Here is a 72,089-nt window from a genome sequence, read left to right as displayed (position 1 = left end):
AACTATAAAAAATGGAGTTTAGGTTGCCTCATTTGCTTCGTCTTTATAATGTCTTTCATGAAAATGATGGTTCGGAAAATTGTGCTTAATTGTTAGAGGAAGAATTTATAAAAATGCTTAATGTGAATGATGAGCATGATAGAAATATTGTTAGTATGAATTCTCTGAATATCCACGATTCTAATGATATGTAAAGCCACAAGCTTGGGGATGCTATGTTTGATGAAGATGCTATTTTTAGTCCCCCAAGTTTTGATGAGCAAATTTGTTATGACGAAATCATGCCTCTTATCTATGATGATTATTGTGATGAAATTTATGCTATAAAGAATAACGATAACCATGAAATTTGTTATCATGATTTCAATTTTCACATGGATTATATCGATCAAGTATCTCATGATAGTTATTTTGTTGAGTTTGCTCCCACTACTATGAATGATTAGAATTTTGCTTTTGTGGGTAGTAATAAATATCTATGCTTGTGCATCATGAAAAGAATTCTTTATGTGATAGTTATATTGTTTAATTCCTTTATGATGCTACTGAAAATTGTTTTGCGGGAGGAACATATGCTTGTAGGAATTGCAACAATATCAAGTTTCGTCCCTATGTGTTCAAAGTTTTGAAGTCATGCTTGCTTTGCCTTCCTATGCAAGTTGATTATTGCTACAATAAATGATTTGCTTGCAAAATACCTATGAATAGGACATGGGTTAGACTTAAATGTTCTTATCATGTGATTCACGATGCTCTCTTGCATGCCTCAATTACTAAGTTTTATACGAGCATCATTGAAATCATCATCCCTAGCTAAAAGGCATTAAATAAAAGAGCTTGTTGGGAGACAACCAAACACTTTTACTTTATTTTTTTGTATATTCACTTGATTAGCTACTGTGATAATCGTGTTTTATAACTTTTGTTTCAATAAAGTGCCACATAAGGCCTTTGGGATAGTGTGGATACTTATTTGTGTGATTCTGTGCAAAAACAGAAATTTTACGTGCATTGCAGTATTTCTCTGATTTTATTGGGGTGTAAAAAAATTCTGAAATTTTTTAACAAAATTTACATGCAAATTATCTGCATTTTCCTAATTTTCATAATTTATAGAGTCACGGAAGTATGGTGTTCATTCAAATCTACACATATTGTTCTGTTTTTGGCAGATTATGTTTTACATGCATAGTTTCCTTATTTTAATATTTCCATTGCTTATATTTGGTGACATAAATTAAGGGAATGATATAATACAATAGGTATTATGTGATTAAAATTATGAATCTTGTCTTGACACTACCTAAGTGTATGATCTATCTTTATTACACTAACCCCTCTCACGAAGTTCCGCTAAGTTTTATGTGATGGAAGTTTTCAAATTTTGGGTGAGATACCGATACGAGGATAATAAGGAGCAGCATGAACCTAAGATTGGGGACTACCAAGGAACCCCCAAGGAAATATCCTAGGAAGAATCAAACATCTAAGTTTGGGTATGCCTCGGAAGGCATCCCTTCTTTCGTCTCCAACATTATCGTTATATCTTATTTGGAGCTATATTTTTATTCGTCACATGATATGTGTTTTGCTTGGAGCGTCATTTTATTTTGTTGTTCTCTGTTATATGTTATTTATAGTCTTGTTTTTAAATAAAAAGTTCCAAGAATTTCCTTTAGAATGCTTGAATTGCATGTGTGATGTATGTTGTACAAAAACAGAAACCTTCGTTGTAGTATTTGAATTATCAGATTTTACTGGAACATGGAAAGTTTTTGAATTTTTTAAACAATAGTGTAATACAAATTACTTATCATTTGCTAAATTTTCTGAATTGTTTGAGTTACATAGGTACACTTTTCGAATTAATTGCTACAGAATGTCATGTTTAGACATAATGATGTCATAGTTTTGTTATCTACTTATCCTATAGTTTCCATATCCTATATTGGTTGATATAAATTGTGGAAAGATAGTAAACAGTAGATAATGTTTGAAAATTATCACGAAACTTGTATTGGAAGTACATAAAGTGCTGATTTATCCTTATATGTAGTAACCTATCTCACGAGTTCTTTTCAAGTTTTGTGTGGATGAAGTTTTTGAGACTTAGGTGAAACCGGGATATGAGAGGATATAACGAGATACAAAAGATCAAGCTTGGGGATGCCCAAGGCACCCCAAGTAAAATTTTCAAGAAGTCTCAAGCATCTAAGCTTGGGGATGCTACGCATCTCACTTATCTTCGTCAACAAATATCTGTTAGCCTATGTTGAGCCTAAATTTTTATTTATCCTTGTGATATGTGCTATTCTTGGAGTGTCTTTTGTTTTCTTTGATGTTTGAATAAAATGATCAGATCTGAAAACCTTTAATCAGAGAGAGTCCTCACATAACTACATAATTGTTTCACTACTCATTGATCTTCACTTATATCTTTTGAGAGTAGTTTGATTGTTTGCTTTTGTGCTTCACTTATATCCTAAGAGTAAATTGTGAATGTATGAAATATAATAAATATGAAATTATCAATGTGCTTTATGCTTAGTAGTAGCTCCACATTTGGTTTATAAAGTAAAATCTATTGAAGCTTGACAATCATCAAATTGGTCATACAATCAATTCATGAATGATTAGTATAAGAAAGAGAACTTTCACATACAAATATATTATTTTGGACATCTTTTATGATTGTGAATACCCGTAAATTATTTTCAACCCTGATCAAATTGCTGAAGTTGGACAAGGAAGACAACGTAATGGTTATGTTTGGGTATATTTACATAGAAGTTATATTATTAGGAATCCTCCAACATGTGGTGCTTGTTTAGAACCTTTTTTTCTAGCCAAAACTTCGTACTATGTAGAAATACTACTTGTGCATCCAAATCCTTGAACCGAGTTTCTTCCATGAGAGTCCACCATACCTACCTATATATATGGTATTTCACTACCATTCCAAGTAAATTTGCATGTGCCACCTCCAAACATTCAAATAAACATTCGTTTTGTGTGCACGTACCGCTCATGGAGCGATGGGGCAATCATTATCTTCCATGCTAAGCGAGTTATTCTCAAGATGAGTGTTTATTCACTTGTCATTGCACAAGAGAGTTTGGTAAAAAGGATGCCCGGTCATGCATAATAATAATAATAAATAACTCCACCTAGAAAGTTTATTGTTTGGAGGGCACCCGTGGATACGTCTAGCCATGAAATGTGTTTGAATGGTTGAGGGGGGTAAAATTTCAATTTTGTTTGGGAATAGCCAAAAATGTGATTAGCATGGACGATATTGAAAACTCTGTTGTGACATTGACATGAAAGGCACACCACCCAAAATTACATATTCATCTCTATTTTAAAACAATGAGCTCTCGCACCTCTACAAATCCCTGTTTTCCTTTGTGAAGGGACAATCTATTTACTTTCATGTTACTTACTTTCTATGTCGAGTAAACTTCTAATTCCAACCTCAATATCTTAGTTGGAAAGCACCATGTGGTGGGGAAAGATCCAAACATATATATACAGACAAATATATTTGATCATGGTTCATTACTGTTGACAATTATCTTTAGGATAAGTACGTTGGGAGGCAAAACATTAAGCCCCTATCTTTCTGTGTGTTCAATGGATGTTGTTTGTTCTAAAAATATGCTTTAAGTACCAGCAATTATAGAAGGCTATATGATAATTGAGTATGTGGAACTCTTACTTAGACTTGATGGTGCATTAAAGTTGTTTAATGAATAAGAACATATGTTGTTAAGTTTCAAAAAAATGCATTGTTTGAACCATGACATGTGAATTGATTGCTAATCTATCATAATGAGTTTCATGAGAAAAAGTTGCTGGTTATGATGCTATAAAAACTAATTGGAATTATCATTGATCAAACTTATATACTCTGCTAGCATTCACACTTCATAAATTATTTCTTTTATCATTTACCTACTCGAGGACGAGTAGGAATTAAGCTTGGGGATGCTGATATGTCTCCAATGTATCGATAATTTAAAGTATTCATGTCATGTTTTCATATGTTTACAATAAATTATATGGTTTTTATGCACTTTATATGATTTATTTAGAACTAACCCAGACAGGTGCAGTTTCAGCAGAATTACGACGGTGTTGTTTTTGTGTAGAAAAAAAGTTATTGGAATCGCCTGAAACTTTTTATAATTTTTTTGGGAGTAAATAAGCAATATTGGAGCAAAGAACCGTCACAGGAGAGTGCTTAGTCTCTCTGATGCGTTGGTTTCCCTCCAAGCTTAAAGGGTGATGTAGCACAACGACAAGTATTTCCCCCAGTTAAGAAACCAAGGTATCAATCCAGTAGGAAGATCCACAAGACTATGTAAGCAGCACCTGCACACAAATAGCAAATCCTTGCAACCCAACGCGTGAAGGGGTTGTCAATCCCTCGTGCGTAAGGTAAGGATAGATTGATAGATGCAAATAAGACTGATAGCAAATAGAATGCAACAAGGTCTTTTTGGTTTTTTCATAATATAGATCTAAAAAAAGATCAAAGAAAGTAGAAATGCAAATAGCAAAGTAGAGATTGCAAATAGATTATGTGAAATATACCCGGGGGACGTAGGTTTCACTAGTGGCTTCTCTCGTGAAAATAGAAAACGGTGGGTACACAAATTAGTGTTGACAAATTGATAGAAGAGCAAATAATTATGACGATATTCAAGACAATGATCATGTCTATAGGCATCATGTCCAAGATAAGTAGACCGACTTCTACCTGCATCTATTTCTATTACTCCACACATCGACCGCTATCCCGCATGCTTCTAGTGTATTGAGTTCATGAAGAAACGGAGTAATGCCTTAAAACCGATGACATGATGTAGACAAGATCTATTCATGTACGAATAGACCTCATCATTTTATCCTTGATAGCAACGATACATGCGTGGCATGTCTCTTTGTGTCACTGAGATTGAGCACCGCAAGATCGAACCCATCACAAAGCACCTCTTCCCATTGCAAGATAAAAGATCAAGTTGGCCAGATAAAAACCAAATATCAGAGAAGAAATACGATGCTATAATAATCAAGCATGAATATGTTTTCATATATCTGATTATAAACTCACATCGGATCCCAATAAACACACCGCAAAAGAAGAGTTACATCATATGGATCTCCAAGAGACCATTGTATTGAGAAACTAAACGAGAGAGAAAGGCATCTAGCTACTGCCTATGGACCCATAGATTTGATATGAACTACTCACGCATCATCGAAGGAGCACCAATGAGGATGGTGAACCCCTCGATGATCGTGTTTCTCTCCGGAATGGGCTCTAGATTGGATTTCGTGGCTCGGGAACTTGCGGCAGCTGAAATGAATTTTCGTCGACTCCTCTAGGGTTATCTAAATATTGAGGTATTTATAGAGGTCAGAGGCAGTGGAGGAGGTACCCGAGGGCCCTACTAGACAGCAGGTTGCACCAGGGGCCTCTAGCGCCCTGATGTCTAGTGACCCCTCGGGCCTCGTTTGGAGCTCATTCTTGGCTCCCAAGTTTTATTCTGGTCCAAAAATTCTTCGCAAAGTTTCGTGGCAATTGCACCGCATATGATATGGATTTTCTTTGAAGGAAAAAATCGCAAAAAAATAGCAAATGGCACTAGGCACTATGCCAATAGGTTAGTCCCAAAAATGATATAAAGTTGCTATAAAATGATCATAAAACATCCAAGAATGATAATGTAACAACATGGAACAATCAAAAATTATAGATACTTTGGAGACGTATCACCATCCCCAAGCTTAATTCCCGCTCGTCCTCGAGTAGGTAAATGATAAAAACAGGTTTTTTGATGTGGAATGCTGCCTCACATGTTCATCATATTCTTTTTCTTTCAGCATGGACATATACTTGTAGATGATGCAAATAGATAGTCTATAATTTGACATGAAAATTTCAACACACTCAAATATTAACTAAAGAACATTATCAACAAGAAACTAAGTCTTTCAAAATATCAACACTAAAGAACATTATCCCTAGCCCATCATGCTCTATCATTGATCCATTCATGCAACACACTCAAATGTTAACTACATTCAATGCACAAGTATGATACTGGTGTTCTTTAGTTGGTGCTTTATAATATAAGATGGAGACTCAAATTCAAAAATAAAAATTGCATAAAGTAAATAGATAGGCCCTTCACAGAGGGAAGCAGGGATTTGTATAGGTGCGAGAGCTCAAAGAGAAAAACTTAGAGATAATTTTTTAAGTGGTATGATTTTCCTCTCAATGAGAACGACTAAGAGTTTCCAGTATCCTCCATGCTAAACAAATTACACGTGGTTCCAAAACGGAAAATAAACTTTATTCCCTTTTTCACCATTCTTTCACATTCCACGGCTAGCCATATCCACGGGTATCGTCCATACTAACACTTCCCAAGGAATTTATTATTTGACAACATGATAAAAAAATTGCATTTCGGGACTAGGCATTCCTATTACCTCCATACTCTCATGCAATGGTAAGTGAATAAACACTCATCTTGAGAATAACCTATTTAACATGGAAGGTACTGATACGTCCCAAACGTATCTATAATTTCTGCTTGTTCCATGATCTTTTGGGTGACATTGTTATATGTTTTGCTACACTTTTATATATTTTTACACATATTTGGACTAACCTACTAACTCAGTGCACCTAGTGCCAGTTTCTGTTTGCTGAAGTCTTTTTTGCAGGGGATTTTACCCAATTTTCCGGAGCCCCAAAAATCCTGAGAAAAATATATAAAAGTCAGCGCACCAGAAGCTTCACGAAGCACGAAAGGGGGCCAGGGGCCGCCCAGGCAACCTGTGGGCGCAGCCCACCCCCAGGCTGCGCAGGGAGGCCGCCTGGATGGGTCCCATGCCCTCTAGTGACCTCCTTTCGCCTATATTTACCCCTCGATGAGGAAAACCCTATATCAGATCCAGAATCACGAATTTCTCCATCGTTCCACCGCCGCAACGCTTCCGAGATCGGGAGAATTAGGATACCTCTTCCCGGCACCCTGTTGGTGGGAGGATTGACCTCCGGGAGCTTCTCCACCGCCATGGGCACTTCCCGGACGTGCCGTGAGTAGTCCTTCTTGGACCATGAGTCCATGACGAGTAGCTATGTGATGTCTTCTCTCCAATCTTGTGCTTCCATGATTAGCCCTTGTGAGGTGCCCTACATGATCAAGGCACCTATGTAATTTTCCTACTATTGCTATGCTCGGTTTGTTGGAATCCGATGGATTATCAGATTATGTTCAGTTTGTTATGAGTTATATATTTGATTATCCTTTTATATTATGTTCTTTAGTGATTCATGCATGTTCTCCGTTGCTTTGTATTGCTTTGGCCGAGTAGTAGATTGTAACTCCAAGAGGGAGTGTTATGCATGATTGTGGGTTCATGCCCCATGATGTCTAGCTTGAGTGAGAGAAACATGAGACTAGGGGATGTGTTGTTGTCACGAGGGAGAAAACAATGGTGCTTGTGACCACGGTTTCAAGGATTGTTTACCTTACGCGTAGTTCGTTAATGCAATTGTCCGTTGCTTTGAGTTTACACTTTGGGTGGGGCTCGCAACTTAATACGAGCGAGATTTTCTGGATAGGTATCTCAAGGTGGATGATTAGTAAGTATATGTTGATGAATAAACAGTATACTTGTCTTCGCGTACTTCCCATTACTATTGAGCCTCTAACTTTCAAGTAGCATAATTAGCATTATGGTGCATTTATAATTCTGTCAATTGCCCAGCTGTAATTTGTTCACCCAAATATAGTTGTTTATCGTCTTTTGGGAGAGAGAAATCACTAGTGAACATCATGTGACTCCGTTCCATATCACCACCATTGCTTACACCTCCATCATTTACTGCTTTCATTTACTTTTCCGTTGCAATCACTATCACTATTCCCGCTTGTGTTTTGATCCTTTGCAAACTACAAGGCCGGAGAGATTGACAACCTCTTTGTACTCGTTGGGAGAAAAGTTATTTGTGTGTGTGCAGGTCCACGTCTTCTGCTAGCGCTAGGGTAGGGGACACCTACTTGTTGATCCTCGGAGTCCTCCTGGTTCGATAAATCTTACAGTCTCCATGTAAAGGAAAACCTGCTGCTGACTACATCACAACCTTCCACTTGCGGTAACTGATACGTCTCCAACGTATCTATAATTTTTGATGGTTTCATGCTATTATCTTGTCAAACTTTGGATGTTTTGTATGCCTTTTATATCTTTTTGGGACTAACTTATTAACTCAGTGTCAAGTGCCAGTTCCTGTTTATTCCGTGTTTTGACTCTTTTCAGAGGAGGATTTTAAACAGAGTCCAAACGGAATAAAACTTCCGAAAAGATTTTTTCCGGAACAGAAGATACGCAGAAAGCTTTGGAACCAAGGCAGGGAGTCCCGGGGGAGGCCACAAGCCCCCATGGCGCGGCCAGGGGGCCCGCGCCTCCCAGGCTTGTGGGCTCCCTGGGCCTCCCCTGCCCTAGCTCCTTCGCCTATAAATTCCCTAAAATCCCTAAAAAAACCAAAGGAACCACGAAAATATTTTCCGCCGCGGCAAGCTTCTATCTCCGCAAGATCCCATCTGGGGCACGTTCTGGTGCCCTGCCGGAGGGGAGATTCGGATATGGAGGGCTTCTTCACAAACACCATGACCTCTCCGATGATGCGTGAGTAGTTCACCATAGACCTACGGGTCCATATCTAGTAGCTAGATGGCTTCTTCTCTCTCTTGGATCTTCAATACAAAGTTCTCCATGATCTTCATGGAGATCTATCCGATGTAATCTTCTTTTGCGGTGTGTTTGTCGAGATCCGATGAATTGTGGATTTATGATCAGATTATCTATGAATTTTATTTGAGTTTCTTCTGATCTCCTATATGCATGATTTCATATCCTTGTAATTCTCTTCGAGTTGTGGATTTTATTTGGCCAACTTGATCTATGATTCTTGCAATGGGAGAAGTGCTTGGTTTTGGGTTCATACCGAGCGGTGACCTCACCGAGTGACAGAAGGGGTAGCGAGGCACGCATCATGTTGTTGCCATCAAGGGTAAAAAAAATGGGGTTTTCATCATTGGTTTGAGTTTATCCCTCTACATCATGTTGATACGTCTCCAACGTATCTATAATTTTTGATGGTTCCATGCTATTATCTTGTCAAACTTTGGATGTTTTGCATGCCTCTTATTTATTTATTGGGACTAACTTATTAACTCAGTGCCAAGTGCCAGTTCCTGTTTTTCCATGTTTTTGACCCCTTTCACAGGAGATTATGAAGCAGAGTCCAAAAGGAAGAAAATCCTCGAAAAGATTTTTTCTGGAACGGAAGAAGATCGGAGATCTTGGGAGCCAAGGCAGGGGAGCCCAGGGGCCCCACAAGCCCCCACCCCGCGGCCAGGGGGGAGGCCGCGCCATCCAGGCTTGTGCCGCCCTGAGCGTCCCCTAACCGAGGGGTTGCGCCTATATATTCCCTAAAAATCCCAAAAAAATCACGAGATCATCGAAAGTACTTTCCGCCGCCTCAAGCTTCTGTCTCCGCAAGATCCCATCTGGGGCACGTTCTGGTGCCCTGCCGGAGGGGGGATTCGAACACGGAGGGCTTCTCCATCAACACCATGAAATCTCTGATGATGCGTGAGTAGTTCACCATAGACCTACGGGTCCATAGCTAGCAACTAGATGGCTTCTTCTCTCTCTTGGATCTTCAATACAAAGTTCTCCATGATCTTCATGAAGATCTATCCGATGTAATCTCCTTTTGCGGTGTGTTTGTCGAGATCCGATGAATTGTGGATTTATGATCAGATTATCTATGAATCTTATTTGAGTTTCTTCTGATCTCTCTTATTCATGATTTCATATCCTTGTAATTCTCTTCGAGTTGTGGGTTTTGTCTGGCCAACTAGATCTATGATTCTTGCAATGGGAGAAGTGCTTGGTTTTGGGTTCATACCGTGCGGTGACCTCACCCAGTGACATAAGGGGTAGCGAGGCACTCATCGTGTTGTTGCCATCAAGGGTAAAAAGATGGGATTTTCATCATTGGTTTGAGATTATCCCTCTACATCAAGTCATCTTGCTTAAAGCGTTACTCTGTTCGTCAGGAACTTAATACACTAGATGCATGCTGGATAGCGGTCGATGTGTGGAGTAATAGTAGTAGATGCAGAAAGTATCGGTCTACTTGTCTCGGACGTGATGCCTATATGTATGATCATTGCCTTAGATATCGTCATGACTTTGCGCGGTTCTATCAATTGCTCGACAGTAATTTGTTCACCCACCATAATACTTGCTATTTTGAGAGAAGCCTCTAGTGAACACTATGCCCCCCAGGGTCTACTCCACACCATATTTTCAGCCTTACACTTTTTACTTCGTTGCTCTTTCCGCCTTCAGATCTCACTTTGCAAACAATCTTGAAGGGATTGACAACCCCTTTGAAGCGTTGGGTGCAAGCTTGTTTGTGTTTGCGCATGTACTTTGGACTTGACGAGGCCCTCCTTCTGGATCGATACCTTGGTTCTAAAATTGTGGGAAATACTTATTGCTCCTGTGCTGCATCACCCTTTCCTCTTCAAGGGAAAACCAACGCAAACCAGAGAAGTAACAAGAAGAATTCCTAAGCGCCAGGGAAGGACTTTTGTTGCCGCAGCAGAAAATTTCTGGCGCCGTTGCTGGGGAGGAAGATCAAGTCAAGAAATTATCCAAGTAGGTGTCACAAACTCATCTCTTTCATTTACTTTGTTTGCTAGTTGCCTCTCGTTTTCCTGTCCCCCACTTCACCAATTTGCCTTTTTCGTTCGCCTTTTCGTTCGCCCCTTTTTCTCGCCTGCTCTTTGTTTGCTTGTGTGCTTGCTTGCTTGCCGAAGTCACCATGAATGAAAACACCAAACTTTGTGACTTCTCGAATACTAATAATAATGATTTTATTAGTACTCTGATTGCTCCCACCACTAGTGCGGGGTCATATGAAATCAATGCCGCTTTGCTGAATCTTGTTATGGAAGAGCAATTCTCTGGCCTTCCTAGTGAAGATGTCGCATCCCATATCAATACCTTCATTGAGCTTTGCGATATGCAAAATAAAAATGATGTGGATAATGACATGATTAAATTGAAGCTTTTTTCCTTTCTCGTTGCGAGATCGCGCAAAAACTTGGTTTCCTTCTTTGCCCAAAAATAGTATTGATTCTTGGGATAAGTGCAAATATGCTTATATATCCAAGTATTTTCCGCCGGCTAAGATCATATCTCTCCGTAATGATATCATGAATTTCAAGCAACTTGATCATGAACATGTTGCACAAGCTTGGGAGAGAATGAAGTTAATGATTAGAAATTGTCCCGCTCATGGCTTGAGCCTTTGGATGATTATTCAAATCTTTTACGATGACTTGAATTTCGCTTCTAGAAATATCTTGGACTCCGCCTCAGGTGGAAGTTCATGGAAATCACGTTAGGGGAAGCCACAAAGCTCTTAGACAACATCATGACAAACTACTCTCAATGGCACACTGAAAGGTCACTTACTGGTAAGAAAGTACACGCTATAGAAGAAATTAACTCGTTGAGTGCTAAGATGGATGAGTTAATGAATTTGGTTGCTAGTAGAAGTGCTCCTTTGGATACTAATGATATGCCTTTGTCTTCTTTGATTGAGAGTAGCAACGCTAGCTTGGACGTTAATTTTGTTGGTAGGAATAACTTTGGCAACAACAATGCTTTTAGAGGAAACTATGTTCCTAGGCCTTTTCCTAGTAACTCCTCTAGTAACTTTGGCAACTCCTACAACAATACCCATGGAAATTACAATAGATTACCCTCTGATCTAGAGAGTAATATCAAAGAGTTCATCAACTCTCAAAAGATTTTCAATGCGTCCATAGAGGAAAAACTACTCAAAATTGACGATTTGGCTAAGAGCGTGGATATAATTTATTGTGATGTTGATGCTTTGGAAGTTAGATGTGCTCCTCCCAAAATCAACATGGATGAAACTTTGAAAGCTATGCGTGTTTCCATGATTGAGAGCCAAGAAAGAACTGCCCAAATTCGTGCTAGACATGAATGGCTTAAAAAGGCGTGTTCTCGTGATGAGAATCACGAAGATCTTAAAGTGCTTGGTGTGACTCCCATTGAATCTTTGTTTTCTTGTGTCAAACCTAATGATTATGGGCTGGATATGAATCCACTTTGGTTGAAAAGTGCCCCAATGATTCGGAGTCCATCTATCTTGATGCTAAAAGCATTAAAAGTGGAGTAGAATACATTAAAACTTTGAGTAGTAATGAAATTACTACCGTGGATTTCAAGGAATTCAATTATGATAGTTGCTCCTTGATTGAATGCATTTCTTTGATGCAATCCATGTTGAACTCTCCACACGCTTATAGCCAAAACAAGGCCTTTACCGATCATATCGTCGAAACTATGATAAAATCTCTTGAAGAGAAACTTGAATTGGAAGTCTCTATCCCTAGAAAGCTTCATGATGAGTGGGAACCTACCATCAACATCAAAATCAAAAACTATGAGTGCAATGCTTTGTGTGATTTGGGTGCTAGTGTTTCTGCAATTCCAAAGTCTTTATGTGATGTTCTAGGTTTTAATGAGATGGAAGAGTGTTCTCTTAATTTGCATCTTGCTGATTCTACTGTCAAGAAACCCATGGGAAGGATCAATGATGTTATTATTATTGCAAATAGGAACTATGTACCCGTGGATTTCATTGTGCTTGACATTGATTGCAATCCTACATGCCCTATTATTCTTGGAAGACCTTTCCTAAGGACTATTGGTGCTATCATCGATATGAAGGAAGGGAATATTAGATTTCAATTTCATTTAAGGAAGGGCATGGAACACTTTCCTAGAAATAAAATAAGATTGCCTTATGAATCCATGATGAGGGCCACTTATGGTTTGAGCACCAAAGACGACGATACGTGATTCTATCGCTTTTATGCCTAGCTAAGGCCGTTAAACAATAGCGCTTGTTGGGAGGCAACCCAATGAATTTACCTTTTTCTTTCTGTTTTGTTGCGTCCACACTTTCATAATTCTGTTGTTATTGTGTTTTTTGTGTTTCTTTTTTTTGTTTGAGCCAAGCAAAGCCTTTATGATTAGTCTTGGTAATGGTTGTATGATCCTGCTGGAAAAATATAGAAACTTTTCGCTCACGAGATGATTTTTCATTTTTATTCAGAAAGAGCTTTTGAGTTTATTATTTTTGCTGCTGATTGATATACTTTTTTTCCCAGGCCGTCGTAAGTTTTCAGATTTTTTGAGGTACCATAAGTATACGAAGTATACAGATTGCTACAGACTGGTCTGTTTTTGACAAATTCTATTTTTGTTGAGTTGGTTGCTTGTTTTGATGAAACTATGGTTAGTATCGGGGGGTACTAGCCATGGAAAAGTTAGAATACAGTATCCCATCATCAATATAGATGGAATTCAAGTTTGCTACAGTACCAAAAGAAGTGGTAGTTTGTTTTCTTGTACTAATGTTATCACAAGTTTCTGTTTAAGTTTTGTGTTGTGAAGTTTTCAAGTTTTGGGTGATGTTCTCATGGACAAAGAGATAAGGAGTGGAAAGAGCTCAAGCTTGGGGATGCCCAAGGCACCCCAAGCCAAATTCAAGGACACCAAAAAGCCTAAGCTTGGGGATGCCCCGGGAAGGCATCCCCTCTTTTGTCTTCAATCCATCGGTAACATCACTTGGAGCTATATTTTTATTGACCACATGATATGTGTTTTGCTTGGAGCGTCTTGTATCATAGGAGTCTTTTATTTTTGTTGTGTCACAATCATCCTTGCTGCACACCTTTTTGAGAGAGAGAGACATGCACTCATCGTGATCTTGCTAGAATGCTCATAGTGCTTCACTTATATCTTTTGAGCTAGATACTTTTGCTCATAGTGCTTCACTTATATCTTTTGAGCTAGATACTTTTGCTCCTGTGATTCACTTATATCTTTAGAGCACGGCGGTGCGTTATTTGGTAGTTGGATTATGCTATGAAAGTAGTCCCAAATGTGCTAGGTGCCCAAAGAGGATGCAAAAACCTCCATCTTCATGTGCATTGAGTAGAAAGAGAAGTTTCGATTCCTCTCAATTAGTTTTGAGACATGGATTCGGTAATATTAAGACTTATGTTAGTAGGGTTTTGTGAATCTAGAGATACTTGTGTTGGAGTTAGTGATTCCCGTAGCATGCACGTATGGTGAACCGCTATGTTAGGAAGTCGGAGCATAATTGATCTATTGATTGTCATCCTTTGTGTTGAGGTCGGGATCACGCGATGGTTTACACCTACCAACCCTTCCCCTCGGAGTATGCGTTTAGCACTTTGTTTCGATTACTAATAAAAACTTTCGCAACAAGTTTGTGAGTTCTTCATGACTAATGTGAGTCCATGGTACAGATGCACTTTCACCTTCCACCATTGCTAGCCTCTCTAGTGCCGCGCAATTCTCGCCGGTGCACAAACCCACCAAATTCCTTTCTCAAAACAGCCACCATATCTACCTGCTATGGCATTTTCATAGCCATTCCGAGATATATTGCCATGCAACTACCACCGTTCCGTCTCATGACTTGTGCCGTCACTCTCATATTGCCATTGCATGATCGTAAGATAGCTAGCGAGATGTTTCAACGTCATACGCCATGCTAGATCGTTGCACATCCCGGTACATTGTCGGAGGCATTTCCTATAGAGTCGTCACCATTTTGAGCTGTGAGTAAATAAAAGTGTGATGATCATCATTTTTAGAGCATTGTCCCATGTGAGGAAATAAAAAAAGAGGCCAAAGAGCCCAAAAAAAGGGGGAGAAAAGAGAAAAGAAAAAAAAGGCCTAAGAGCCCAAATGAAAAAATAGAGAAAAAGAGAGAAGGGACAATGCTACTATCTTTTTCCACACTTGTGCTTCATGATAGCACCATGTTCCTCTTGATTGAGAGCTTCTTGCTTTGTCACTACCATATGCTAGTGGGAATCTTCACTATATAACTTGGCTTGTATATTCCAATGATGGGCTTCCTCAAAATTGCGCTAGGTCTTCGTGAGCAAGCAAGTTGGATGCACACCCACTAGTTTTCCTTTTGAGCTTTCACATACTTATAGCTCTAGTGCATCTCTTGTATGGAAATCCCTACTCATTCACATTGATATCTATTAATGGGCATCTCCACAGCCTATTGATACGCCGAGTCAGTGTGACCATCTCCTTTTTTGTCTCACAACCACCACCACACTCTATTCCACCTATAGTGCTATATCCATGGCTCGCGCTCATGTATTGCGTGTTAGTTATAAAAAGTTTGAGAAAGTAAGAGTGTGAAAACAATTACTTAGCCAATTCCGGGGTTGTGCATGATTTACATTAGTTGTGTGAGGATGATGGAGCATAGCCAGACTATATGATTTTGTAGGGATAACTTTCTTTGGCCTTGTTATTTTGAAAGTTCATGATTACTTTGCTAGTTTGCTTGAAGTATTACTGTTTTCATGTCAATAGCAAACTATTGCTTTGAATTTTACGGATCTGAACATTCATGTCACGTGAAAGAAGTTGCAAAGGACAACTATGCTAGGTAGAATTCCACATCAAAAATTCATTCTTTATCACTTCCCTACTCGAGGACGACCAGGAGTTAAGCTTGGGGATGCTTGATACGTCTCCAATGTATCTATAGTTCTTGATGGTTTCATGCTATTATCTTGTCAAACTTTGGATGTTTTGCATGCCTTTTATTTATTTTTTGGGACTAACTTATTAACTCAGTGCCAAGTGTCAGTTCCTGTTTTTTCTATGTTTTTGACCCCTTTCAGAGGAGATTTTGAAATAGAGTCCAAACGGAAGAAAATCCCCGAAAAGATTTTTTCTGGAACGGAAGAAGATCGGGGAGCTTGGGAGCCAAGGCAGGGGAGCCCCAGGGGCCCCACAAGCCCCCACCCCGCGGCCAGGGGGGAGGCCGCGCCATCTAGGCTTGTGGGCCCCCTGAGCGTCCCCTGACCTATGGGTTGCGCCTATATATTCCCTAAAAATCCCAAAAAAATCAGGAGATCATCGAAAGTACTCTTCCGCCGCCGCAAGCTTCCATCTCCGCAAGATCCCATCTGGGGCACGTTCTGGTGCCCTGTCGGAGGGGGATTCGGACTCGGAGGGCTTCTCCATCAACACCATGACCTCTCCGATGATCCGTGAGTTGTTCACCATAGACCTACGGGTCCATAGCTAGTAACTAGATGGCTTCTTCTCTCTCTTCGATCTTCAATACAAAGTTCTCCATGATCTTCATGGAGATCTATCTGATGTAATCTTCTTTTGCGGTGTGTTTGTCGAGATCCGATGAATTGTGGATTTATGATCAGATTATCTATGAATCTTATTTGAGTTTCTTCTGATCTCTCTTATGCATGATTTCATATCCTTGTAATTCTCTTCGAGTTGTGGGTTTTGTCTTGCCAACTAGATCTATGATTCTTGCAATGGGAGAAGTGCTTGGTTTTGGGTTCATACCGTGCGGTGACCTCACCCAGTGACGGAAGGGGTAGCGAGGCACACATCGTGTTGTTGCCATCAAGGGTAAAAAGATGGGGGTTTCATCATTGGTTTGAGATTATCCCTCTACATCATGTCATCTTGCTTAAAGCGTTACTCTATTCGTCATGAACTCAATACACTAGATACATGCTGGATAGCGGTCGTTGTGTGGAGTAATAGTAGTAGATGCAGAAAGTATCGGTCTACTTGTCTCGGATGTGATTCCTATATGTACGATCATTGCCTTAGATATCGTCATGACTTTGAGCGGTTCTATCAATTGCTCGACAGTAATTTGTTCACCCACCGTAATACTTGCTATTTTGAGAGAAGCCTCTAGTGAACACTATGGCCCCAGGGTCTACTCCACACCATATGTTCAGCCTTACACTTTTTTACTTCGTTGCTCTTTCCGCCTTTAGATCTCACTTTGCAAACAATCTTGAAGGGATTGACAACCCCTTTGAAGCGTTGGGTGCAAGCTTGTTTGTGTTTGCGCAGGTACTTTGGACTTGACGAGGCCGTCCGTCTCGATCGATACCTTGGTTCTCAAACTGAGGGAAATACTTACTGCTCCTGTGTTGCATCACCCTTTCCTCTTCAAGGAAAAAACCGACGCAAACCAGAGAAGTAACAAGAAGAATTCCTAAGCGCCAGGGAAGGACTTTTGTTGCCGCGGCACATGCCATCTTGCTTAAGGCGTTACTCTGTTCGTCATGAACTCAATACACTAGATGCATGCTGGATAGCGGTCGATATGTGGAGTAATAGTAGTAGATGCAGAAAGTATCGGTCTACTTGTCTCGGACGTGATGCCTATATGTATGTCATTGCCTTAGATATCGTCATGACTTTGTGCGGTTCTATCAATTGCTCGACAGTAATTTGTTCACCCACCGTAATATTTGCTATTTTGAGAGAAGCCTCTAGTGAACATTATGGCCCTGGGTCTACTTCACACCATATTTTCAGCCTTACTCTTTTACTTCTTTGCACTTTCCGCCTTCAGATCTCACTTTGCAATCAATCTTGAAGGGATTGACAACCCCTTTATAGCGTTGGGTGCAAGCTCTTTTGTGTTTGCGCAGGTACTCTGGACTTGACGCAATTCTCCTACTGGATTGATACCTTGGTTCTCAAACTGAGGGAAATGCTTACTGCTCCTGTGCTGCATCACCCTTTCCTCTTCAAGGGAAAAACCAACGCAAGTCAAGTCTTCGTCAACGTGCCAACTTCTGGCGCTGTTGTTTGAGAAGTAGCGGAAGGATTTCTGTTGTTGTAGCAGTAACCAACAAGGAGCGAGAAGTATATACATCATCTCGTCATCAGGTACCGGCCACCCCTTGCTGCTTCATGAGCAGTACGGGCACAGAAAACAGAATTTTTTCGAACATTAGAGTTGACACTTGCAAATTTACTTGGAACGACGTTGAAATACCGCATATAGGTAGGTATGGTGGACTCATTATGCACAACTTTGGATTTAGGATATTCCCGCTTAGTACAAGGGAAGGCTAGAAAATAGATTTAGAAGTGCCCAACCAAGGAACAAAAATCATCATAAGTGAACATTAAACATAACTAACACCAAATAATGCAAAACAAGTAGGATTTCATTTCATAGCATAATTATTGACTTCATGTGCATGCATAGGGAATCACAAACCTTAACACCAATATTCATACTAGAGCGTAATTACTCATCAACATAACTCTCATATCACTATCTTCATATCACAAAACTATTTCAAAGAATCAAGCTACATATCCAATGATCTTCATGAAAGCAAATTATCAATGCCAATAGCAAGTTGTGAAACAAATATAAGTGAAGAACGAGAGCACAAGTTTATTTAAAATTTTAAATTCTCAAAATTATATAAGTAAAGCAAGAGAGGATTTCTTCAAAAATTCAGCAACTCCCAAAATAATCTAAGTGAAGCATGAGAGTAATTTCCTTCAAAATAAGAGCACCACCATGCTCAAAAAGATATAAGTGAAGCACTTGAGCAATTCCATGGCTCAAAAAATTTAAGTGAAGCATAGAGAGCGATTCTAACAAATCATAGCATAATTGGCCTCTCTCAAATGGGTGTGTGCAGCAAGGTTTATTATGACAAACTAACCAGCAAAGAAAGCAAAGACACAAATGATACAAGACGCTCCAAGCAAAACTCATGATATGTGACGAATAAAAATATAGGTCCAAGTAAAATTGCCGATGGTTTTTAGAAGAAAGAGGGGATGCCTTCCGAGGCATCCCCAAGCTTAGCTGCTTGGTGCCCCTTAGATATTGCCTTGGGGTGTCATGGGGCATCCCCAAGCTTAGGCTTCTATCACTCCTTATTCCTTCATCCATCTGATCTCACTCAAAACTTGAAAACTTTAATCACACAAAACTCAACATAATTTCGTGGGATCCGTTAGTATGAGAAAACCAAACTTTACTATAGAAATTGTTGAAGACCTATTCCGATTTTGTTTCTACATTATACCTACTGTATTATAACTTTACCATGGCTTATGCCCTTTGATATAAACCATAGAATCATTCACTACTGGAAAACAATTTTTTGCCATCTGCCTAGTCTTTGACGTCTGCTAGCTGATGGCAAAGAGTGTCTTTGCCGTCAGCTTCAGCAAAACAGACGGCAAAGCACAGGCTGATGGCATAAAGTGTTTTTGCCATCTGTCACATCTTTGCCGTCTGCTAGAGGACGACAAAGAGTCCGGAGGCAGACAGCAAAGATATAGATGGGCCCATCTGACCGCGGGGTGGCTAGGTCAAACTGGAGTCAGACCTTTGCCGTCTGCTAGTGGACGGCAAAGAGTCTAGACTCTTTGCCGTCCGTCGGCAGACGGCAACGCGCTAACTCCGTTAAAGGCTCCTTCCCCCCCCCACCCCGCCCCTCTCTCTCTCTGTAACGGTCACCCCGCACGCCCCTCTCTCTCTCCCCACCCCGCGCGCCCCTCTCTCTGTAACGGCCGCCGCCGCCACCGTCGCGCCGCCACCCCCGTCGTGCCGCCGCCCTTGTCGCCCCCGTCGCCGCCCCTGTCGCCCCCGCCGCCGCCCCTCTCTCTCTCCCCACCTCGCCCCCGTTGCCGCTGCCCCACCACCGTCGCGCCGCCGACCCTGGCGCTGCCCCGCCACCCCCAACACCCCGGCCCCTCCCGGTGAGCCCCCACACCCCACCCCCACCCCCCACCCGCATTATTTTTTAGTAGTTTTATTATTTTTTATTAGTTTTAGTAGTTTTAGTAGTTGTTATTGTTAGTAGTTTTAGTGGTAGATTTAGTTAGGTTAGTTAGTTAGCTTGGTTAGTTAGGTGGAGGAGGAGAAGAGGAGAAGAGGACGAGGACGAGGACGAGAAGAGGAGAAGAAGAAGAGGAGTAGGATGAGGAGGAGGAGGAGAATAAAAAAAATAATAATAATAAGAAGAAGAAGAAGAGGAGAAGAAAAAAATAAGAAGGAGAAGAAGAAGAAGAAGAAGAAGAAGAAGAAGAAGAAGAGAAGAAAAAATAAGAAGGAGAGGAAGTAAAGAAGAAGAGAAGAAGAAGAGAATAAGAAAAAAATAAGAAGGAGAAGAGGAGAAAAAAGAAGAAGAAGTTGATTTTTTATTGTTTGGTATTTAGTGGTAGCTAGATTCTTTTTTAGTTACTTAGTGGTAGATTCTGTTTTTGTTATAGTGGTACATTCTGTTTTTGTTATTTTTTTGCTATTTAGTGCTATCTAGGTTTAGTGATAGGTTTAGTTAGCTTGGTTAGTTAGGTTAGTTAGTTAGTTAGCTTAATAGAAAGAATAGGAAGAAGAAGAAGAGGAGGAGGAGGAGAAGAGGAGAAGAGGAGGAGGAGAAGAAGAAGAAGAAGAAGAGGAGGAGGAGGAGGAGGAGGAGACAAAAATAAGAAGGAGAAGAAGAAAAGAAGAAGAAAAGAAGAGAAGAAGAAGAGAAGAAGAATACCTTCTCCTCCTCCTTCTTCTCCTCCTTCTTCTCCTCCTCCTCCGTCTCCTTCTTCTTGATTTCTTGTTCTTCTTCTTCTCCTCCTCTTTCTTCTCCTCTATCTTATTCTCCTGACCTTATTTTCCCCAACAATGAGATAATTAGCCCATTTAGCTACAAAATGGCATAAAAACCTTGGTTAGCTCATGAATATTATATTCTTAACTTGTTTTCCTCTAAAATGACATAATTAGAATATTTGTGTTGATCGAGTGGATTTACATGTGATAGTTGTCTCGTCGCTGTGAGGTCTGTTGTGCGAAGACCTGCCCGTGCGTTGTACGAGCCCCGCCCCTGCATTCGTGGGTCAGTACAAATTTCATCTCCTCCCCGCCCCTTCATTTACTGTGGCTCGGTTTCCGAATGAAACTTTCTAGATTTAGGTAATTAAATTAATTTATCAGTATGCGTGACCAGTATGCGTCTCCCGTTCGAAAGGGCGAAATCTATAAATATGCATGTCTTTGCATATTTATAACCGCCATCCTTTCGAATTGTCCAACATTATCCATGGACAACCCGAGTATGTGTAGACTGGGTTCGTTTTCCCGTATGCTGTGCTCTGGATCCGATGCGGAATTTCGTCAGTGCCTCCCTGTTGTTCTCCGGATGCACATCCTCTCTTTTATTGCGAAAACGTGTATCAGGAGAACAGCGGGAGGTGCTGCCGAAATTTTGCGTTGGATCCGGAGCAGAGCATTTGAAAACGAACCCAATCTACACATACTCGGGTGGGATTAGGACCTATCTTTACCTATTAGCGTGTAGGTTGCGTGGACGTAATAAAAATGGCGAACCTGATTAACCGATGAATATAAATGCTAAATTATATATAAATATATTTATTCTGTCTTTAGTAGCTACGCAAGATGAGTGATCGTGCGTGGATGTATACCGGTCACCCTAGTCAGAAAGAGATGACGAAAGAATGGTTTGTAAAAACAAAGGAATTTGTGAAAGTCGCATTCACAAATGGCCAGGAAAGAAACTATTGCCCCTGTCCTGGATGCGACAATTATAAAAAGACGACACAGGCTGTAATGATTAAACACCTGCAGAGGAGGGGTTTTAAGCCTAATTATACGGTGTGGAAATTTCATGGTGAGTCTATACAACGCACAAGAGCTGAGGTGGTCCGTCGTTGCACGGACGAGCATGGTACCGGGATCGAAGACATGGTGCAAGACTTTGATGATGCTCGGGATTCGGAAGATGAGATGGAGGAATCTGCAAAGGCCTTTTATGAAATGTTGGAGTCTTCAAAACGTCCTCTCCATGAGCACACTGAGCTCTATAGCTGGATGCAATTGCACAAGTAATGGCTCTGAAGGCTCAGTTCAACTTGGGAAGAGAATGCTATGACGCGATGATGACACTATTTGGACGCTTCCTACCCAAAGGCCATGTCATGCCTGCAAACATGTACCAGTCGGACAAAATACTTCGTGTACTTAAGATGCTCTATGAGAAGATAGATGCATGTGAGAAAGGATGTGTCTTATTTAGGAAGGAGTATGCACACTTGGACTATTGTCCCAATTGCGAGTCTTGCAGGTATCTTGTGGTAGACAACGGTATGGGTGAGAAGAGGCAGACCAAAATCGCAGTTGGTGTTCTTTGGTATATGCCAATCGTACCAAGACTTCAACGTCTTTTCATGGTCAAAGAGACAGCCAGACAGATGACATGGCACAAATTGGGCAAAAGAACCGAACTAGATGCGGATGGGAATAAGATGGTGGTACACACATCCGATGGGGAAGCGTGGAAACATTTCGATGGATTGCATCAGGATAAAGCGGCAGATCCAAGGAATCCTCGAGTCTGCGTCGCCACGGATGGTTTTAATCCCTTCGGCATGACGACAACCCAATACAGTTGTTGGCCTGTATTTGTCATTCCACTCAATCTCCCCACCCCCCCCCCCCCCCCGGGCAGATTATGCAAAGAAAGAACATATTTCTGACGTTGATAATTCCAGGGCCCAATTATCCGGGGAAGAATATGAATGTGTACCTGCAACCGCTTAAGGATGAATTGGAAGAAGCTTGGGATAATGGGGTCAAGACATACGATGCCGCTAGAAAATAAAACTTCAAAATGCATGTGTGGTACATGTACTCTATGCATGACTTGCCAACGTATGCGCTATTCTCTGGATGGTGTGTGCATGGAAGGTTCCCGTGCCCCCAATGCAAGGCAACTCTTCAGTTTCATTGGTTGCAGGCGGGTCAGAAGTATTCTTGCTTTGACTTGCATAGACAGTTCCTGGATCCTGACCATCAGTTCAGAAAAGACAAGAAGAACTTTACCAAAGGTAATGTTGTCAAAAACTTGGCACCACCTGCATTCACACGCCAACAGATCTTGGATCAGTTAAACGCCCTCGAGCCTAATCCAGAGCGTCCAGGGTATTTCGAGGGGTATAATTCAAAACACGCCTGGACTCACAAGCCATGCTTTTGGGATCTGCCTTACTTCAAAGACCTCCTTCTTCCACACAATATCGACATGATGCACACTGAAAAGAATATCGGAGAGGCTAATTTTGGTACATTGTTCGACATAGATGGTAAGACAAAGGATAATACTAAGGCTAGAGTCGATCAATAGACACTATGTCATAGACCGTTACAAAACATGCGAGAAGGCAAAGGAAAGCAGAAGTGGTCGAAGCCAAAGGCCTGGTTCAATCTTGGAAGGCCAGCTACGAGGGAAATTATCTTGTGGGTCAAAATGCACTTGATGTTCACCGATGGGTATGCAGCGTATCTAAAGAGGGGAGCGAGTCTTGAAAATATAAAAATCTTTGGTCTCAACAGTCATGATTGGCACATATGGCTAGAGCGGGTAATGCCGGTGATGTTACGTGGCTTTATTCCTGAGGATGAATGGCTAGTACTGGCGGAGCTGAGCTATTTCTTCCGTGTTCTTTGTGCGAAAGAATTGTCACCTGGCGTGGTAGAAGACATGGAGGAGTTTGCACCGGAGTTGTTGTGCAAGTTAGAGAAGATCTTTCCACCGGGCTTCTTTAATCCAATGCAGCATTTGATTTTACATCTACCGACCGAGGCAAGATTGGGTGGGCCCGTGCAAGATCGTTGGTGCTATGCAACTAAGAGGATGTAGAAGACCCTTCGAGCTAAATGTAAAAATAAGCGTAGAATTGAAGCATCGATGGATGAGGCATTCATTACCGAGGAGGTGGCAAACTTTGTGACAGCACACTACGAAGCCAAAAATCATCATTTGCATAATCCGAAGCCTCGACACAATGATGCAGACCCTAAAAAATGGGGCGTAGGCCTCCCAAAAGGTAACGGAGGCGTGCAAAGGTTTCCTCGGGCCAGACGGACATTGGTCCTCGAGTGCAAAGGCAGAAGGGAGCTTGACTGCAAGACTCACCCGTCGAGCAGAGACGAAAGTCGGCCTTAGTGATCCGACGGTGTGGGTCCAACTTCAGCCTATTCAAAGGGAAGCTCGCACCAGCCGGTGCCTCGAAACCAATAACGTTGGATGTCGCAGAATGGCGGAACATTTCATTGTATATCTTCAACAACCTAACAAAAGTGCGGCCGTACATCGAGTGAGTTCTAGGCACATTTTCCCGTAACTTCTAATTCATTTGAACTGCTCTTATTCCTGGATATTTCAAACAGCCGTTCTGTTGCCAAATTCTTGGATGGAGCGGTGATCGAAAATGATTCCGTCGAAGAGTATGAGCTTCTGTCAAAGACAGGAGGCGGCTATCCCGGTTTCATCTCTTGGTTCAAACAAACGGTAATTATCAATAATGGTCCATTTCATTTCTTGGTCTAACTTGCGGCTAATGCAACAATCGTTTCATATTAAACTTGTAGGCTAGTTCAGAGTCTATGGACGCCGAATTGAGACAAGTGGCTAATGGTTTTGACTATAAGGTCCGTTCATTTGAGTAATACAACATCAACGGGTATCTCTTTCGTACCTTTGGTAAAGAGCTATCTATGCCCGACTGGAAATCTACAAATTGTGGTGTCTCTGCTATCGGCGAAGGTGTTATCGAGTATTATGGAAGAGTTGAAGCAATTTATGAACTTCAATTCTATGGTGAAAACCCACCGAACGTCGTAGTCTTCAAATGTTATTGGTTCCAGCCGAAGAAGACTAGAAGGACTCATGAACATATAGGACTAGTCGAAATCAATCCAAACACCCATTTAGATGTTCCCGATGTCTATATTACGGCTCAACAGGCGACCCAAGTTTTCTATCTACCATGGGCATGCCAAACGGATAAGAATCTGGAAGGTTGGTATGTTGTTTATGAAGTGCCGCCACATGTCAGACCACCTCTCCCAAATGAACAGGATTATGAACCTCACATTAACCCAGACACATATGATGGAGAATTCTTCCAAGAAACACGTCTTTCCAAGAAATGTTTCAAGAACCGCCGTGCTTCACTCAAGAACATGGAAGTAGACAGCGACAATGAATCCGACTCCAGCCCTGAGCCGGAACCAAAAGACCTGGAACTCCTAGAGGTTACTGATGCACATGACCTGTCAATGCTTCAACGATTAAAGGAAGGCCTTTCACAACTTCACGCCGTTGAACCCGACGAGCACGTCATTCATGAAGACATGTGTGATAGTGATGATGATGATGCATTTATTGATGATGATTATTAGTTTGTAAGATTCACAACTTAAATTATATATATATATATATATTAATCTTTATTATTCATGTACATATTATTATTCATGTCAATTATTCAATTCTTTTATGTTGTACTAATTTCTTTTAATCTTTATCATGGCAGGTCACCAGGTGTGGAAAGGTGGTGGGCACTGGTCCATATCGCTCGACGGGTTCTTCCCAGGTGCCCCGCACGAGGGTGGTACTTCCCTTCCATCCCTATCTCTCCGTAGAGCCTTGGCAGACAGTCTGCCGACACCACCCGTGGGTTCTTCTTCGTCGGCGGCATTGCCCACTGGGAGAGGTGCTGGTCGGGTAGGGAAGAAGGGGAAGGGTATAGGGAGAGGTGGTGGCCGCGGAAGATCCAGGAGGACTGTTGAGCCATCCTTACCACCACCACCAGCTCATTCACCCGAGCATAGGACTACTATGGTCGACCCGTTTGCGGAGGAGGCTACGGGGACTCCGTTCTAGGAGCCTGGTGTTGACGGGTATTCGTCCCATGAGACTCCGGTCCAGGAGAAGCCTCGGGTCAAGGTGCATTCGGCCCACGAGACTATGATTCCGGAGGCTTCACCCGACGTGGAGAGGCCCGGATGGGAGACCTGGCCGGATCGGACCGAGTTGCCGCATTGGACCGAGGGTCCGGGTGGCTCAGGGGGCGGGGATGGCGGGGATGAGCTTATGGATAGTGAGGGCGATGTGCAGGTCAACGGGGCCACCGTGTACAAGCGTGGTAGTACACGTCTCCCCGTCGTGCCGGCTACCCGCGAGCAGAGGCCGGTGATTAAACCTGAAGGAGATAGGTAAGTACATTTACTCTTTTTTTAGCTTTTGCCTTCAAGTTTGTTCAAATATCTAATGCGTTGACCTTATCATACTGCAGGGGATGGGTACACCCTCTTGGAGTCCGCAGGCCGAACACCGTCCTTGGTGTGCTTTGCCGGACAAATTTCCTGGGGTTTGTCACGTTGCCTGGTGAGGGTCAGGTTCCTACACTAGGATTTTCCTGGGAGCACTACCAGGTTGCGCATGCCCCGTCGGAGGAGATTATAGATGGTGTCTTGTGCCACACAAGGGCCGAGATGGTGATCAAGAGCTTTTGGGTAGATTATCCTTTTACAGAATCTAAAATTAACAATATAGCTAATTATTGTACTAATTGGTGTTTTCACGTTTGATTGCAGACCTTCTATAGGTGTGAGGATGGATATGAGGAGAAGCCGTCCAGGGTTCTCGAGGCCGAGTGTAGGCGGTTACTACAGAACTTACGCCACGAGGCTCGGCCGCAGGCTATTCGAGATTACTACGCCACGCGTGGTATTAAGAAGCGGAAGAAGGATTGCCGCGGAAAGTTTCTGAAGAAGGAGCAATACATGAAGGTAATTACCTATTTTAAGTCCTTCTACGTAGTTATCTTGATTTCATTCATAGGCGTAGCGCTCAAAATTCTTTCTAATAACTTAGGTGCCCCCGAGATGGTGTGCGGATAAGATGGATTGTTGGGAGGCGTTGGTTGATGAGTGGTGCACAGGCAGCTGGTGAGCCGTCCACGAGAATGCGAAGGATCGGCGTAGCCAAATGGTTGGTGTGCCACACCATCAAGGCAGCGCCAACTTACTTCAGTTCGGAAGAAACTGGGTATGTGATTTGCTTCATGATTCATGCAATTCATTCTTCATGCTAATATTTTATTCCTCTCTTTTAGGCGCATCACAATAAGACGGAGATGCCACACTTGTACGACCTTTATGGCATGGCCCATACTGCCTCGTACAAGAAGGCGAAGGCATTCTATGAGTCTGGCCTGGATGATCCCAATAACTTCACCAACATATCATCCCACCAGAAGCTCGTGGCATACAGGGACGCGGGGAAGGCTACGAAAGGGGATGGCTTTAACCCTAGCCAGGAACCTTTGGATCCAGAGCTAGTAATGATATCTGGTGGCGGGAGGCCCCATGGCTCGATAGCCATTGGAGATGGGATAATACGTTCTCCACTCACTCTCCCGGAGATCAAGGCGCGCCAGTCGAGTAGGTGTCCTGAGATAACGCGTCGTCCATGGCCAGTCGATCTTGCCATCGAGGTTAGTTGTACGGACTAAGAACACTTTCATCCATTTCATTATGTGTGTCACCATAGATCATTATTGTGGTAACAAGGAATGGTGTTTCAGGCTGCTCTTCAGAAAGAGAGATTGGCAAACCAGGCTACTCTTGAGAAAGAGTGATTGGCAAGCCAGGCTGCTCTTGAGAAAGAGAGATTGGCAAGTCAGGCTGCTCTTGATGAGAGGGACCAGACCACGACACGATTGATTGAGGAGGAGAGGTCTCGGAATGAGGCGGGTCAACGGGCCCTGTACGAGCTTTTTGTGGTAAGTTTTTTTCACATTAGCCAAATCATGTGTGTAATGTCTGTTTCATTACTAACTAATACGACCCACTCTTCAGGGTCTGTGCGAGAAGAGCGGTCAAGTCCCTCCGCCGATGCCCGTCTTCTCTTCGATTGGCACGGTGAGTTTCATTATAAACTAGTATTAATAATTGAGTGTCATCATGCTAACTGAGACATTGCAAAATATCTATTCTGCAGAATAACTCCCGAGCGGCATCGCACGACCCTTCTCCAGGTGTTTCTCCTCCTTGATGACCACTACGGTAAGGTTCTCTTCTCCTCTTTCATATTCTCCTTGCCTTAATTTCCCCAACAATGACATAATTAGCCCATTTAGCTCCAAAAAGACATAGTTAGCTAATTTAGCTCCAAGAAGAGGAGAAGAGGAGAAGAAATAGGAAAAATGAAAAGAAAGAAGAAGAAGAAGAAGAAGAGAAGAAGTAGGAGGAGGAGGAGGAGAAGGAGGAGAAGGCCAAGGACCTTCTAGTCCTTCTCCTCCTCCCCCTCCTTCTCCTCCTTCTTTATTTCTTCTTCTTATCCTCCTCCTCCTCTTTCTTCTCCTCTTTCATATTCTCCTTGCCTTAATTTCCCCCAACAATGACATAATTAGCCCATTTAGCTCCAAAATGCCATAATAAGCTCAAAATGGCATAAGAACCTTGGTTAGCTCATTAATATTATATACTTAGCTTGTTTTCCTCTAAAATGAGATAATTAGCCCATTTAGCTCCAAAAAGACATAGTTAGCTAATTTAGCTCCAAGAATAGGAGAAGAGGAGAAGAAATAGGAAAAATGAAAAGAAAGAAGAACAAGAAGAAGAGAGGAAGGAGAAGGAGGAGGAGGAGGAGGAGGAAAAGGAAGAGAAGGCCAAGGACCTTCTAGTCCTTCTCCTCCTCCTTCTCCTCCTTCTTTATTTCTTCTTCTTCTCCTCCTCCTCCTCCTCTTTCTTCTCCTATTTCATATTCTCCTTGCCTTAATTTCCCCAACAATGACATAATTAGCCCATTTGGCGCCAAAATGCCATAATAACCTCAAAATGGCATAAGAACCTTGGTTAGCTCATTAATATTATATAGTTAGCTTGTTTTCCTCTAAAATGGGATAATTAGCCCATTTAGCTCCAAAAAGACATAGTTAGCTAATTTAGTTCCAAGAAGAGGAGAAGAGGAGAAATGAAAAGGAAGAACAAAAAGAAGAAGAGAAAGAGAAGAGAAGGACAGGAGAAGAAGGAGGAGGAGAAGACAGAGAAGGAGGAGGAGGAGAAGGAGGAGAAGGCCAAGGACCTTCTAGTCCTTCTCCTCCTCCTCCTCCTTCTCCTACTTCTTCTTTATTTCTTCTTCTCCTCCTCCTCCTCTTTCTTCTCCTCTTTCATATTCTCCTTGCCTTAATTTCCCCCAACAATGACATAATTAGCCCATTTAGCTCCAAAATGACATAATAAGCTGAAAATGGCATAAGAACCTTGGTTAGCTCATTAATATTATATACTTAGCTTGTTTTCCTCTAAAATGGGATGATTAGCCCATTTAGATCCAAAAAGACATAGTTAGCTAATTTAGCTCCAAGAAGAGGAGAAGAGGAGAAGAAATAGGAAAAATGAAAAGAAAGAAAAAGAAGAAGAAGATAAGAAGGAGGAGGAGAAGGAGGAGAAGGCTAAGGACCTTCTAGTCCTTCTCCTCCTCCTCCTCCTTCTCATCCTTCTTCTTTATTTATTCTTCTTCTCCTCCTCCTCCTCTTTCTTCTCCTCTTTCATATTCTCCTTGCCTTAATTTCCCCAACAATGATATAATTAGCCAATTTAGCTCCTAAAAGACATTATAAGCTCAAAATGGCATAAGAACCTTGGTTAGCTCATTAATATTATATACTTAGCTTGTTTTCCTATATAATGACATAATTAGCCAATTTATCTCCAAAAATACATAGTTAGCTAATTTAGCTCCAAGAAGAGGAGAAGAGGAGAAATGAAAAGAAGGAAGAAGAAGAAGAAGAAGAGAAGAAGAAGAGAAGGAGAAGGAGAAGAAGAAGAAGGAGGAGGAGAAGAATAGAAGAAGAAGGAGAAGGAGGAGAAGAAGGAGAAGGAGCCCTCCTTCTTCTCCTCCTTATTCTCCTTCTCTTCTTTTTTCTTCTTCTCCTCCTCCTTCTCCTTCTCCTTCCCCTTCCCCTCCTCCTCCTCCTCCTCCTCCTCCTCCTTGTTTTTCTTCTCCTTGTTCTATTCTTCCTTCTTCTCTTTCTTCTTCAATTTAGCTTATTTGTCATATATATGTTGTTGTTCTTCTTCTTCTAACTTTCTTATTCCCATTTTGCAGATTGGATGTACTACATGCATGGAAGCTGGCATTGGAGTGCTTTAGTTTCCGTTTTTATTTGAGTTGATGAACAATGTGGAACTATATGTATATGTATATATGGATGAACAATATATGTGCAACTATATGTATGTATATATGGATGAAACTTTGTATGTGTTGGTTCTTTTGATATATGGGATGTACGTTGATGAACAAATGGCATTGATGAGATTTATATGTATATCATATATGTGTTGTGACCTATTTATCATATATGTGCTATGAATTATGTGTATATGTGCTATGAAATAGAAAAAATACACCAAAATGTGACAATATAGGCTCTTTGCCGTCCGCCAGCTGATGGCAAAGGCCTTTGCCGTCAGCTGGCCGACAACAAAGGTGCCACATGGCGCCCAGCTGTGCAACCTGGGTAGTAGCAGCTGGTCATATAGTATATTTGTCATCTGCTTCCAAGGGGCAGACGGCAAAGAAGAGGGCACAGAGGAGGGGTGGGGGAGGTGGAGGCTGAAGGTAAAGAAGAGGAGAGGGGAGGCAGATGGCACAGAAGAGGGGGGAGGCAGACGGCAAAGAAGAGGGGGGAGGCTGACGGCAAAGAAGAGGGGGGAGGCAGACGACAAAGCCTCCGTTAGCCCTTAACGGAGGCAACGCCTGTCGGCTGTCGTCTCGACCACTTTGTCGACTGCTCCTATGAAAAGCTGACGGCAAGCTCTTTGTCGTCCGCTTTGGGGAGACAGGCGACAAAGAAGCTACAATGTCGTCGTAGGCTGACGCAGAAATTTTGCCGACCGTGAGATTCTTTGCCGTCTGTGATATTCTCTTTGTCGTCCGGGATTTACTCTTTGCCGTCTGTGATGGCAGACGGCAAAAAAGCTAATTCATGTAGTTATTAAAATAAGCACATAACACAAAGAAAATAGAATCTGTTAAAAACAGAATAGTTTGTAATGATTAAAATTTACTTATACCTTTGTAACTCCAAAAATTCTGAAAAAATAGGAAAATGTAGGGAATTTGTATATTAATCATGTGTAAAAATGTGAGACACTTTTGATGCTTCTGTGATTTTTTGAATTTTTTCAACTCGTTGCAAAAGTTTCTGTTTTTCAACAGGATTAAGCACCCACATGATCCCAAAGGCTTTACTTGGCACAAACACTAAATAAAACACAATAACACAATTATAACAGTAGCATAATTCTGAAAACACTCAAGAACGTAAATCAAAAGTGAAAAATAAGTTTTGTTCATTGGTTCCCTCCCAACAAGCTCTTTCTTTATAGACATTAAGATAGGCTTGAGATTTTATTGATGCTCACATGAAAGATAGTAGTTGAAACACAAATAGAGCATAATTTAGCATAAGACAAACACATTTAAGTCTAACATACTTCCTATGCATAGGCATATCATAATTTTGTAACATGAATATCTCATAGACAAACAAATTATTAATAACTACATGTAGATAAGAAATATCTAACATATGCATGGAAGAAGAAAGAAACAATAGCAATCTCAACATGAAGAGAGATAATTTCGTAACATGCATATTTATATAACCATATTTACCTCTCTCATAATAATTACATGTAGGATCATATTCAAATTCAACAATATAGCTATCACATAAAATATTCTCTTCATGGTCCACATGCATAAAAGTCTTATAATCATCCAAGGTAGTGGGATTAACATTAACCAAAATCATGACCTCACCAAACCCACTTTTGTCAAAAAATTCATGAGATAGATAATTCTTCAAAATAGTGGGATAAGTATTACCTAAAGTTGACACTCTTCCAATCCCACTTTCAATACTATTGCAAACATTATTGTCAATATCATATTCATCATGGGGATTAAATAAATTTTCAAGATCATAGGAAGCATCACCCCAATCATGGTCATTAGAATGAGTAGTGGACATGACAAAATTGTTGTCCCCAAGCTTGTAGTTTTGCATATTATTTAGCACAATTGACATTAATAGAATATATAATAACCTCATTGCAATCATGCTTTTCATTCAAGGAGATATCATGAATCACTTTATAAATTTCTTCTTTTAACACTTCATCACAATATTAAAATTCACGATTTTCGAGCAAAACTTCACAAAAGCAATCAAGAGCACTTGAGTCACTATAAATTGGTTCAACATAATTAGATCCTTTGAAAAGATTAGCAAGTGGATGAGGATCCATATGCCTTTACTTTTCCTATTTATTTTTCTGTTTTTGAGTGTTGTCATGAAGGCAATAGAAGCAAGCAAGCAAGAAAAAGGCAAACGGAAAGAGGCAAATAAAAAGGATTTTTTTTGTGAATTGGGGAGAGGAAAATGAGAGGCAAATGGCAAATAACATAATTGCAAGGAGATGAGACTTGTGTATAGGAACCTGATAGATCTTGACTTGATCTTCCCCGGCAACGGCGCGAGAAATATTGCTTAGTCTCCCTGGTGTGTTGGTTTCCCTTCAAGCTTAAAGGGTGATGTAGCACATCGACGGAAAGTATTTCACTCAGTTAAGAAACCAAGGTATCAATCCAGTAGGAAGATCCACAAGACTATGTAAGCAACACCTGCACACAAATAGCAAAACCTCGCAACCCAACGCGTGGAGGGGTTTTCAATCCCTCATGGGTAAAGTAAGGATAGATTGATAGATGCAAATAAGAGTGATAGCAAATAGAACGCCGCAAGGTATTTTTGGTTTTCTTGATAATATAGATGTGAAAACAAAAGAGCAAATAAAGTAGAAACGAAAATAGCAAAGTAGAGATTGAGAATAGATGACGTGAAGTAGAACCGGGGGGCGTAGGTTTTACTAGCGGCTTCTCTCGAGAAAATAACAAATAATGGGTAGACAAACTGATGTTGGGAAATTGATAGAAGAGCAAATAATTATGACGATATTCAATAAAATGATCATGTATATAGGCATCACGTCCAAGATAAGTAAACTGACTTCTCCCTACATCTACTTCTATTACTCCACACATCGACCGCTATCCAGCATGCATCTAGTGTATTTTGTTCATGGAGAAACGGAGTAATTCCTTAACAATGATGACATGATGTGGAGAAGATCTACTAATGTACGAATAGACCCCATCGTTTTATCCTTGATAGCAACGATACATGTGTGTCATGTCTCTTTGTGTCAGTGAGATTGAGCACCGCAAGATCAAACCCATCACAAAGCACCTCTTCCTATTGCAAGACAAAAGATCAAGTTGGCGAGACAAAAACCAAATATCGGAGAAGAAATACAAGGCTATAATAATCAAGCATGAATATGTTTTCATAGATCTGATCATAAACTCACAATTCATCAGATCCCAACAAACACACCGCAAAAGAAAGAGTTACATCATATGGATATCCAAGAGATCATTGTATTGAGAATCAAAACAAGAGAGAAATCCATCTAGCTACTGCCTACGGACCCGTAGGTCTGAAATGAACTACTCACGCATCATCGGAGGAGCACCAATGAGGATGGTGAACCCCTCTGTGATTGTGTTCCTCTCCGGAACGGGCTCTAGATTGGTTTTTGTGGCTTTGGAACTTGGGGTGGCTGAAACGATTTTTTTTTGAATATTGGGGTATTTATAGAGCTCACAGGTAGTGGAGGAGGTGCCCGAGGGACCCATTAAACACCAGGCTGCGTCAGGGGCCTCTGGGCATCGTGACATCTAGTCGCCCCCGTGGGCCTTGTCTACTCATTCTTGGCCCGCAAGTTTCCTTCTAATCCAAAAAACATCTTCGTAAAGTTTCGTGGCAATTGGACCTCATCTGATATGGATTTTCTATGAAGGAAAAAAAGCAAAAAACGACAACTCGCACTAGGCATTATGTCAATATATTATCCCAAAAAAATGATATAAAGTTGCTACAAAATGATCATAAAACAACCAAGAATGACAATATAACAGCACAGAACAATCAAAAATTATAGATACGTCAGAGACGTATGAAAGTCCATGTTGGATGGATCACATAGTGCAATAAGTACTTTCAAATGTGAGCTGCTCAAGAAGAATATGAAGTTTCTCTTGCTCAGTTATATCAAAAGGGGGATGTTGATGTGTGGCTAAGGAGATCTAGTTTTGTTAGAAAGAAAGTGACATGGAAGGAGTTTTGCACTGAAATCATTAATAGATTTTCTGAGCAACATTCATATGACTTGACAGAAAAGTTTAATTCAGTTAAACAACCCAACAGTTCAGCCTGTGAGTATACAAAAACATTTGAAGATTTAATGGCAGATGTACAAGAGGAAAATCCTAAACTAGAGGGGTCTTGGTTTGTAAGATGTTATGTGAATGGTCTAAGAGATGGGAGTAAAGTCCAAGTTAGACCATTGAGGCCAGAGACACTCACTGATGCTTACTGTTTGGCCAAAGATGTGGAGCCTTGCCACCCTCTAGTGATGTTGACTCCCAGGAATTAAAAATGTGTCCTACACAATTTTTTATCAGAAAAGTTCAGCTCCTGTCCAGACCAAAAAAAGTAACACACCTTCTTATCAGCAACAATTGCCAGTTAGACATGTGGAAGTGCTAGATAATAACAATCAGAAAATTAGAAAATTGGGAGAATGTTGGAGATGTGGAGATAAGGGGGTCCATGGTCACAAATGCATGTTAGTACCAAATGTTTACATGTTGCAACAAGATGTCGAGGAGCAAGTCATATGTGAGAATGAAGATCAAGAACATTTGGAACAAGTGGAACCCATAACTGAGGATGATCAAGCAATGTGTGTCTCAGCTTTTGCAATGGGATAACAGTTAGCAGTTCCTACTCCTCCAGTAGTTATCTATATCAATGGTAGGAGAGCAGTGGCTCTACTAGACTGTGGCAGCACACATCCTTCCCGAATCCGTATTTTGCACTTAAAACTAACTGTCATATGTTTCTTGTTAAGCAAAGAAGTATTTCATTAGCTAGGGTGGTACCTTGCTCTCTTCAGCATTGGTACCAAAGTGTGATTTTCATATCACTAAACTTAAAGTCTCTCAAGATTTCATAGTGTTATCTTTTCCTAGTCATAATGCTATTCTCGGATATGATTGGTTCACAACTATGAGTCTAGTCTCATTTGATGTTCCACTTAAAATATTCAGTTTCACCCAAGAGGGCAAGAAGACTATTTCTATAACTATGTTCACAAATGCTAATAGCTTGAGAGAAATTCCTACCAAGAAAATGGAGAAGATCAATGACAAAGGAGCTGAGGTTTTTCTCTGCCAGGTTCATAACATCTTAATGGAAGCACTGAGGGCGCTAAAACACCTCCACAAATACAACAAGTATTGCTGCAATATGCTGATCTTTTTGAGGAACCCAGGTAATTACCTCCTCATAGAACATTGGATCACACAATTCCTTGAATTTAGGAGCTAATCCCCCATAGTCTAGGCCTTATAGAGTTTCACAACATCAAAAGCAAGAAATGGAGGAGCAAATCAAGAAATTGTTAGCTGCTCATCTCATCAAACACAGTCGGAGTCCTTTTGCAACTCTTGTTTTGTTAGTTAAAAAGAAAGATGGGTCTATGAGATTGTGTAGTAATTTTAGGAAACTCAATGCCTTAATAGTGAAGAACAAATTTCCAATTCCTGTCATAGAGGATCTGTTGGATAAGTTACATGGATAAAAATTCTTTACTAAGCTGGACTTAAGATCAGGTTACCACCAAATAAGAATGGCTCCTAAAGATATTCACAAAACAGCTTTCAGAATATTTTTGGGGCATTTTGAATATTTGGTCATGCCTTTTGGTCTGTCTAATGCACCAGGGAATTTTCAGGAATTAATGAACACTATATTTGGGCCTTAATTGAGGAAGTTTATCCTAGTGTTCTTTAATGACATATTAACCTACATCAAAGATCTCAAGGAGAATTTAGAACACATTAAGTTGGTGTTAGAACTTTTGAAAGAACATCAACTTTTTGCTAGGATGTCCAAGTGTGTGTTTTCTGTGCAACAGGTGGAATATGTTAGATATGTCGTGTCTGTCCATGGAGTAGCTACTGACCCATAGAAAATCACAGCTATTGCAGATTGGCCAGTGCCTCACTCTGTCATAAAGCTGAGAAGTTTCCTAGGTCTGGCTGGGTATTACAGGAGATTTATTCATGGTTATGGAATTATTTGCACACCTCTACATGGTCTCCTCAAGAAGGCAAATTTTCTTGGCAAGATGATCATGATAAAGCTTTTCATCAACTGAAACAAGCATTAATTATTGCTCCAGTTCTAGCCCTATCTAACTTCTCACAACCTTTTGTGTTGGAAATGGATGCTTCTGGTAAAGGAATAGGTGTAGTATTAATGCAACAAGGAAGACCTATTTCCTATTTCAGTTCTTCTCTTTACCCTATAAATGCAGCTTTGTGTACTTATGAAAAGGAGGCTTTAGAAATTCTATAAGTTCTAAAGACATGGGGACACTATTTGCTAGGAAGTGCATTAACAATCAAAACTGACCAACAGTCCTTGAAGTTCATTACTGATAAGAAATTCATAGAAGGAGTGCGGCATAAGTTGATGATGAAGTTGCTGGAATTTAATTTCACAATCTATTACAAGAAAGGGGTGTAGAATAAAGTGGTTGATGCTTTGTCTAAAGTACTACCAAAGTGCATGTCCATTACAGCTATCACAACAACTTGAGTAGAGGATCTTATATCTAGCTACCAGCAAGATCCTGAAAGTAAGAAACTACTAGAGAAGCTACCGGTTGCCAAGGAAAATTCAATGTCTGATTATTCTCTTGCTGCTGGTATTATCAGATGTACGGGCAAGATATATGTGCGCAATGTTCCCCAATTCAGACACAAATTGATGTTAGCTCTACACAGCTCTCCTGTGTAGGGTCATTCTGGGAGAAGAGCTACATATCACAGGATGAAAAGTATTTTCTACTGGTTTGGATTAAAACCAACTCTAGAAGCTTTCATTGTTGCTTGCCCAATATGTCAAAGAGCCAAGCATTAAAATTTCTTATAGCATGGCTTATTGGAACCTTTACATGTTGAAGATATGGCCTCGTAACACTTATCCATGGATTTTATTGAAGGATTACCTAAGTATCAAGGAAAGGATGTGATAATGGTAGTGGTAGATAGATTCACGAAGTATTCCCATTTCATTCCCCTGTCCCATCCTTACAATGTACTCAGTGTGGTTGGGGATTTTATAGATCAGATTGTAAGACTTCATGGTCCCGCCAAGTTAATTATATCTGATAGGGATAGAATCTTTACCGGACACCTTTGGAAGGGAATTTTCTCTGCACTTAACTGGAATTATGATACATTATTGCTTATCACCCTCACACTGATGGTCAAACTAAGAGGACCAGTCAGTGTTTGGAGACATATTTAAGGTGCATGACGATACGTATCCAACGTATCTATATTTTTTTTATTTTTCTATGTTGTTATATTATCATTCTTGGATGTTTTGTAATCATTTCATAGCAACTTTATATCTTTTTTGGGACTAACCTATTGTGTTCGTTGTTGTTTTTTTGCTTCGCAAAAAATCAATATCAGATGAAGCCCAAATGCCATGAAACTTTTTGGAGATTTTTTTGGACCAGAAGGAAACTTGAGGACCAAGGATGCCAACCAAGGGAGGTCCAGACGGCCCACTAGGCACCAGGGCACGCCCTGGGCCCCTAGCACGTCCTCATAGGTAGTGGGGACCTCGGGCACCTCCTCCATCGCCTGTGAGCTCTATAAATATCCCAATATTCCAGAAACCCTAGGAGATAAGACGAAAAATCGTTTTAGTCGCCGCAAGTTCCAGAAGCCACGAGACCCAATCTAGAGCCCATTCCGGAGAGGAACACGATCACGGTGGGGTTCATCATCCTCATTGGTGCTTGATACGTCTCCAACGTATCTATAATTTTTGATTGTTCTATGTTGTTATATTATCATTCTTGGATGTTTTACAATCATTTTATAGCAACTTTATGTCATTATTTGGGACTAACTTATTGACATAGTGCCCAGTGCTAGTTGTTGTTTTAGGTTGTTTTTTACTTCACAGAAAATCAATACCAAACGGATTCCAAATGCAAGAAACTTTTTGGAGAATTTTTCTAGGCCAGAAGACACGGGATGGGCCAAAGAAGTACCTAGGGGGTGCTCCGAGGGAAGCACAACCCACCAGGGCAAGCCCAGGAGCCCAGGCGCGCCCTGGTGGGTTGTGCCCACCTCGCTGGCCTCCTGCGCCGCCTGTTCGCTCTATAAATACCCAGATATTCCAGAAACCCTAGGGGAGTCAACGAAAAATTGTTCCAGCCACCGCAAGTTCCAGAACCACGAGATCCAATGTAGATCCCTTTTCCGGCACTCCGCGGGAGGGGAACATGATAACGGAGGGGTTCATCATCCTCATTGGTGCCTCTCTGATGATACGTGAGTAGTTCACTTCAGACCTACGAGTCCGTAGGCAGTAGCTAGATGGCTTCTTCTCTCTTTGTTTCTCAATACAACAGTCTCTTGGAGATCTATTTGATGTATTGACTTTGTGTGGTGTGTTTGTTGGGATCCGATGAACTGTGAGTTTATGATCCGATTTGCCTTGATTTAATATCCATTCTTAATTATTATAGCCTTGTATTTCTTCTCTGATATTTTGGTTTTGTTTGGCCAACTTGATCTATTTATCTTGCAATGGGAAAGGTGCTTTGTGATGGGTTCGATCTTGTTGTGTCCTTTCCGAGTGACACAAGGGGCAGCAAGGCACGCATGTATCGTTACTATTAGGGATAAAAATATGGGTCTATTCCTGCATGAATAGATCTTGTCTACCTCATGTCATCATTCTTATTGCATTACTCTGTTTTCCATGAACTTAATACACTAGATCCATGCTGGATAGCGGTCGATGTGTGGAGTAATAGTAGTAGATGTCGGGGGGAGTCGGTCTACTAATATTGGACGTGATGCCTATATACACGATCATTATATTGGATATCATCATGATTATTCGCTTTTGTATCAATTTCCCAACAGTAATTTGTTTACCCACCGTTTGCTATTTCTCGAGAGAAGCCAGTAGTGAAATCTACAGCCCTCGGGTCTATTTTCCTATCATATACTTTCAGATCTATATTGCTATTTGCTTTTTCCTTTATTTCAACTTCTATTATTCACATCTATATTATCAAAAACACAAAATACCTTGTTGCACTTTTTTTATTACTTGTTTTATTTCGCAGATCTATTTATCCAATCTACCACAAATCTATCTATCTTTTTACCCGAGAGGGATTGACAACCTCTCTTATACGTCGGGTTGCAAGTATTTGTTGTTTGTGTGCAGGTACCATTTAAATAGTGTTGCATGGTTCTCCTACTCGTTCCATAACCTTGGTCTCATCACTGAGGGAAATACCTACCATAGTTGTGCTGCATCATCCCTTCCTCTTTGGTGAAAAACCGACGTAGTTCAAGGGACATCAGTGCTCCTCCGATGATGTGTGAGTAGTTCGTATCAGACCTACGGGTCCGTAGGCAGTAGCTAGATGGCTTTGTCTCTCGTTTTGCTTCTCAATACAATGATCTCTTGGAGATCTATTTGATGTAACTCATCTTTTGCGGTGTGTTTGTTGGGATCCGATGAACTATGAGTTTATGATCAGATCTATGAAATTATATCCATGCTTAATTATTATAGGCTCGTATTTCTTCTCTGATATTTGGGTTTTGTTTGGCCAACTTGATCTTTTTATATTGCAACGGGAAGAGGTGCTTTGTGATGGGTTCGATCTTGCGGTGCTCAATCTTAGTGACAGAAAGAGACATGACACGCGTGTATCGTTGCTATTATGGATAAAACAATGGGATCTATTCCTACATGAATAGATCTTGTCTACATCATGTCATCATTTTTAAAACATTACTCCGTTCCCCCATGAACTTAATACACTAGATGCATGCTGGATAGCGGTCAAGGTGTGGAGTAATAGTAGTAGATGCAGTCATGAGTCGGTCTACTTGTCTTGGACGTGATGCCTATATACATGATCATTGCCTCGGATATCTTCATAATTATTCTCTCTTCTATCAATTGTCCAATAGTAATTTGTCTACCCACCATTTGCTATTTTCGCGAGAGAAGCCACTAGTGAAACCTATGGCCCCCGGGTGTATTTTACATCATCTATTTGCAAGATCTATTTTGCTATTCTCATTTCCATTTTATTTGCTCTTTTATTTTCAGATCTATATTATCAAAATCCCAAAAATACCTTGCTGCGTTTTATTTACCATCACTTTATTTGCATCTATCAATCTATCCTTTTACCCTTTTATTTTACCCACGAGAGATTGACAACCCCTACACGCGTTGGGTTGCGAGGGTTTGTTTATTTGTCTACAGGTACCGCTTACATAGTCTTGTGGATCTTCCTACTGGATTGATACATTGGTTTCATAAGGGAGGGAAATACTTGTCGTCACTGTGCTACATCACCCTTTAAGCTTGGAGGGAAACCAACGCAATCAGTGAGGAGTCACATGACAACAACTGCCCCTACCAAGTAGATGTCTTGGTTATCACTAGCAGAATATTGGTACAATTCAACCTACCACACTACTATCAAGATGTCTCCATTTCAAGCTCTTTATGGGTTCCCTCCATCCCTCATTTCTGAATTGGTAATACTTGGACCTGAGGACACAGAAGCTCAAGATTTTCTGACAGCCAAGCAGCAAATGTTAGATCATTTGAAAGAAAACTTGCTTGTGGCTCAAAATCGTATGAAGAAATATGCTGACACCAAAAGAGTGGAAGATCATTTCAGGTGGGCGATCCTGTATATCTCAAAATGGGTGCTTACAGGTTGGCTGTTTTTGGCTTTCGTGGAGCACTCAATCTATAAAAAAAGTTTTACAGACCATTTTTGGTGATACACAAAGTGGGAAGGTCTGCCTACAAACTACAGTTGCCTGCACATGTGCAGATTCATCCGGTGTTCCATGTTAGTCAACTAAAAAGAACATTGGTGGAAAGTCAATCCCCAATCCCAATTTACCGCTAGTAACTTATGATGGCACAGTAAAAACAGGACCAACAATTGTTCTGCAAGTTCGTCAAGTTCCTAGCCACAACATGCTAGTGGTCCAGTGGATCACCGAGTGGGAAAACCTTTCACCGGAATATATAATGTGGGAGGATGCCAATTTTGTTAAGTATAGTTTTCCTGAATTCTTTCGCAAGACTACGCAAGCTTGGCGGGAAGATGACACATCGTTGTGAGGGCACTTTGATTTTCAAGAAGGGGGCAATGTCAGGCATGAAGCTGTAGATGTCAAGATTCAGTTAACTATATTGATTGAGTTAATGGTGGAGATCATTCCTTGCATTATCGTTCGTCATCAACCGTTAGATAGTTAATGCTACCATCTGGCACATGCTACTGTTGCTTTTCACTTCTTATCGTTTACCTATCCACCTATATAATAGTCGGGGTGTGGCTGAGATCGGCATTCATTCATCTCTCTAAGACTCGATGTGATGGCTAAGCATATTACTTATAGGTTATATACATCTAGAAATAAATCCATTATGAGATGATCTCCTTCTTCTCCGTGTGAATTCTTTGATCTAATCCCCAAATCATAGCTAGGTCCTCACATCGGGCTGGATTGGATCATGGAGGTTGTGGAGGCACTAGCGGATGACGGTGGGGCACAAGGGCAACAACTACTCGTCTCAGGGCTCGAGGTCGGGGAGGCACTGGCGCGGGTGACCGGAAGCGGGGTGTGTGGGGAAGCCATGCCGGAGCTGGGGAGGGAGAAGATAGTATGGGCAACTCCAACGCATGACCCCAAATCATCCGCTCGCGTTAATTTCGTGGTAAAAAAACAGAAACCTCGACCCAACGCGCAAGAGGCATTTCCGGCCCAACTTTGAGCCTCGTTTGTGGCAAAACGTACACCGCGCGGGTGGGCGGGCACACGTCCTTGTCCTCCCCTCGCACGCCTGTCGGCGACACACCGCTTCCACTTTCCCTCCAATTCGCCCAAACCCTCCCGCTCGCCCCCTCCCCTCCCTCCTCCATGGACAGCGACCCGATGAACCCTGGTGATGTGGTCCCGACCACGCGCCCACGACGAAGAAGAAAGGTCTCAAGGATCCCAGGAAGCCTCAGTCCAAGCTCACATTGATGGAGATCGCCAAACTCAACGCCGAATCAACGAAGAGGAGGGGCCAACAGACAAAGGCGACAGAGATGAAGGTGGTTGTGAACTACGCCATCAAGGTCGTCATGCAGCGTGAAGTGCGGCATCTTGCCGACATCGACGAGAAGGAATCCATTGTGTCAAAGGCACATGCCCTACTCATGCTAGGGTTGGCACGACCACCGCTGGCCATCCTCTCGGTCGCCGCCATGGTCGTGGCGAGCACGGATCGTCTGTCGCTCGTCCTCCTTAGTACAGCTCACCGAGCTCGTCCACTACACCTGGTCCGCCGCCATACGACCATGGGAAAACACGGTTCTCCATGTCGCTGGAGTGCAGTGTGGTCGCTCTGGTCACGCCCATGGGGGTCATCGAACTGAACGTGAGCAAAGGGAAGGAGGAGCAAATGAAAATATATCTAGAGTTCCAAAGGAAGAAGCTTGTCATGGATGAGGCCGCTGGGAGGAGGAAGCTCGGCATGGAGGAGGCAACGAAGAGGAGGAAGCTTGACATCGAGGGGGGCGATCAACTCAAGAGACTCGAGATCGAGGCCACTATGGCGGACACCAAAGCTAAAGAGGTGGCACTCGCGTTCATGAGTGTAGACAAGAACAACATGTCGCCGGAGAGGAACGCTTGGTTCGCAAATCGCCAGAAAGAGATGTTTGCCCGCGATGGCCCGAACTAGGTGAGAGACCTCGGGTCGTGGCCAATGTATGTTCATTTTGAAGGTTGGCTGGTGTGTCGGGCGTTAGCTTTGCTGCCAGCGTAAAAAAATTGTTCATTTTGAGGGTTGGCTCTTGTGCTGACTGCTGGCTTTGTTCCCGACGTCAAACATGTCCTTCTTCAAGGTTGGCTCGTGTGTCGACCGCTGGCTCTGTTGCCGATGTGAGATTGTAGGGTGAATATTCTGTAGACCCACGGCTTTGTTACCGGCCGGCGTGAACTAGTGTGAACCGTGGCCACGACCAATAACCTTTGTTCTCTCAATGTTTACGTGTGTGGGGACGAGATGCGGCCGAAGATGCGATCACGCGTTGGGTAGCCGACTGGCGTAAAGACAAATCCAAGTGGACACGACCCCATTCCCATGCCCAAATGGACAAAATCCGGACAAAACGGACGTCCGTCTGGGGTCATGCGTTGGAGTTGCCTTAAGGTGGATGAGGGTGTGGGTCCCACAGGGAAGAGAGAGGGAAGGTGTTTTTTCTTTGATTTTTAACTCAAGTTGTAAGGAGAGGTAGAATGGTCGAAAAATGTCCCCCTAACAGTCAAACACCTTTGACCGGACGAAATTGAAATGAAAGGGCAAAAACATAAGGGAATCAAACGCACTTGGGAGGACCATGGATCTTTCAAAATTAGGGACAGGCTAGTCGAGTGGGACGCAACTAAGGACATAATATCAATTAGTGATTGCAAAGTAAATGTAAAGGTACAAAATTGTAAATAGCATTAATCAAGGTTAGAATAAATAGGTTTACTAGTGGTTTTCTCTCCAAAAACTTCTATGGTGTGGTGACCAAATTATAGTTGCGATTAAAGTACACTTGTTGTGACTATGATTATACATGGCATAGCTACATATGAGCATCGCGCCCAAACTTCTACAGACCTTATCCAACCGCATTTATAGCTAATACTTCACCCAAGTTCAGTATCCAACATGCATCTTAAAGTATTGAGTAATAAAATAGAGTATTGCATTAAGTATGGTGACGGACAAACAAATCAGCTAACCTCTTAGTTTTCACAGGATCGACATTGATTGGCAGAGGTTGTCAGAATCGTGATTCTGAATCGGATCAAAGCTCCAATGATAGGTTTGCAAATCGAATGATCTTAGCTACCAGGATTGCAGAAATGTAGATTTTAAGAACGAAAATCGTAGAACCAATGGAAGGTTATTTAGATCATAAAGTCGGAGCATCGTCTAGCAGAATAGCAATTCGGACAACCTTTGGTGCTATGGAAGATTTATGATAGTTGACATCTAGTCCAGTTGATTGGGAAAACACGAGTAACATACTTCTAGTGGCAAGTAACTGAATTTCCTTTCAGACAGAATTACCAAAGTATGATCGGCATATTGGACAATAGGGTAATCTTGGTCATGGCAAGGGAGTGGGAGCTGCAAGAGACCCCTCTGATGTGTGTCATTAACCACAGACTGGAGCAGATTAGCTACAAGTACAAACAACAAAGGAGATAAAGGATATCCATACCTAACACCCCTCTTATAGACAAATTTCTTCTCAGGACACCATTGAAAAGAACAGATGATGTTGAAGTGGATAAAAGTTGCTCCACCCAACAAATCCATTTGGCGTCAAAACCTTTATGTTTGAGGATCTTAAAGATGGTCGAACACTCAACGGAATCAAAAGCCTTTTCATAGTCCCATTTTGGAATTAAAATGGGTATTTTGGATTGATGGCACCGATGGAGGTATTCAAGTGTCCAGCCAATGCAATCGTGTATTGTTCTGCTCTTTATAAAACCACTAGTAAATATGCCCGTGCGTTGCTACAGGTTGTTGTCCAAACCATGAATTATAACCCGTGCATTGCAACGGTTTTACGAAATTAATTATAGTTAGTTTACTAATTATTGTTTACAGATTGCAAAAATTAAAAAACAACTTATCAATCAAGTTGATTAATCCTAACAAATATATGCCACTTCCAACAATTATACAGGAACTGATCATAGGTTATTATTGGATTTGGATCAAAATAAAGTACCTTGGTTTTCTGAAAAGAAAGAAACTTCCTTCAAAGTGGAGAGTTACCTCTACAGAAGATGTTGAATGTAAGCAAACCTTTCTATAAGTCTATGCAAAACAAAATCACTGAAGTTGCGACAAAGATGCATGACGCAATTCCAAAGAAGAAATCGGAATACAAACTCATGGAACTCACAACAATGTTTGTATGCAAGGCCTCACAAGAGGTTTCCGCAATCTCACAAGACACTGGGTTTAGTCTAGACGATCTTCTTCATACTGTGTTTCGATGACATAAGCAAATGGTGATCATGCTTCGATCACATAGTGTTGCATCACAAGCATAATTTCTAAGCAAATACTACCTCTGTTCCTCATAATGCATTGATTCCACACCAGGTTTGTAGCTTTGTTGGAATGTGTTGGTCTCATTTGTACCTTTTCATAACTGTGACTTCGGTTTACTTCTCCATGTATTCAGTGATGTCCCACATGTAAATAAGGCTATCTAGCACCAGTCTACTAATGCCATTGCCGGATTAACATTGTGAAAAAATTACAAAAAACTAGTATTAAAATTTCTAAAAGTGGACAACTAAAGGTAAAGTACAAACAAAATTTAATTTATGTCAAGTAGGTCGTATCAGAACTATAAAATGTCATTTCTGAAATGGCTGCCAAGTATATTATCAGTATCTAAGAAAGAAGAAGGAGCCTTGTACTGTGATTCGACTTAAAGACGCACATTGGTGACCTTAATGTAAACAACATGTCTTGAAATAGTTCATCCAAAGGCTGCAAAAACATATGAAGAACATATCCCTCCAAAGTCAAATGGTGTTTTGTACCATTATATCATAGCCATGAAGATTTGAATCCCCGAAAACAGGGCAGTATTAAGACGTAGATTTCTAGAGTCGTTACACTGTTGTTTGTATCCCTGTGCAAAACAAAATTAAGTACAATTAAATCGTGTTAACCTGATGCAATAATTCAATGTAATCAACCGAATTGCATTTACTGAGCATGAGAACTTATTCTTGGAATATGTCAGAAAGGAGATTAGACACCATCAACAATAGGTTATATGGAAAATAAATGACATGTCAATTGGCATAGAGAATCTTCAAATCATGTTTCACATGAAACTTTGACTGTTACAAACGGCAACTAAATTACGTCCGAGAAAGGAAACATCAAGAAGCTACAGAGAAAATAGACCTACAATAACCACCTGAACATACAATCCCACTAACAGGAAAAAAAATCCATCTCCAACCGTGGAAGTTGTTTTCACTCTGTCGAGATACGACAAGAGTAAACATACGACATAGTCTGATGCCATCGGTTCATCAACTGATTCAAAAGAAAAGGTTCCGACCAAGCATGCATGCAGGAGCTTCTAGCATTGACTTCCTACACCTATAACATATTTTAGTACCATGGAGCACATTTTTCATATGAAATCATCCTCCTCTACTTGTCCAGTCACGTGAAGTTTTACAAGCCAATGCAACTTTTAATTGTCGGACTGAAACCACAAGCTATAGGCCTGAAAAACAAAAGGCAAAAATCCTTAATTTAACTGACCGACCACTTCTACTGGAATAACATACATCTCTGTAGCGAATTGTAGCATCGTGCTAGACCAACCTACAACCAACAAATTAGCTTTGAGCAATCAAAAATAGATCCCATAGGAGTCCCCAAATCAAAGCAGAGCAACACTGCACCAGCAGATTACAACCTGTTCAAAGATGCCAGCCCAAGGGCAAGGAGGGGAGGGCATACCTCGGTAGATGTTGTTGCAAGAGCCCGAGCCACCGCATCAATGACCAACAGTCCACCTGCAAGAAGGCATTGACAAAATTACAAAAACTTTGTAAAATATGCAATGACAAATAACTGCATGGACCTACAAAATAAAAAAGTAAAGTTAATAAAAGTTATCTACTTATAAGTTGTCATTTTATTTACTAATCAAAGTTTTGATTTAATCACGCAAAATACAATGGCATGTAGTCACCAACAAACAATCTACTTGAACTACACTAATTATGATTTATGAATGAACAGAGATCCGTACTGCTATAGCTCTTGGAAAGGAGGGCATCATAGTTGTACTGATTCTCATGAGTTACAGCAAAAACTAAGCCCAATCAGAGAGTATAATACAGTTGTCGGAAACACTCCCATGTACTAATCCAGTTCTCTCTGATTAATCAAGCAGCCCTGATCTCTCTGAAAAATCCTAAGCAACCGTAGCGCACCGGTCCATCAATCCCATTTCTCTCTGATAAATCAAGCATCCCTATTCTTTTTGAAAAAAATCTGAATTTACCTGTTCTTCTTCCTCACCGAGCCATCTCCACGACTGCAAGATGCCGCCTTGCTCCTCCACCCATCTGCTTCCCCAGGCAGCTACAACATAGGCGATGTTGCCCCTGCCAAGTGGAGCAAAGCCTTCAACCTTGTGCACGCGTCGCTCTCCCCGGCCCACCTCGGCGCGCGCCCGCTCGTAGCCGACCCGCTCCAGCGCGCCAGAGACCCCGCCGCCGCCGGATCTACGCGGGGTCTTTACCCGGAAGAACGCAAACGGTCGGTGACGAGACTTTGGAGCTGAGCACGCGCGCACCTCCGGGACGCGAGCAGCCCGCGGCCACGCTCGGTGAGCTGCAGCACCTGCAGGGACGGCATCCCTCCCGCCGCCGTCGGTGCTGCGAGGCGCGACCTCCTGGGAGCAGCAGGTCGGGCGCACGGCCGGAGGGGGAGAAGATCTTGCTATCTGCGGCAGCGACGCGCGAGCCGCCGCGGGACCGAGCCGCGCCTCTCGTCACCGCGGCGCATCTTGGCGTGCGTGCGTCCGCAGGGACCGGAGCGGGGGGGCAGAGGGGCGGCCGGCTGACTCTGCCGCCTCCGCGGAGATCGCCAGTGGTGCGAACGGATAAGCTACCAATGGAGGAGGACAGGGGCTTTTTGAAAACATGAAACTTTTTTCCACTTAATGTAGGACCGCGGGTTGATTACGAAAAAACAGGAGGACGTTTTTGTAAAATTGCCACGATGGACGACCAGAAACCAATTTGCTTTATTATTAGGGAGAGATATTGATTTTTCTGAATGCGTCTCATATTATCCTTCTGAAACCTGTTAGCAACAATCTTTGACAAAAACTTCAAGCCCGTGCCAGTAAGAGAAATTGGCATATAATCCCCTACTATCTCGGGGTGAAAGCTTCTTGAGAATTAGGGCAATATAAGATCCATTAATACTCTCTAAACTGGCATTCCCCTCATAGAAGGACTAAGCAAGAGCATAGATTGTCTGCAAAGTGAGGGGTCAACTTTTCTTAAAGAAAAGGTCATTGAAGTCATGAGGCCATGGGGCCTTGTCAATAGGCTTGACAATTAAATAAATTTCATCCTTTTCAAAAGGCTTTGTTAATTCATCCACAGGGACGAGGAGAGAATTTAAATCAAATCACGTATTAATCCCTTTAGCCATCCTCATTATCCCCTTGAAAGCAGACCAAATAACACCATTCACCTGGCTATGATAAAAAATGACAATCCCATCAGCAAGCTACAGAAGACTGGCAATAGAATTCCTTCTGAACCTCTCAGTTGCTATAGCATGGAAGAATTTCGTATTCTCCTTCCCCATCTTGGTATACCTAATGGTTCGTCTCTTTTTCCAACACAGATATTGCAATGCAACAAATGTTTCACATGCAACTTAACAATCTTCCTAAAATTCAACTCCTGTCTATACAATGGCCTCAATTCCTCCAAATGATTCAGAACAACAATGACCTTGTTGCACTTACTTATTAGTAGCTTCATTATAGCAATGCTCAATTGCCATTTCTTCAAATCCCACTTAAGAGATTTCAGCTTATGAGATGAGTCTCTCTGGATGGCCTCTCCCAAGACTGCTTGACACAATAAAAAGAAAACTTCAATTTCCACCCAATAATTCTTAAATCTGAATAAGTTATATTTATGGATGGAGGTTGTAATCCTAACTACATAAGGAACATGTTCAGAAAACAAGATTTTGACACCAAAGATAATCAAAACTTGAACTATTTTATTGGGAACCTGGATGATTCCGCCATTCCAGTTCCGGATCAAAATAGTACGGTTACAGACCAAAAAGGAAAAATAACAAAAGAAAAGCCGCATCCTCTATGCACTTCAAAAGTGCAGCAGAATACACAACACAACAGGCTTCGTACGTTGCTTCATTCTTCTCAGCTACAACGGAAGCAGGGGTTATTCACCGTGGATCATATAAGATCCTTATTACTGCCAAGCATCATCGTCCAATGCCTCTTGATCGTGCCTCCTCTTCATGGAACAGGGCAGGCCGAAATGCCCCAGATCTCCTTCGCGTACTGGTCGATGGTGCGGTCGCTGCTGAATTTGCCGCTTCCAGCCGTGTTCAAGATGGACATCTTGATCCATTTCTTCTTGTCCCTGTCATGGAAACATGAGTTAAGCATTCAGTATTACGATATTCAGCAAATCCCTGTCATGGGAACTGCAATGGTATTTAGTTCTAGAATTCAAAATATAGCCCAATAGAAGGAACATTGTGTTTGTATCCTTACTTGTAGGCTTCATCAACCCGGGCCTGTGCCTCAATGTAGCTTGGGAAGTCATAGCCAACAAGGAAGTAGTCACCACGCCCAAATCCAGTGTTCCCTTCAAGGGAATCCAAGAGAGGAGTGTAGTCATAGGTGCCGAAAGCACCACTCCTGATAAACTGCTTGGCTTCTTCAAAGCGTGGGTCTGGCTTGAACTGTTCATAGTGAGACAAAGAATAAGTTAATAGCCCATCTGATAAGTGACCTGGTGAGAATATATATTGAATCAGTAGACTATGAACACCACAAATAGATTAGCTATTTGCAAGTCCGGCTAGTCGAATATAGTACTATTGCCTATAACTAACGCACAATCCACTGGAAGATATCTTACCAAGCCATTTTCCCTTTCCTTCCTCAGACCAGCAATCTGATCTGCTTTGGCACCGAAAAGGAAGAAGTTGTCTTGACCCACTTCTTCTCTGATTTCAACATTGGCTCCATCGAGAGTTCCAATGATAACACAGCCATTCAGAGAGAACTTCATGTTACTTGTTCCACTTGCTTCCATGCCTGCAGTACTAATGTGCTGTGACAGTTCACTGCCAGGAATGAGCACTTCAGCCACTGAAACGTTGTAGTTTGGAATAAACACCACCTGGAGGAACAAGAACCTCATATTAAATCAAAAACCACAATGGAATGTTTATTTAATATTTCAGTAATGTTCATTCCACAAAAATTATATATATTTTTGGATTGAATGGCAACTGCCAAAGAGCTGTGGACGGGACAACATGTTGTAAAATCGATACCTTCAGATATTTGTTGACGTCAGCATCGTTGTTCACCACAGCACCAACATCATTTACCAATTTCACAATTCTTTTAGCATTTGTATATGTTGCAAATGCTTTCCCTCCTACCATGACAGTGCGCGGTGTAACCTTCTGCCTCTCTTCTGCGCTCATTTCCTAACAAGATACATGAGCCAATTTCAGGACCATAATACTGAATATTTTGCATCTAATGGAGACATATTAAAGCTATAAGAATAGGGGCAATTCCAAGAAAGAAGCCAAACCTTCAACTTCTTGTATCTGTACACAGCTCCCAAAATGTTCATTAGCTGTCTCTTGTATTCATGGATGCGTTTAATTTGTATATCGAAAAGGCTGTTCGGGTCAATTGTGATTCCTGTCACATCCAATACATGCTTGGCTAGGCGCTTTTTGCTGGCCAGCTTGGCTGCTGCCCACTCAGCATGTAGTTTTTCATCATCTGCGAACTGTTAAAAAAATTCAGTTACACTGTGATAGTGTGATGGGTAATAACAAAAAGAGATGGAAGATTAGAAGCATGCACACATACTTTCCGAAGCCCAGTGAGAAGATCAAGGTTGCTTGTCCACTGATCTGTTTTTAGCCATTTCGTGACTATTTCACTCAGCTCAGGGTTGCAAAAGCGGAGCCATCTACGTGGTGTAATTCCATTAGTTTTGTTCTGGAACTTTTTAGGCCAAATAGAAAGATAATCTGCAAACAGCTCTTCTTTCAAGATGTTGCTGTGCAATTCGGCCACTCCATTCACCTGTCAGAAGAATTTAGTATAGAGGCAAAACTACTGTGTAACGGGCTGTAGAACATGAATTTTTTTTTAAAAAAACAGGATGTAGAATATGGCAGTGAAATAAGAATACCGTATGCGCAGCCACAACACACAAATTCGCCATCCGCACTACTGGCTTCTCGGGATTGTTATCTAAAACCCTCATCGATTCGATCTTTCCCTCCATATCCTTCCGGGTAGAGATTACCATTTCTCTGAACTGCAAGCAAATGGCACAACTTGGTCATTTTGTGCCGTAACTGTGGTCCACCGAAATAGTAAATGCGGCTGGACACTTACCCGCTTGTCAATTTCCTCAATGATTTCCATGTGACGTGGAAGCAATTTCCTCATTACAGCCTGTGACCATTTCTCAAGAGCTTCAGGAAGAACTGTATGATTGGTGTAAGCAACCGTCCTGAACCACGAGACAGATTTGTAAGTAGACATGTAGAACTTAATAATGAAAAGTTAATATTGGTGAAAATCTCACTTATTTGTGACATCCCAGGCTTCATCCCAACCAAGTCCCTCCTCATCCATAAGCAACCTCATTAGCTCAGGGATGGCAAGAGTCGGGTGAGTGTCATTCATTTGAACAGCAACTTTGGAAGGGAACTCACTCCACTTCCCTGAAGCTCTGTCAGGTTTCCTTTCCTTAAATCTGAAAATAATATCCTGAAAAAAATAATCATAGTCAGTTATGCTTGTCAAAATTTATCATGGAGGATAAAAAAATAAAGATATTTAGAAAGGACGAAATAAGACTACGTTGTAACTAAAAGGATAATTCAAATGTAATGGGACTGGAAAGTCTGGTCGTGATAATAATAATAGTGATACAAGTTTTCTTAAAAAAACTTGATCTTGCACTTTTCTCATGCAAGATGGTGGAAATTTGATGCAGCGCAACAATACAGGTAGACTGTATGAATACTGTTGCAAGTATTATCTCTTAACATCATTTCTCAAACAAACACAAAAGCACAAGCTCAACATACGTGTAGCTTCTTATTATAGTAACAATTATAATTACCTGAAGGGATGCACTGCAAAGGAAATACTGTTGCTTTAATCTCAGAAGCTTTCCTTCTTCTGTAGCATCACCAGGATAGAGAACAGCACATATCTACAGGATATAAAATATATTTTAAATCATGTTAGCTAATTGCCGAAATCAGAGCGAAAAGATAAAATAGTTCTTCTGGTTTAGATATATGCACTGATAACAGATAACAGTTAGGAAGCACAAATAATTTCCAACTTATTACCTAATATGGATTAACACCTCACTTATCAGTCAGAGCTAAAAATCATGTTAAAACCACAATAGATAACCTTTTAGCGTTATTTTTCATCAAGTTGTTTGATGAGATGGTTAGAGCGTGGAAATCTATAAAAAAACATGGTTATGACATAGCGCAGGTTATATTGGATGTGCTTCCTTTAAATAAAAGATAAAATTACTGGTTTTAGTATGTGATGCCATCGATCAGGAGCAGTATTCACAAAGTTAAAGGCACCCTTGATTTAATCTCGGCTAATGTATCCCATACGAGCAATTGAGTGACTCAGTTTAGAACTTGCATATCACCTGTTGTGCCCTCGAGTGAAGTTGAGCAGCTGACTCATACTGGCCATCATTGAACTGGAATAAGTTGAAATCCGCAGCAGTAGCTTTTGCATCCCAAAGGCGAAGACTGATTGCATTTTTTGTCTTGTACCCAGGAATTGGCACATCATAGGCTAAAGCGTTCAAAACTTCTCCTCCGGCCCATTTCCGCCTATCACGTAAGAAAGCAAACAAATGTATCAATTAGAGGTGCACAAAAAGGCCTTGGCATAAACACCAATAAAATGAAATAGATAGCAAGTCTGTGATAATGGATCCAGTCTGATGTACAAGAACTCTGATTAAAGCATCAACAAATCTAGTTTTCCGGATACAGTCTGATGTATAATAAATCTGATTAAAGCATCACCAAATCTAGTTTTTTGAATCCAGTCTGATGTACAACAACTCTGGTTAAAGCATCACCAAATGTAGTTTCATGCATGAACATTCATTCATACACCTCAAGTTTTTTGGACCAACAAAAATTCATATTCAAAACATCTGATCAAACAAGCATGGATTACAGAGAAGATCCTAGATTTGTAAGTTAAAAGTTAAAACACAGAAATGAAATGCAGTTAAGGAAGGATCATACTTATCGTTCTGAATTTAGAAGGCATCACGTCTTAAAAAACTCAATCTCAAGCTATTAATCAATATTTTCTCACAATAGCACTTGCCCACGTGTCCATCTATGCTTACCTTCCATCTGGCGAAATCTCAACATGGCCGAAAAACCTGATTGGGTACACAACGTCATGCCTGACAATCTCCCATGGGCTAAACTTCTGAAAAATATAAAACAGCATAGCTATTATCGAGATCTAGATAAAAAATAAGGTTTCTGAAGAATGTTATGAGCATATAGAAATGGTACATCAAGCCAGTCTTCAGCGATTTCTTCTTGTCCTTCCTTGGCGATGCGCTGCTTGAACAGGCCATATCGGTAACGAAGGCCATAGCCCCAAGAAGGCAAGTTCAGTGTTGCCATTGAATCCAAAAAGCAAGATGCAAGCCTGCCCAAGCCACCATTTCCGAGAGCCGCGTCCCTCTCCTGAATTCAAGAAAAAATCACACCATCAGTTACTGGTGAAAAGAGGCTCCAGATGTTCTAGGATTCCAGTTTCAGATCTAAAATACTGCAGTGGTTCTCTCGTATAGTGCACCTTCTACGCTTTTGTACATATATTTTTGTTTGGTTAAAAAATGGATCAAAAAAATCTAAGCCACCCAACCAGATACCTGAACCGCTTCTACAAAAGCCACACAAGACGTAGTACTACTACTACTACTTCGATAAGAAAACGTCACGGTCAAACAAAGTACCAATTAAACAATGTCACTCCCAAGAGTACTTACGAAAATAGAGAGACTTAATTAAACGAAGCACACTGTAATTTAGGACGAGAGGCGCTTCGATCGAGCTCGCTCACCTGTCCAGCGACGGCCTCGAGCTCGTAGCCGAACTTCTTCACGGCGTCAGCATAGGCGCCGGTGATGCCGAGGTTGCCGACGGCGTTGGTGAGCGCGCGGCCCTGGAGGTACTCCATGGACAGGTAGTAGGTCTGCTTGGGATCCGTCTTGTGGAAATGCAGGTACGTGTCGTTCCATCTCTTCGCACACGCACGAGCAACAAAAAAAAAGCAGATCAGCATTCAGCACCACGGCGGCGACGACGGACGCTGAGAAGCGAGCAGCCCTTAGGAGGGGATGGGTGGCGCGCGCAAACCTGGAGGAGGTGGTCGCGGACGCTCTCGGCGGTGGCGTAGAAGGCCTGCTCGGGGCCGAATGCGAGCGGCGAGAAGTGGGGGCTGTACTGCGCGTGGTAGGAGATGTTGCCGGCGATGGCGGAGGGGTCCTCCGACGCCGGGCTGGCCGCCGGCTTCACCTTGTCCGCCGCACTCATCGCGGGGTGGGGAATTGCGTCGAGCACGAGCGCCGGGTGTGTGTGTGTGTGTGGGGGGGGGGGGGGGGGGGGGGGGAGGTGGTGATAAGGCCTCGGGACGGGCACCGAATGGGAACGGTGAATTGTGGAGGCCGGGGGGGCTCCTTTTGTACTGGGTTCACGTGGCTCACGGCCGGTGAGAGCAACGGGATCCGAGAAATCGGGCGAGGCGAACAATTCTTGGGAAGCTCCACAGATCATTTTTCATTTTCCGTGGTAGAGGACCAAAGGCAGGAGAAAATGAAGGGCGCGTCGCTTCTTTTCGGGGCTCCCCCTTCGATAGTTCTTTCTTTGGCGGAAATCCATTTTGGCTGAAAAATTGATCTTACGAATGTAAAAGAAAATTGAAAAAAATACATGTGTTAATTGTCACACCTAAATGGTGCATGTAAATTTCCTGGCGAAAAACTTAAAACAGTTTGACGTGTGCGAAGAAAACAAGTTGAATGCCATATGTTACATTTATTATTATTATTTATCGACGAAGCACTGCTATTTCATACGGCATGAAAATTGTCAAGCAGAATCCTTACACTAGTATGAAAATTTACAAAAAGATCATTTTTAAAAAATATATTTACTATCTATTTTGATTTAAAGTCCTCAGAACCATAAATCCACGTCAGTTCATTGGCTCCTTTTCTGTGATGAGGTTATTTTCTGCTTCCCCTTCTCCATGAATGGGTCAATAGATTTGTGTGAGTGAGCACAACATACCGGAATACACAAATGTAGAGTTTCTTTGTGATGGTTCAACGATCTAATTAATTAATAAGACTATTGACCAGTTAATTAGGGGAAAAGCCAAATGAAAATCGTGATACCTGCTCAACTATATCAAATGAAAACATTTCTACTCCCTCAATGCCACTATATCGGTTGTGATAACGTTTTACTTTTTTTATCTAAATAATTGTAATTAAAGAAAACTACAAATACTTAGGTACAGAAGAAATATATTATAAGACGGGAAAAGTATTTTTGTACAGACCAAAGTAGAAACCGAGATACAAGCGCAGCTATCCTAATGGGACATGACATCCAACATCAATGAAAGGTCTAGCTACCCACACAAAGTGCAGACGTCAAGGGCATCTTCAAAACGGACCCGTAAACCTTCTGCATGCTTTTGGATCATGTTGTCCGGACCATAAAAGTCATTCAATGCAGTTTTGTGTCGGTTCACGGTACGGTCCAGGCGTACTTTCTCCTATAAATTGGAGACAAACACGGGAAATCTTTGTGCGAGTCCGGACACACGAAATGTCGCCCTCAACCCCCTTGGTCCACCAAAATCTTTCCCCGACCCCGCACATCCATCCTCTTCATTTTCTCTTCTTCCTTCTTTTTCTCTTGCCTTCACCGCCGCTCCACCACCCCGACCACCACGCCACACCCCCTGTCGGCACTCTACGTCTCTGTCACCTCCAGCGCTCCAGCATGGCTCCACCCCGCTTCTCCTCCGTCGTCGTCCAACCCCTGTCCTCCGACGGCCCTACCAGGTACCATCCGCTACTGTTATACTCGCCTGCCCGACAATTGTCGATGAATCATCGGAGCTAAAAAACAATTTTCCATTCTTATTTCTAGCAATGAATTCCTATATAAAGTACATATACGAGAAGTATGTTGAGTCATCCGACGGCTCGTCGGACAAGGAGGAGTACTCCGATGAGACAGCGATGATGCAGGCGGTCCTTGAATACGCGTTGCGTGCAGAGGAGCATGTTCTTAATTTCAAGGGCTCGGTCAAGGGTCATCGAGTGCTCAACTGCAACAAGGCGTGCGACCATTTGACACCGATGGCCGACTACTTTGCCCATGATGCACTCTTTGCTAACTATTTTCGCTGGTGTTTTCGGATGCGCAAGACTATGTTCCATCATTTGTATCATGGCGTCCGGTCCTACTATGACACTTCATCCTGAAGAAGGACGTCATGGGAACGATTGGGTTCTCTGGTTACCATAAGTGCACGTCCGCAGTCTGGATGCTTGCATATGACATGGTCACTGATTCGTGGAACGAGTATCTACGGATGACTGAGAGCACATGTGGGGATGCCATGGTCAGGTTTGCAACCATCGTGGTCGAGGTGTTCGGACCTCGGTACCTAAGAGAACCAATTGTGGAAGACACTGAGAGGCTCTCTGCAATCTCAGAAGTAAGAGGGTGGCCAGATTTGCTTGGATCTGTTGATTGCATGCATTAGAAATGGCTTTACAATGGCAACATCAGGGTGATGTTAAGAAGACCATCATAATTCTTAAACCAGTTGCAACACAAGATCTTTGGATTTGACATGTTTTTTGCATGCCCGCGTCTCACAGTGACATCAATGTAATATAACCACCGTTGTTTGCGAGGCTTACTGAAGAAAAGCTCATCATTACCATTGTATTGTCAATGGACATGAGTACAACATGGCTACTATCTGGTTGACGGTATCTATCCTCCGCCGGCTACCTTTATCAGCACCATCTCTAACCCAGTTGGCCAGAAAAAGACTCGCATTTCCCAAAAACAAGAAACGGCTAGAAAGGATGTCGCGAGGGCATTTGCAGTTGTTCATGGACCTCCGAAATAATGAAATCTGGAGATTTTGTGGGAGGTGATGACATGTTGTGTAATCATGCACCACATAATCGCCGAGAATGAGGATGATGATGTTACTGCAGCTCTAGAATTTGAGAACATGGGTGATCATGTCCAACTTCCTGACCAGAATCCGACCACATTTGAAGAGTTTATTCAAATGCATCAACAAATCTGGCATCAACCAACTCATGAGCAGTTGAAGAAAGAGCTGATTGAATATCGGTGGGTGGTTAAAGGGAAAACAATGTTGAGGTGTAATATTTGAAGTTTTTAAAATTTGAACTAATGTTGCATGCTACCATTTGAATGGATGTACCCTATATATGCGGCTATTTTATCTTGCGAACTAAAAAATAGCAAGGCCGGATGTATGAGGCTATGGTTGGATGGCGGCCTTCCGCATCCGTGTTCGCGGACCCCCCCCCCCCATGTGCGGATCGATGGGGGAGGAAATTTGTGCGTTGTGGTTGGAGATGCCCTAGGAAAACATGCACTAAGGCTATGCACAATGTCATCACTATCGTTCATTGCCTTCGATCTGGCAACCAAAATTTCTTTAAGTCGATTACCAATCTCCATAATGGGAGATTACACAATTCAAACAATTAGGAATTCATCTGAAAGTAAAATAAACGAAGAGACTTTTGAACTTAGAACACTAACAAGTCAAATTTTAGGTTTTAAGATTCCCGAAATGTTTCAAGAAAAATCCCAAATTGGATCCGAAATTAATGGGTTAATGTGAGCTTATCCATGTGGTTAGACACTCTTCAAATAGGGAGTGATCACGCCAACAATTGCAACTAAATTCTACGACTGGAGAGCAAAATTCTCAAATGTGGACTCATTACCATATCTCTTTTTGGTCGGATGGTACATTTCTTCTTAATGCTGCAAAGAGGTTCACATGTTTTTCCAAAGAGATGAAGAACACATTCGGTTTTTTCCATGTTTCACAAGGACTCTAGGCTTGCCATGCTGACTAGCTCAAGGCTAAGGACCTCTTTGATCTAAAGGATGGATCTATGTAGGTATTTTGATCCTAAGAATTCTTTTTTATGTTGGTTTGGTTTCTTAATAGTAAGAAGGAATCTAATCAGAAAAATAATATTCGGTCATATATTTCAAAAAGAACCATTTTGTTTGAAAATTTGTACCAAGCCACATCTTAGAAGTACTAAGAAAAATATTTTGTATTTTGTGCAATCCTACAAACTTAGATTTTGTTAGAAAGTATGCTTGTATTCCAATCACATAATAATAAAAAGCCCTTGATTCGTACAAACACACCCTAACACGCGCACAAATAATCAGAATGACAAAGTGCACCCTAAAACAACTAGTAAAACACAAGGATTTTCAGAGTTCTGTATCATCATTCCTAAACCTTGCGAGAAAACAACCGCAACACAAGCATATGCAACTTGAGCTAAGCAGGTCATCATCTTCAATCACGGTATAATTGCTACCACGTTACTCCCTCATTTCTTCGCTCCCGCGTCGAAAAGACAAGGATACACATATGCATCCAACACGCCCGCACCAGCCTTTGCCATGTGTGGCTTTGAGTACCAATATATGTGCCCCTCCAGGTGAAAGATAACTAGGATCCGATTCCAGCGTCTCGGTCGGACCGACAGTTCAGACAAAGCAGGATATCCCTCCAGCACTAGCACAAAGGAGGAAGAAACACAAGAGGAAATCATATTGACGATGAGGAAGAAGAATCTTCTCCACACGACCAGGGACGAAGCCAACATGCAAACATAGGGGGGCAAGTTTGTTCATGGAGGGGGCAAAGTTCATATGAAATAAAAAAATTAGCTACAACAACCATTATTATAGTAGAAAAAACAATTTGTTAGGGGGGTCTAGCCCCCCCTTGTCCCCCCCCCTAGAATCGTCCCTGCACACGACCACCACCCATCCGAGGACCAAACAAGCCAATGCCGGTGAACCTTCAAAGACCATAGCCCGCGACCTCGATGATATCCAGGGATACCCCTCCGTGTTGGCTCCTAAACGAAGGCAAGAACCCCGTCTAACCATGAACGGAGTCGAGGATACTTATTCAGACGCGTCGTCATCATAATAGACCCGGTACCGACTTCCTAAGAACCCATACAATACGAAGATCTAAGGTTTCCCCTCCATCACGCTACTAGAGCGGCGGGCGAAGGGAGAGGGAACCACCAGCGGCGTCGAGCACCGGCGATACGCAAGGGGACCTCCTTTCCGTTGCGCTACCACCCGGTCATTCATGCATTTTGTTGTAATTCTACTACTCCTATATTGTTTTCGTTGTTTTATCACGCGAACCAAAGAGATCAAAAGGAACAAGTCCAAAGGATGTACACTGGAGGGTGGAGGGAGGAAACAGGGCCCGGAGAGCACACGTGTCACGTGGGGTGATGTCTGTCAGGGCACGCTTTTTCCTGCGACCCTGCTGGTAAATCGGGCAATAAAGATGGATCGGGCCACCATTTTCATTTCCAGATTGGGCAGGAGGTGCAACTTGTCAGCTTTCCAAATTTAAGTATGATATCCTGTGCCATCCGCCACCGTGACGCACTCAGAAGGTTGTCTCCTGTAGCATGCAGCATTGCGATGCGACTACCAGATCTGAACATCCGTTTCTCGAGTGCCGTTCGTGTGCCCGGCTCCGTTCATTCAGCTGCAGTACTCGTAGCATGTTTCTCTCTTTGCGGTCGCGGGTAGAAATGGAGCTGCAGCAGTTGCTTTAAAACGTTCAGTTCTGAGCTACATACTGTATGATCGTACGGGTTCGCGAGATGGCGAGGATGCGGTCGATACAATTTGTACTACTAGATCGCGCATATATCTTTACTATCTCAGGCACCTTTTGGAGGTGACGTGACGGCGGCGGGGCCGAGGCACCGAGCGGTCCACGAAACGCACGGGGGCGAGGGGACGTGGTCTCGTACTACACGCGCGGGGAAGAAGAAGAAGATGGGGACGCCGCGGGGGGGTGTCACGTCTCGTTTTGGCGAGGGGCCGTGCTGGTCGTTCACTGAGCTGTCACGGACGCCATGGGAGCCAGCGCAGTGCCAATCTGGTGACGCATGCGCGACAGAGTAGCTTCGGATCGCGTGCTTTCGGTTCCTTCGCTCGGCGGCCACCAAAATTGGACGGTGCTGCCGTGCTGCGTGCCGGATAGAGCTTCTCCAGAGCCCCGCCTTTCGCTGCGTTTCGTCGCTCGGCCGCTCGCCATACATAATGAAGCTCGAGCCACTTGCTGGAACTCTCATTCCGAGCCTGAATCTACGGTTTGTCGAGTTCCTGCGGAGGAGTTGATCGGCGAAAATATAAATTGACCAACGACTCAGGTATTTACTGCCACATGATCTTTCTTTTTTGTTGCAAATCAAGATCCGCCGCCTCGCCGGTCGTTGGATGTCGCGCACGATCCACTGGCTCAATGTCTTCCTCTACTTCACAACAAGAGTCCTCTTGCGGGATATTTACAATAAAGATTATCTTGCAGAATATATTTTTTACAATATAGATTGTGTTGCGTTTTATTTTCAATAGAGTTCTTGTTGTAGATTTTTTTTGCATTAGAGATTTTGTTGCAGTGTTCTTGCAACAGAGCTGATTGTTGCAAAAACGGATCTTTCAAATGTGTGTGTCGTAAACTGCAACAAGCTGGTTGTTATGGTGTTCACTCCATTAGAGCAGCTTTGTTGCAAAACCATCCAAAATGGTTTTAACGTGACACATTTTAATTTTAAGTGTTATGTTTGCAACAAAGATTATGTTGTAGAAAAAATTTCTAGTAGAAGTTTTGTTATATTTTTTTTTCCGTTTTTCACATTCTTGTAACGTAGCTGATGTTGTGGAAGAATTTTTGCAACAAAAATGATATAGCAAAAAAACCAATAAAAAGATGAACAAAAAAGTACGCGTTGTAGAAAGACAGTTTTAGAAAGCGTATTTGCAACATGCCCAATATTGTAAACTTTATGGACCGTCTCGCATAGCTTTACTCTATATAATTAAAATCTAATCAGATGGTCATGGAGGTAAGGGATACACAAGAGTCATTTGCCGGTCGAAAGGTAACCGTTTTTTCCTTATACTAGATCCTTAATGACGCGCGTTGTTGCGTTCGTCTGTTTTTAATAGTTTGATAGAATTTTAATAAATATTCGGAAGCATGAAACATGTAAATCAAAAAGTCTTTAAGTACACTTATATTGCCATAATATGAGATGACTTGCAATGAAAAGATAAATAATTAATACTGGTCATACGTTGGTATAAATATGGAGCGAAGGGACTTCAAACATGTCGAGGATGAGATTGGTTCAAACTCAATATGTCTATACCACAAGGGGGTGACCTAAAACATTTGTAAACGAACTGAGCAAGAATAGTATTTTCTGTATTCCAAAATAAGTGTCTTAAACTTAATACAATTTTATATTAAAGTTAGTATAAAGTTGAGATATTTATTTTGAGACGGAAAGAGTAATATGGAAGTCACGAAAGCCCGTCATGTATTCGACGTTAAGGATTTTACCTCAGCATCCAGTAGTCTGCTACAACACCTAGCAAGGTATTGTCCTTGCTCTGTAGCAACCTGGCAGATTTGGTCTGGAGGAGCCCCGACGCTTGGGCATGGTAGGGGAACATTTTAGCACACACAGAACACTTTTTAAACACATGATGATTTTTTTTCAAATACAGGCCCGGACATTTTTAGAACACATGGTAAAGATTTTCCAAATTCCTACTGTTCACCTTTCTAATGGGTGAAATTTTAAAAAAATATGCAAACATTCTATTCATTGCATAAAAAACTTCTAGAAAATGTCGTGTGTTCTTTAAACGCATGAAGTTTCTTTTAGAAATAAGCCTGAGGAGCTTGGCCGAGGTGGAGTTCAGGAAGACAAGAGGACCTCGACGGCGGACTGGAAAGAACGCCGATGAAGGAGGAGGCAGACCTAGATGGCAGCGGTATGAGGCGACACTTGTAAACACGAACAAAGACCTTGGTAGCTGTGGCCTCTCCAAGGTTCAAAGATCTTGAGATGATGACGGTCGCCTTCATTAAAGGCCAATATCTCAAAAGGTTGGTCGGGATATTTCCACAAAGAACAACTAACACTATTTTATCACTCTCGTCATCCACTATAAGCGAATCATGAACATATTACAAACCCTCCAGCGTGTATCCTTCACATGTGCGCCTCACAAAAGGCATCTTAGGACATCAACATATCAACACACAACTCATATCAACAACTGTTGGGAAACGTTGCATGGGAAACAAAAAAAATCTACGCACACGAAGACCGATCATGGTGATGTCCATCTACGAGTGGAGATTAGATCTACATGCCCTTGTAGATCGCTCAGCAGGAAGCGTTAAGAAACGCGGTTGATGTAGTGGAACGTCTTCACGTCCCTCGAACCGTCCCACGATCCGTCCCACGAACCGTCTCGCGATCCGTCCCACGATCCGTTCCGATCTAGCGCCGAACGGACGACACCTCCGCGTTCAGCACACGTACAACTCGACGATGATCTCAGCCTTCTTGATCCAGCAAGCAAGACGGAGAAGTAGATGAATTCTCCGGCAGCGTGACGGCGCTCCGGTGGTGGTGATGATCTACTCCTGCAGGGCTCCGCCCGAGCTCCGCAGAAATCCGATCTAGAGGTGGAATAGGCTAGAGTTGCACGTGGCAAAGTTGTGTCTCAAAAAGCCATAAACCACTAATATATATAGGAGGAGGGAAGGGGCTAGCCTTGGAGCCCAAGGCCCTCAAGGGTGTGCCGGCCAAGGGGGAGGAGTTAGACTCCAACCCCAATTTGGTTTGGTGGGGAATGAGTCCACTCCTTCCTTCCCACCGCCCTCTCTTTTTTTTTCTCTTCTTTCCTTTGATATTTTTGCTTGTGGCGCCATAGCCTTCATGGGCTGACTCCACCAGCCCACTAAGGACTTGGTGCACCACCCTATGGCCTTGGGCTCACTCCCGGGTGGGTGGGTCCCTCCCGGTAAACACCCGGAACCCATTCGTCACTCCCGGTACACTGCCGGAATTGCCCGAAACTTTCCGGTGACCAAATGAAACCATCCTATATATCAATCTTCGTTTTCGGACCATTCCGGAAACCCTCGTGACGTCCGTGATCTCATACGGGACTCCGAACAACATTCGGTAACCACACATATAACTCGACTATAGTAAAACATCATCGAACATTAAGTGTGCAGACCCCGCGGGTTCGAGAACTATGTAGACATGACCCGAGACACTCCTCGGTCAATATCCAATAGCGGGACGTGGATGCCCATATTGGATCCTACATATTCTTCGAAGATCTTATCGGTTGAACCTCAGTGCCAAGGATTCATATAATCCCGTATGTCATTCCCTTTGTCCTTCGGTATGTTACTTGCCCGAGATTCAATCGTCGGTATCCGCATACCTATTTCAATCTCGTTAGCGGCAAGTCTCTTTACTCGTTCTGTAATACAAGATCCCGTGACTTACACTTAGTCACATTGCTTGCAAGGCTTGTGTGTGATGTTCTATTACCGAGTGGGCCCCGAGATACCTCTCTGTCACACGGAGTGACAAATCCCAGTCTTGATCCATACTAACTCAACGGACACCTTCGGAAATACTTGTAGAGTACCTTTATAGTCACCCGGTTACGTTGCGACATTTGATACACACAAGGTATTCCTCCGGTGCCAGTGAGTTATATGATCTCATGGTCATAGGAATAAATACTTGACACGTAGAAAACAATAGCAATAAAATGACACGATCAATATGCTACGTTCATAGTTTGGGTCTAGTCCATCACATGATTCTCCTAATGATGTGATCGAGTTATCAAGTGAGAACACTTGCACATAGCAAGAAAACCTTGACTATCCTTGATCAACTAGCTACCAACTAGAGGCTTGCTAGGGACATTGTTTTGTCTATGTATCCACACATGTATCTATGTTTTCATTCAATACAATTATAGCATGGATAATAAACGATTATCATGAACAAAGAAATAAAATAATAACTAATTTATTATTGCCTCTAGGGCATAGTTCCAACAGTCTCCCACTTGCACTAGAGTCAATAATCTAGTTCACATCACCATTGTGATTTTAACGAATCCAACACCCATATAGTTCTGGGGTATGATCAGGTCTTGCTCGTGAGAGAGGTTTTAGTCAACAGTTCTGAATCTTTCAAATCCGTGTGTGCTTTACAAATCTTTATGTCATCCAATAGATGTTGCTACTACGTGCTATTCGAAAATACTCCAAATATCTACTCTACTATACGAATCCGTTTTACTACTCAGAGTTATTCGGATTAGTGTCAAAGCTTTCATCAACGTAACCCTTTACGACGAACTCTTTAATCACCTCCATAATCGAGAAAAATTCCTTAGTCCACCGGTTACTAAGGATAACTTTGACCGCTGTTTTAGTGATTCAATCCTGGATCACCTTTTGTACCCCTTGACAGACTCATGGCAAGGCACACATCAGGTGCGGTACATAGCTTGGCATACTTTAGAGTCTGCGGCTAAGTCATAGAAGACGACCTTCGTCCTTTCTCTTTCTTCTGCCTTGGTCGGGCTTTGAGTCTTATTCAAATTCGCACCTTACAACACAGCCCAAAACTCCTTCTTTGATGATCTATTTTGAAGTCCTTCAAAAACTTGTCAAGGCATGCATTTCATTGAAAGTTCTATTAAGCATTCTGATCTATCTCTACAGATCTTGATGCTCAATGTTCAACTAGCTCTATCCAGGTCTTCCTCTGAAAAAAATCCTTTCAAACAACCTTTTACAAACCTTGTACAAACCATGGAAATACAAGTTTCTCATAAACCTTGTACAAACCCAAAAAGCTTTGATCATCTCATCAAAGCGTATATTCCAACTCCGAGATGCTTGCACCAGTCCATAGAAGGATCACTGGAGCTTGCATACTTGTTAGCATCCTTAGGATTGACAAAACCTTCTGGTTGTATCACATATAACCTTTCCTCAAGGAAAACGTCGAGGAAACAATGTTTTGACATCCTATGTGCAATATTTCACAAACAATGCAGCAATTGCTAACATAATTCCAACAGATTTTTAGCATCGCTACGAGTGAGAAAGTCTCATCATAGTCAACTCTTTGAACTTGTCGGAAACATCTTTGCGATAAGTCGAGCTTTTCTTAATGGTGACATTTCACCATCATCATCTATCTTCCCTTTAAAAATCCATCTTTACTTAACAGTCCTACGACCATCAAGTAGTATTTCCAAAGTCTACACTTAGCTTTCATACATGGATCCTCTCTCGGATTTCATGGCCTCCAGCCATTTGTCGGAATCCAGGCCCACCATCGCTTCTCCATAGCTCGTAGGTTCATTGTTGTTCAACAACATGACCTCCAAGACAAGGTTACCGTACCACTCTGTAGTAGTACGCGACCTTGTTGACCTACGAGGTTTGTAGTAACTTGATCCAAAGCTCAATGATCACCATCATCAGTTTCCACTTCAATTGGTGTAGGCGCCACAAGAACAACTTCATGCGCCCTGGTACACACTGGTTGAAGTGACGGTTCCGTAACCTCATCAAGTTCCATCACCCTCCCACTCAATTATTTCGAGAGAAACCTTTCCTCGAGAAAGGATCCATTTCTAGAAACAAACACTTCGCTTCCGGATCTAAGATAGGAGATGTACCCAACTGTTTTGGATATCCTATGAAGATGCATTTATCCGCTTTGGGTTCGAGCTTATCAGACTGAAACTTTTTCACATAAGCATCGCAGCCCCAAACTTTTAAGAAACGACAGCTTAGGTTTCTCCAAACCATAGTCTATACCGTGTCATCTCAACGGAAATACGAGGTGCCCTATTTAAAGTGAATGCGGTTGTCTCTAATGCATAACCCATAAACGATAGTGATAATTCGATAAGAGACATCATAGTATGCACCATATCAAATAGGGCGCGGCTATGACGTACGGATACACCATCACACTATGGTGTTCGAGGTGGCATGAATTGCGAAACAATTTCCACATTGTCTCAACTGTGTACCAAAACTCGCAACTCAGATATTCATCTCTATGATCATATCGTAGACAGTTTATCCTCTTGTCACGACGATCTTCACTCTGAAATAGCTTTGAACTTTTCAATATTTCAGACTTGTGATTCATCAAGTAAATACTCATGTATCTACTCAAGTCGCCAGTGATGTAAGAACATAACGATATCCACTGCGTGCCTTAGCACTTATTGGACTGCACACATAAAAAATGTATTACTTCCAACAAGTTACTCTCTTGTTCCATGTGGTATGATTTTGCATGTCCCAAGTGAGTCCAAACGATCCATCTGCATGGAGTTTCTTCATGCGTTTATACCAACAGGTATGGTTTGCATGTCTCAAACGTTTCAAAAATGAGTGAGTACAAAGATCCATCAGCATGGAGCTTCTTCATGCATTTTACACCAACACGACTCAAGCGACAGTGCCAAAAGTAAGTGGTACTATCATCATTACTTTGTATCTTTTGGCACTAATATTATGAACATATGTAACACTACGATCGAGATTCAATAAACCATTGAAGGTAATTATTCAAGCAAATAGAATAACCATTATTCTCTTTAAATGAATAATCGAATTGTAATAAACACGATCCAATCACGTTCATGCTCAACGCAAACACCAAATAACAATTATTTAAGTTTAACACCAATCCCGATGGTAGAGGGAGCGTGCGATATTTGATCACATCAACCTTGGTAACACTTCCAACACTTATCGTCACCTCTCCTTTAGCGAGTCTCCATTTATTCCGCAGCTTTTATTTCGAGTTACTAATCACTCAACAATAGAACCGGTATCTAATACCCTCGTGCTACTAGGAGTACTAGTAAAGTACACATCAATATCATGTATATCAAATATACTTCAGTTGACTTCGCCAGCCTTCTCATCTACCAAGTATCTAGGGTAGCTCCGCCTCAGTGTCCGTTCCCCTCATAACAGAAGCACTTAGTCTCGGGTTTGGGTTCAATCTTGGGTTTCTTCATTAGAGCAGCAACTGGTTTGCCGTTTCATGAAGTATCCCTTCTAGCCCTTCCCTTCTTGAAACTAGTGGTTTTACTAACCATCAACAATTGATGCTCCTTCTTGATTTCTACTTTTGAAGTGTCAAACATTGCGAATCACTGAAGGATCATCATATCTATCCTTGATATGTTATAGTTCATCACGAAGCTCTAGAAGCTTAGTGGCAGTGACTTTGGAGAACCATCACTATCTCATCTGGAAGATTAACTCCCACTTGATTCAAGCGATTGTTGTACTCAGACAATCTGAGAACATGCTCAACGATTGAGCTTTTCTCCTTTACTTTGTAGACAAAGAATCTTGTCAGAGGTCTCATACCTCTCAACAAGGGCACGAGCATGAAATCTCAATTTCATCTCTTAGAACATCTCTTATGTTTCGTGACGTTTCAAAAACGTCTTCGACGCCTTGCTTCTAAGCCATTAAGTATTACGCACTGAACTATCACGTAGTCATAAAAAATGTGTATGTCAGATGTTTGCAACATCCACAGATGACGCTCGAGGTGCAACACACCGAGAGGTGCATTAAGGACATAAGCCTTGTGCTCAGCCAGGAGGACAATCCTCAGCTTTACGGACTCAGTCCGCAAAGTTGCTCCTATCATCTTTCAACTAAATTTTCTCTAGGAACATATAAAAACAGTAGAGCTATAGCGCAAGCTACATCATAATTCGCAAATACCTTTTGACTATGTTCATGATAATTAGAGTTTAACTAATCAAATTACTTAATAAACTCCCACTCAAAAAGTACATCTCTCTAGTCATTTGAGTGGTACATGATCCAAATTCACTAACTCAAATCCGATCATCACGTGAGTTGAGAATAGTTTCAGTGATAAGCATCTCTGTGCTAATCATATCAACTATACTATTCATGCTCGACCTTTTGGTCTCATGTGTTCTGAGGCCATCTCTGCACATGCTAGGCTCGTCAATTTTAACCCGAGTGTTCCGCGTGTGCAACTGTTTTGCACCCGTTGTATGTGAAGGTTGAGTCTATCACACCCGATCATAATGTGGTGTCTCGCAACGACGAACTGTCGCAATGGTGAACAGTCGGGGAGAACACAATTTCATCTTGAAATTTTAGTGAGAGATCACCTTATAATGCTACCGTCGTTCTAAGCAAAATAAGGTGCATAAAAGGATTAACATCACATGCAATTCATAAGTGACATGATATGGCCATAATCTTGTGCTTCTTGATCTCCATCACCAAAGCGCCGGCATGATCTTCTTGTCACCGGCGCCACACCATGATCTCCATCATCGTGTCGCCATCAAGTTTGTCGTGCTATCTATGCTATTACTACTAAAGCTATGACCTAACAATATAGTAAACACATCTGCAAACACAAACGTTAGTTTAAAGACAACCCTATGGCTCCTGCCGGTTGCCGTAGCATTGGCATGCAAGTCGATATTAACTATTACAACATGATCATCTCATACATCCAATATATCACATCACGTCATTGGCCATATCATATCACAAGCATACCCTGCAAAAACAAGTTAGACGTCCTCTAATTTGTTGTTGCATGTTATACATGGCTGCTATGGGTATCTAGTATGATCGCATCTTACTTACGCAAAAACCACAAGGAGATGTGCAAATTGCTATTTTACCTCTCTCCAAGGACCGCCTCGGTCAAAACCAATTCAATTAAAGTTGAAGAAACACGCACCCACCAGTCATCTTTATGCAACGAGGTTGCATGTCAGTCGATGAAACCAGTCTCTCATAAGCGTACGAGTTATGTCGGTCCGAGCCGCTTCAATCCAACAATATCGTCGAATCGAGAGAAGACTAAGGAGGGTAGCAAATCGAACATCACCGTCCATAAAACCTTTTGTGTTCTACTCGAGATAACATCTACGCATGAACCTAGCTAATGATGCCACTGTTGGGGAACGTTGCATGGGAAACAAAAATTTTCCTACGCACACGAAGACCTATCATGGTGATGTCCATCTATGAGTGGAGACTAGATCTACATACCATTGTAGATCGCTCAGCGGGAAGCGTTAAGAAACACGGTTGATGTAGTGGAACGTATTCACGTCCCTCGAACTGTGCCACGAACCGTCTCGCGATCCGTCCCACGATCCGTTCCGATCTAGTGCCGAACGGACGGCACCTCCGCGTTCAGCACACGTACAACTCGACGATGATCTCGGCCTTCTTGATCCAGCAAGCAAGACGGAGAAGTAGATGAGTTCTCCGGCAGCATGACGGCGCTCCGATGGTGGTGATGATCTACTCCTGTAGGGCTCCGCCCGAGCTTTGCAGAAATCCAATCTAGAGGTAGAAGTATGTGGAATAGGCTAGGGTTGCACGTGGCAAAGTTGTCTCTCAAAAAGCCCTAAACCACCAATATATATAGGAGGAGGGGGATAGCCTTGGGGATCAAGGCCCTCAAGGGTGCGCCAGCCAAGGGGGAGGAGTTAGACTCCAACCCCAATTCGGTTTGGTGGGGAAGGAGTCCACTCCTTCCTTCCCACCTTCCTCTTTTTTTTTCTCTTCTTTCCTTTGGTATTTTTGCTTGTGGCGCCATAGCCTTCTTGGGCTGACTCCACCAGCCCACTAAGGACTTGGTGCACCACCCTATGGCCTTGGGCTCACTCCCGAGTGGGTGGGCCCCTCCCGGTAAACTCCCGGAACCCATTCGTCACTCCCGGTACACTTCCGGAATTGCCCGAAACTTTTCGGTGACCAAATGAAACCATCCTATATATCAATCTTCATTTCCGTACCATTCGGGAAACCCTCGTGATGTCCGTGATCTCATCCGGGACTCCGAACAACATTCGGTAACCACACATATAACTTAACTATACTAAAACATCATCGAACCTTAAGTGTGCACACCCTACGGGTTCGAGAACTATGTAGACATGAACCGAGACACTCCTCAGTCAATATCCAATAGCGGGACCTGGATGCCCATATTGGATCCTACATATTCTCCGAAGATCTTATCGGTTGAACCTGAGTGCCAAGGAGTCATATAATCCCGTATGTCATTCCCTTTGTCCTTTGGTATGTTACTTGCCCGAGATTCAATCGTCGGTATCCGCATACCTATTTCAATTTCGTTACCGGCAAGTCTCTTTACTCGTTCTGTAATACAAGATCCCGTGACTTACACTTAGTCACATTGCTTGCAAGGCTTGTGTGTGATGTTGTATTACCGAGTGGGCCCCGAGATACCTCTCCGTCACACGGAGTGACAAATCCCAGTCTTAATCCATACTAACTTAACGGACACCTTCAGAAATACCTGTAGAGTACCTTTATAGTCACCCAGTTATGTTGTGACGTTTGATACACACAAGGTATTCCTCCGGTGCCAGTGAGTTATATGATCTCATGGTCATAGGAATAAATACTTGACATGTAGAAAACAATAGCAATAAAATGACACGATCAATATGCTACGTTCATAGTTTGGGTCTAGTCCATCACATGATTCGCCTAATGATGTGATCTAGTTATCAAGTGACAACACTTGCACATAGCCAGAAACCTTGACTATCCTTGATCAACTGGCTAGCCAACTAGAGGCTTGCTAGGGACATTGTTTTGTCTATGTATCCACACATGTATCTATGTTTTCATTCAATACAATTATAGCATGGATAATAAACGATTATCATGAACAAAGAAATATAATAATAACTAATTTATTATTGCCTCTAGGGCATATTTCCAACAACAACATCATATCACAATTAACCTGTAGGACAAAACAGATCTACTCAAACATCATAGGATAGCCACATATCATTGGGAAATAGTATGTAGTGTTGAGCACCATGTTTAAGTAGAGAGTTATAGTGGGAAAAGAGGTATTACACCGCTGCATAGAGGGGGAGAGTTGGTGTTGACGGCGACAAGATTGTTGATCTAGATCGCCGTGACGCTCCTTGCCCCGACGGCACTCCAGCGCCACCGGGGGTGAGGGGGAGAGAGCCCCCTCCTCCTTTTTCTTCCTTGGCTTCCCCCTAGATGGGAGGAGAGGTCCCCCTCTCGTCCATGGCCTCCATGGCGGAGGAGGGGCAGGAGCCCCTCCGAGATTGGATCTCCCTCTGTGTTCTCTTCTGTTTCGCGTTCCTCGTTTCTGGCCCTTCACCGTTTCTTAAATCCCCGGAGATCCGTAACTTCGAGTGGGCTCATATTTTTACATGATTTTCCCCTAAATTATATTTCTTGCACCCAAATAATAGCCCGAACCAACTCATGGTGTGGCCACTAGAGGGCAGGGCATGCCAGGGGGTATGCTTCATGCCCTGGTGGGTAGTGGAGGTCGTGGGCCTCCGTTTACATTGATTCCACCTCCCAAATATCACGTATATTCCCTAATAATTATCTATAAACTTTTATCGTCTTTGGACTTCGTTTGATATGAATATTCGGCAAAACGAAAAACATGCAACAAATAGGAACTGACACTTAGCACTGGATCAATATGTTAGTCCAATAAATCATATAAAATGTTACCAAAAATATGTGAAAGTTTTATAATATTGGCATGGAACAATAAAAAATTATAGATACGATAGAGATGTATCAATCATGTAACAGTTACACACTAGGACGACACACAACTAGATCCAATTCATCAATGTAACGTAGGCATGTACTCCGTATATAGTCA

The 72,089-nt window shown here is 42.0% G+C and overlaps 1 protein-coding gene and 1 long non-coding RNA gene across 2 annotated transcripts; both read right to left on the bottom strand.

The window, feature by feature from the left end:
* Positions 1-45,090: 45,090 nt before the first annotated feature.
* On the bottom strand, positions 45,091-45,475 carry LOC123444879. Its single transcript, XR_006631040.1, has 2 exons — positions 45,300-45,475; positions 45,091-45,213 (listed from the first exon to the last, which is right to left on the bottom strand). It is a non-coding gene; the product is annotated as an uncharacterized LOC123444879 (long non-coding RNA).
* A 3,528-nt stretch (positions 45,476-49,003) lies between these two features.
* On the bottom strand, positions 49,004-54,705 carry LOC123444877 (alpha-glucan phosphorylase, H isozyme). Its single transcript, XM_045121756.1, has 15 exons — positions 54,475-54,705; positions 54,179-54,358; positions 53,623-53,799; positions 53,448-53,533; positions 52,725-52,914; positions 52,167-52,259; positions 51,624-51,808; positions 51,431-51,548; positions 51,222-51,350; positions 50,894-51,112; positions 50,607-50,810; positions 50,338-50,496; positions 49,917-50,180; positions 49,547-49,737; positions 49,004-49,412 (listed from the first exon to the last, which is right to left on the bottom strand). The coding sequence occupies exons 1-15, from the start codon at positions 54,649-54,651 to the stop codon at positions 49,286-49,288; spliced, it is 2,499 nt and encodes an 832-aa protein (XP_044977691.1). The 5' UTR covers positions 54,652-54,705; the 3' UTR covers positions 49,004-49,285.
* Positions 54,706-72,089: the final 17,384 nt, after the last annotated feature.

This window comes from Hordeum vulgare, chromosome 3H (genome assembly GCF_904849725.1).
Source record: "Hordeum vulgare subsp. vulgare chromosome 3H, MorexV3_pseudomolecules_assembly, whole genome shotgun sequence".
NCBI lineage: Eukaryota > Viridiplantae > Streptophyta > Magnoliopsida > Poales > Poaceae > Hordeum > Hordeum vulgare.
Note: the sequence above shows the minus strand (reverse complement) of the source record. Positions and strands in the feature narration are given on the sequence as shown.

Bases quoted from the DNA above. Each gene is read 5' to 3' on its own strand.
- LOC123444877 (XM_045121756.1), bottom strand. From the start codon at position 54,651: ATGAGTGCGGCGGACAAGGTGAAGCCGGCGGCCAGCCCGGCGTCGGAG. The intron at 54,359-54,474 runs GTTTGCGCGCGC...GCGTGTGCGAAG, and splicing joins TCCGCGACCACCTCCTCCAG to AGATGGAACGACACGTACCT. The intron at 50,811-50,893 runs GTATGTGTGCAT...TTTTTTTAACAG, and splicing joins TTCTCACTGGGCTTCGGAAA to TTCGCAGATGATGAAAAACT.